The 72,089-nt window shown below is 48.8% G+C and overlaps 1 protein-coding gene and 1 non-coding gene across 2 annotated transcripts; both read left to right on the top strand.

Moving 5' to 3' along the window:
- Nucleotides 1-19,494: 19,494 nt before the first annotated feature.
- LOC119434195 (U2 spliceosomal RNA) lies at nucleotides 19,495-19,679 on the top strand. The gene has a single exon (XR_005188579.1). It is a non-coding gene; the product is annotated as a U2 spliceosomal RNA (small nuclear RNA).
- LOC119432490 (uncharacterized) lies at nucleotides 19,593-48,166 on the top strand. Its single transcript, XM_037699656.1, has 5 exons — nucleotides 19,593-19,642; nucleotides 23,563-23,608; nucleotides 25,485-25,838; nucleotides 26,319-26,539; nucleotides 48,022-48,166. Exons 1-5 carry the CDS (start codon nucleotides 19,593-19,595, stop codon nucleotides 48,164-48,166), a joined length of 816 nt encoding a protein of 271 aa, XP_037555584.1.
- Nucleotides 48,167-72,089: the final 23,923 nt, after the last annotated feature.

Here is a 72,089-nt window from a genome sequence, read left to right on the forward strand (position 1 = left end):
ATCGTATCGCATGCGGCGCGTTAAAGCACTTGCTTGAAACGCGACTATTATGGGCGCATTTTCACAAGGCTGTTCGTACGTAAGATTTCTACGTAAGATATGTAGTACCTTCAATTATTAGTAGAATCTGCATCGCTCAGACGAGCAAAACGAAAGGTAGAACAAGTTAAACGCAATCCTAAGCAGTCTTCACTACTCGTGATTGTTTCTCGGAATCTAATGGTGTTCTGTTTACCTGACGCATTTACGAAAACAAAGAGCTACATGAAACTCTGCACACACAACACGGCGGAGACATTTATGTGCTAAATATCCTAAACGTGTTTTTTTTTTTTTTTTTTTCAAAATGCATCCGCGCGTTTTTCTCTCCCCGTCAGTTATATGCCTTGGTTCCCGTGTGTGCGCGCGCTTTCTGCGTTTCGCTCTTTAATTGTCGAGTCGAAAACACCCGTGTACTTAGATTTACGTGCACGTTAAAGAGTCCCAGGTGGTCCAAATTTCCGGAGTCCCCCGCTACGGCGTGCTTCACAATCAGATCGTGGTATTGGCAAGGTCGATCCACATAGGTCGCGAAGCTTCGGGTGAAAAGCGGTTCAGAACCAATTGTCACCGAGATCAGCAAGGGTGGTTATGGGAGCAGCGAATTGAAGCGCGACTATGTTTGGAGGGAATAAACACTGGGAAAGAAAAAACCATTTTTAAATTAAAGCGAGACGCAGTTAGATTCATTCAACTAAAATAAAATTCCTAATTCATTTTATATACGCATGGCGAGAATAGAAGATACCAGCCTGTTTTACTTGATCATTATCAATAAATACCTTGTTTCAGCGCCCACCGTGAGAGCGCCCATCGATAGCGGCGGGCGTTCACGCCACTATCAGTTGCAATGCAATGCAGCTCTTGGAGTGCGTGGAAAGGCGCGCTCGTAAAGTTCACCTGTTACAATACGCCCCCCTCACATGTTGTGTTGTTTTGCATGTCGACGTTTGTCTGAATTAGGTGACGCGGGTAGTTTTATTGTTTCTTAACCTCTGCAGTCAAAAGTAGTGAGTTTGCGACCGTCAGATACTTGTTTAGTTTAGTTGTTTACGTGCGACAGCGCTGGCCGACGGGCTTGGCGTCCGACGAAAGGACGAGCAGTCTACGCAATCTACGCCCAAACTGTTCGTCAGCCTCCAAAGAAAGTATGTTCTGTGCAGTGATGCGATTTCGACACCCGTACGGCTGATCTTTTCCGGCATCGCTTTTCGCGCTGAAAACTCGGAGCGCCCATGAAGTTTAATGGCGGGGCATTTGAATATACAGCTCAATGGCAGGCCTCCGAAAACAAACTTCGCGCCTATGAGAACAAAATGACGTCACTTCTGGTTTTGACGGATATGACGTCCAATTATTTTTTCTTCCGCCGGAAGTGTTCCCTCCTCACACAGATGGCGCTAAGCCCCATGAACCGCCGGTAAGCAACCATGTTTTGAACGTATGGGCTTCTATGGAAGCTTCGCTACCAGATGTATTTACCTTGGTATTGGCACGTAAAACGCCATAATTTTTCCCTCCATTATGCGCATTTTATTAGAAGTCCATGCTGGTATTCAAATTGCCAAAATGCGCCCTTTTGTTCGCCGCAGAGCATAAACCGGGACTTTTTTTTTTTTACTCAGTTGTTGGCTGATTGTGAACTCGCGAACGCACCCACCTTACCGCGTTCATCGCTAACTGGCTGAGAACAGCGATCGGAAACCCCCTCAGTAATGACCTCCCTCGGTGGCAGTCAAATTTCTTCCTTCTCATACGGTGGAGCCATATCGCTTGCCGTTTGAGGTTTCGTTTGCCACGAGGAACCGCAAAAAGCTTGCCCCCTTTGGCAATGCTATTCGAACATCCAACAGCACAGCAAGTCGGCATCGTGCTGCAGCCGAGTGCGTCTTAAGAAATGTAAAAAGCCTACGCTCACGCCCAGCGCACATGTGTTCTGGTGTTTCTACGCTCACTAATGGCGCCGTTTTCCCGCGATAACGAAAGCCGCGCGGGTTATTTGTCACGTGTCAAGCCTCGTCCAATGGAAGAGCGGAAAACGGCGAAGAACTCAGGATAGGGGTAGAAGGCGGGGAGGAAATTCTCCTTTCCTATTTCAACAATGGTTTGCGCTACCTTTGGAACACACAGCGACCTTATACGTCGGGCAAAGCGCACGCGCTGCATTTCAGTGTCGCCGTGCAGCTAGCGTGACTGGCGGCATTCAGCTAAAGCCCCCATATTAATAAAAGTAGCGCCATTCTTAGATCTTGCCGCCACCGCGCTCACCCCGGCGCTTCCTCCTCGCCCTCTCTTAGCCGCCTCCTGTCGCCCCAGCCTCCTCCGCTCCCCCATTGGCCAATCCGTGTCACGTGGAAGTTCGCGTCGCGCTTTTGTATATTTTTTTCTTTCCAGCGCGCTCCGACTGCCATTCTCGGGCCTGTGCGACGAAAGTGCTGTACGCACAAACGGATCACACGTGTTAGGGACAAGAACTTCGTTGTGATGGCATGCTGCTGCGCCTTAAGTTACCGCAACCGACAAGGCGAGGGCAAAAGACTTTTTTTGTTTACCATCCGGCGTGCGCAAACGCTTGCTGCACACTTGATATTTGCGCCGTCTCGCATCGTCGCGTTGCTACTTCCAAAACGGCATTATTAAGACCAGTTACTGACTGACGAAGCAAAATCGCGCCTCAAAAACGTCTCCGCAGGGCGCGATCGAAGTTTTCCTCGGATTTCCTCTGGTAGCGCGTTAGCTGTCGTCTGCCACGGCAGGCCCGACGCAGGCGGCGCCACTGACGATATCGCGACTCGATCGCGCTGGTCGCGCCGAGCGCGATAGTGGAACGGAGGAGGAGGGAAGTGGATAGCGCTACTTTTTATATATAGGGGCTTTAGCCGCAACAGCTCATCGCCGCATGTCATCGCCGCGCTGCTGCGAGCCACGTTCAACGCGCCGAACTTATTCGGTTCGTCTCGTGGCAGTGACAGATGACGTTGTCTATGCGTCATGTGTCACTGCCACGAGACCATTATTTCAGCGCTGCTTTAGCACGAATGGGTGCTGCCGCTTTTGTGTCGTTTTCCCATATCGCCGGCCTTTCGGCTCCTCGGACTGTGTGCTCGGGTGCTCGACGGTGTTTCGCAAATTTTTCTCGCCCTGTGGTCAACGTGCGTAATTTCACGAGTACATTGAAAGAAGGAGCTGTGGAATTCGCGAACACCTACAGTGCAAATGGTACCGGTTGTTTGTTCCAAGCTGGCGAGGTAAGCGATGTAGTTATTTCCCCTGCCACTAAGATAACTAGCCCTAAACGTTGTGAAACAGCTAGGCAAACTTGGGGCATGTTGTAAATATGTTTTCGTGGCTATAACTTTACTAGCGGTCGAAAAAATGCGTCACAGCTGCCGGTCACTGCAGCACCTCAATTGCCGACAAAGCCGATGGAAATTGCCCCGTTGCGCTTGTCTGTATAATAGCTTTTGCACAAGTAAGTGCAATCGTCATATGAACGAGAAATCGCGAGGGCGTGCAAGTTAGCCTCGTTAGCCCCACGTCGCGCAGTGAGATCCGAAAACAAAAGGAGAGAACAGCGTTCCGTATTCTGCTTGCACCCCCGTACACTGCAGAGCTGCCTTTTATCTTTATCCTTATTGTATCACTACGGTAAACAAAGAAAAAAAGCTGTTTGATTTGAATTTGCCATGAAAGCATTGTATCTATCTCAGCTTCAGGAAACAGTGAGCATGACGGCTAACATGATTCTTCTAACACATTCTTCCGTTCATTTGCGCTCCTATGCATTAACATAGAAAAAAATCGCCCATTCCCCTGTCGAGAAAATAGGGGTAAGCGAAGCTTGTCGTTTCCTTCCCTTTCGTCCTCTGCGATTCTCTGCTCGTCGCTGTTATCGCTTGCGTTCGATGTCTCGGCTTTTCTCGGCGGCATCGTTTGCAGCAGTCGCCCGCCATGGCCGCTTGCGATTCTTCGAAATTAAATTGCTTCAAAATTAATTCTGTACGTCACGTAAGACAATGAATTGCTCATACCCCCGTGAGCAGTGGCTCAAACCCCCGTAAACGCGGCCTACCCATTACGACGACAGAAGAGAAGTGAAATTCTGCGCTGTAATGATGAGCGGCAACGGAGCCAACTGAAGAAGACGACGACGACGAATGCGCTAGCCGTGACTCGAGCGCAAGCCGTGGGGTGCCAACCAACCAGCTGCGGAAGACGACGCCCGAGCCAATGCTGGTGGTGATAGTTTTCCGCGTACACCGACCCCGACACAAGTGAGCCAATACAGCTTCGCTTAAAAAGGAAACGCGCAAGGATGGGCGGAGGCAGTAGAAAGAACGGCACCACTCTGTGCCTTTCGCATCTCGCCGCTACGCCACGCGACATGTTGACGACGAGACATTTTGACGTGAATTTTGAGCGGAGACATGATGTATATAGCCTCCAGGACAGTGCAGTAGGAGTACCAAGTTTTACCCGTTGGGTACGTGTGTTTATGTTGACGCTGGCATTTCACAAGTTGGGGCCTTATGTGGTCTGGTTTGGTACGCTCCTATCGTGGCATGTGACCCGCCGCGGTGGCTTAGCGGCTATGGTGTTGCGCTGGTAAGTCCTAGGTCGCGGGATCAAATGCCTGCCGCAGCGGCCGCATGTTAATGAGGCAAGAAATGCATAAACGACCGTTTCCCGTGCATTTGGGTCACGTTAAGAATCCCCTGGTGGTCAAAATTAATCCGGAGTCACCCACTATGGAGTGCCTCATAATCAAAGCGGGGTTTTGGCTTGTAACACCCCAGAATTCAATTATCATGGCATGCGTTCACAAACTGCCTCATGAGGATCAAGGTTTGGCAGGACCATAGCGTTGAGAACTGCAGAAATCGGTAGCCAAACACTCCAAGGAGGTTGCGCTCACCACGGACAATCCGGCAGTGGATCCGCGCCTCTTACACATGTGGTAAGCGCGCCACAGTCTGCTTAAAAAATGGCAAAGGCAGCGGCACAACCGCAAGCTCAAAATACGCATCGCGAAACTAACGGACGAGGGAGAGCGCTACGCAGAGCAACTTGCACGACAGAACTGGGACCAGTTCTGTAACTCCCTCCAAGGAATGCTGGGCACTGCGAAGACGTGGACCATACTCAGACATCTCCTAGATCCGAATCAGAGCAAGAGAGAAAGCAAGCTCACGATTAGCCGAGTACTACACAACTTCGGAGGCACAGACGATCAGCTATTGTGTGCCTTACAAAGCAGATATATTGGCCAGCCGATACTTGGGTGCAAAGCCAGCGGCTGACTACGCCGGACTGGAAAACAGCAAGCTCGACCGGGACATAACGCGTTCCGAGCTGACACGAGCGATCGCAAGACTCACTCGAAACACCACTCCTGGCAAGGACGGAATCACCAACAAGTTGCTACGTAACCTGGACAATTCAACCGTGCAGGCATTACTGAAACTCTTAAATGCACACTGGAGCAGAGGGACCTTACCCCCGGCATTCAAGCATGCGGAGATTACACTGATACCAAAGTCAGGAAAAACGCCCTGCCTGGAGAACCTAAGACCCATTTCGCTTACGTCTTGCCTCGGTAAATTGATGGAACGTGTTATCTTAGACAGGCTACAGACGCATCTCGAAGAACGTCAATTGATGCCGAACACGATTTTTGGTTTTCGGCCCAACTTGTCAACGCAAGACGTGCTTCTGCAGCTCAAAGAGGAAGTACTGACTGCAGAAACGCCGTGCTGCCCAAAAGCAATTCTCGCACTAGACCTAAAGGGAGTCTTTGACAACGTGAGCCACGAAGCCATACTATCCAATCTCAGTGACACGAATTGCGGCCGACGAACGTACAGCTGCGTGAAGGCTTTTCTCACTGATCGCACAGCCACAATAGGGCTGAGAAATGTGACGTCACAGCGAATAGACACACCTAACAGAGGAACGCCACATGGAGCAGTGCTGTCACCGACACTTTTCAATGTGGCCATGATGAAACTCTCAGCCCAACTCGAGAAAATACCGGGGATCAGACATGCCTTGTATGCAGACGACATCACGATATGGACGGTCGGAGGGTCCATAGGAGAACAACAAGAGGCATTACAGCAGGCAGTAGACGTCGTAGCAAGCTATGCGGAGACATGCAGACTGCAATGCGCGCCGGAGAAGTCTTAGCTCCTCATAATCGAGAAGCGCTCACGAGGACGATCAACAGCCCCGGCACCAACCATCCACCTGCGAATAGGTCCTAGAGAGATTACCAAGGTAGACAGACTACGGATCCTCGGCTTACACTAACAAAAGGACGGGGGCGGAGAATACGCCATACAGAAGATACAACACACGACCACGCAGATCTTGCGCATGATTCAACGAATTACTAGCAGGAAGAGGGAACTCAAGGAACCTTATCCGATTAGTGCAGGCTCTGATTGTGAGCCGCATTGCGTACTCGGCACCATATTTAAATTTAAGGAACGCGGAAGTGGATTTACTCGACCGGCTGATACGCAAGGAGTATAAGCAAACGCTCGGACTCCCACCCGGAACGGCTACTTTTCGCCTCGAGGAGACAGGGATGTACAACAACGCACGGGAAATCATAGAGGCCCACCTGGTAAGCCAGAAGGAAAGACTACTACGCACAATAGCGGGACGCTGCGTCTTGGAACGTCTTGGATATTCCGTACGTAAGACCAGCGCACTGACCAAAATCCCAACACGAATACAAGAAACTATGCACGCCTCGCCGATTCCCAGGAACATGCACCCAAACTTTCCACATCGGACGGAGACAAGCCCGAGCGCAGGCGCTCGCGAGAAAGTATGGAAACCACCCCAATGTCTTGTACGTAGACGTGGCCAGCACCGCAAGAAGCACCGCATTCGTCACCAGCGTAGTCGACAATCACGGGACCGAAATAAATGCATCGTCGGTTTCGAGGCTGAGCGCTGCGGAGGCAGAGGAACTAGCGACGAGACCACAGTGGGATTTCGTCATAGTTCTGACGGACTCTCAGATGGCATGCAGAAATTACTCCAGGGCCAAAATTTCCAGGGCTGCACATCGCATTCTGAATGGAGCGCACCAGCTGCCACCATAAAATCATGTGGACTCCGGGGCATGAGTCCTTACGCGGCAATCAGCAGGCACACGCCTGCTCGCGAGCGCATGCACACCGGGAGCCGCGAGATGACCGCGCCGAGCAGTTCCAACCAGAGCCCATACCATTAACCTACACTCACATCCTACAACACTATCGCCTTTCACGAAGAACACTACCCCCACCTCATAATTCTCTGACGCGAGAGGAGGCCGTAATATGGTGAAAACTCCAAACAAACACATATCCACATTTGAGTCTTTACCACGCCATACACCCTGCGCTGTATTCCTATAAATACCAACACTGTGATCAATGTGCAACACTTTACCACATGGTATGGGCTTGACCAAACACACCACAGCTAACACCCATAACACACCCCACCACACGGCAATGGGAGGCAGCGCTGTCCAGCTCCGACTCGACGGACCAGCTCAACCTGGTCAACCGAGCGAGAAGGGCAGCTAAGGCCGCTGGACTCCTGGACTGAGGGGACCACCCACTGCAGAACGGAGGAGCTACCTACGCTCGCGTGCTCTTTTTATTAAAGTTTATTCTCTCTCTCTTGACACATTTTCACTCTAGGTTATCGTACTTGGATAAGTATTTCGCAGTGAGTGCAGTCAACCGCCCAATGTTGCGACAGCAGGAAGATTTACTGTGCACAACAATGACAAAACAGTACGTTTGATCTCTGCTTCACTTATCCCAAAAGAAAAAAAATGTTCTGCTATATATTGATACGATATACAAAAAAATTGCGTAGCTTGCACTGGAGCCGCAATGCTAAAGAGACAGTGGAGCTCATGGGCACCTAGCTAGTCCTGGCCTTCGGGCTAGACTAAGCACTACCAAGTCAACCCCAGTTTTTCGGGAATTTGTTGATTATTGATCGATTATCAATAGCTTTTGATTGGCTATCGCAAGTTATCGGCCGCGTATTTGGGCTGGGCTAAGCACTACCAAGTCACCCCCAGCATTTTCCGGAATTTTTCGGATTAGCTATTCGCTATCAATTGGTTATCGTTGACTGCCTAAGCTTAAGTAGTCCCAGCCATGCTTAGCTAGACTTAGCCACGTTCAGCTTCACTAGTCAGACAGACAAAGAACTTTATTGGTGGTCCTGAGGAACCGCTTTAGGGTACCTCCCTTTTCAGGGAGTTCCCGTAGCCGTCGCGGGCCGCACCCACGTCGGGGTCGGAAGATCGTGGTCCTCCGCCCTGTCGCAGGCCCTCTGGACAGCCCGTAGTTGCTCTGAGAGGTCGCCGCTCTTAAGGGCTGCCTCCCAGTCCGTTAGAGTGGTAAGCGATGAGCTGCGTAACGCAGGGCATTGCCAGAGCATATGAGATAAAGAGCAGTACGCCTCCCCACAGTCTGGACAGTGGGGATCTACATTAGGCGCGAAGTGACTGAATCGGCCCCTGGAGGGGAACGACCCCGTTTGGAGCATGCGAAAGGCCGATGATTGTGGTCTAGTGAGTTTAGGATGTGGTAGCGGAAAGGCCCGCCGAGCAAGTTGATAATGTGCCAAGATTTCATGGAAGGTGAGGAGCGAATCCCTGTACAGTCCTAAGTCGCCGCCCGTGAGTCTACCGGAACCACCGCGGTGTGTTATACCTCGCGCGCAGTCATGGGCTAACTCATTGGCGTTAACAACCTCAGAGTGCACATTGATTCCCATATGGGCCGGGAACCATTTTATGATATGAAAACCAGCAGCCCCCTCGGTGCCGAGGATGGCCGCCGCCTCCTTTGATATCGAGCCGGAGGCGAACGCTCGGGCTGCAGACCTAGAGTCTGTGAAGATATGGGTACGTAGAGGGTCCTTCAGTGCTATAGCTACAGCAACCTGCTCGGCTACTGTTGCAGAAACCTTCCGCACGGATGCTGAGTTAATGAGAGAGCCATTGGAATCAACCGAAACTGCGACATAGTGATCAGAACGCCCGTACTGGGCGGCGTCAACGAAACATGCAAGATTCGGAGTGGCCGCAGCCACTTTTAATAGGGAACGAGCCCGGGCTACCCGGCGCCCTACATTGTATTGAGGGTGGACGTTACGTGGCAGGGGATCTACCTTGAACGTATCTCTGACCATTGGTGATAGGGTCGCGTTGCGCTCCATGATTTCCTGGTGACCGCATCCAACGGATTCTAGGATACGTCTCCCCGCTCGCGATGATGAGAGTCGTATTATTTGGGCCACTCGTTGGGCCTCGATCACCTCTGACAGGGTGTTGTGCATGCCTAGTTGCATGAGACGCTCGGTGCTGGTAGTGAGTGGTAAACCCAGCACGCGCTTGATGCTTTTGCGCATGAGGGCGTCGATTTTGGCCTCTTCCCGTTTAGACCAGCGCAAAGCGGAAGCTACATAGTTAACGTGGCTCATAAGAAACGCGTGGTAGAGCCTGAGGAGATTGCTTTCACTTAAACCCCCCCGGCGGTTCGAGACCCTGAGGATAAGCCTAAGCATATTCTCCGTCTTGGTGGTGATGCGGGCTATAGTCTGTGAGTTGCCCCCGAGTGATTCCAGCAAGAGTCCGAGGACCCGGATGGTATCCACTCTGGGGATTTGTTCTCCGTTCCTCGTATAGACGGCTATGGGAACTTGATCTAAGGGTGTGGAGCACCTAACCCCCCGTCTGGTGGGCCTATACAATAGAAGTTCGGACTTGGTTGGTGACAGACTCAGGCCCGTGTCTAGTAGGAAGTGTTCTGTGATGTCGAGCGCCTCTTGGAGCGCACTCTCAACTGCAGCGTCAGACCCTCCCATGCACCACACGGTAATATCATCCGCGTAGAGGGCGTGACCAGTTCCTGTTACTGTGGCCAGTCTTTCCGAGAGGCCCTTCATGGCGATGTTAAACAGTAGGGGAGAGATGACCGCCCCTTGCGGAGTGCCTCTCGCTCCCAATGTAAATTCCTTGGATTTGACCTGCCCTATTTTGACAGTGGCCTTGCGATCCCTGAGGAAGGAGCTAACATACGCATGGAATCGTGACCCCAGGCCCAGGTCCGAGATCGCGTCTAGCACGAACCGGTGCGAGATGTTATCAAAAGCCTTGGACAAGTCTAGAGCCAGGATGCCCCTAGTGTCTCTAGTGTCATCATCAAGGATTTGCCTCTTTATAAGCAGCATGACGTCCTGTGTGGAGAGTGCCGGCCGAAAGCCGACCATGTTGTGAGGGAATAACTCATTAGTTTCTATGTGCTTAGATATACGGTTATGAATGGCATGTTCGGCCACCTTGCCTACGCAGGACGTAAGTGAGATGGGCCGCATGTTCTCCGGCGCAAGAGGTTTGCCTGGCTTCGGGATGAGCACCACTGAGGCTGTCTTCCAGGAGTCGGGGACGAGGCCCGTTTCCCAGATTTTATTGACTTCCTCGGTGAGCAACGCTACTGAATGTCCGTCCAAGTTTCGGAGGAGCTTATTGGAGATTCCATCCGGGCCCGGTGCAGAGCGACCGTTGAGCGTTTGGAGCACCTCCCAGATTTCGGATTCTGTGAAGGAGGCGTCGAGCTCCCCCACTGCGCCCCCCCGGTAACGAGGATAATCCCCGTCACAGGAGGGGCCCAGCGGGAGATACTTTTCGGCCAACTCTTGCAGGAGGACGTGTTCAAATACGCCCGCCGCCTTTTGATTGTGAACTATGCGATCAATGGCTAGTCTTTGATTGCTTTTGCTTTGCGAATCGTCGAGTAAGTGCTTGAGGAGGTTCCATTTTCCCCCGGTTCTCATCTGCCCATCAACCGAGGAACACACTTCGTTCCATTGTTGTTTGGACAGTTCGATTGAATGAGCTTCGATTGCACGATTGAGCTCCGCAATTTTCTTGCGCAGTCGGCGATGGAGTCTGTGCGTTCTCCAGCGGGCCAGGATGGAGTTTTTGGCTTCTAGGAGGTGCGCAAGGCGCGCGTCCATCCGATCAACTTTTAGGTCGGTCATAACCACCTTGGTCGCAGCTTGTACGTCCTTCTGTAGTCTTGTGAACAGACTATCGAGATTATCGTAGTCGGTCTGGTCCGCTTCCCGCAATTTCCGGAAGGCATCCCAGTCCGTCACTTTAAATTCCCTGGTAGGGGCTGCGCTAATTGTTAGGGTAATCTCCACAATGAAGTGGTCGCTACCCAGATTCTCTTGCAAATTTCGCCATCCTGCTCCGGGGGCGTTCTTGACGAACGCCAGGTCCGGAGTGGTATCTCGGACTACCGACGTGCCGATTCGCGTCGGATATTGAGGATCCGTAATCAATTCCAGTGAGCAGTCAGAAACTGCCTGGACTAGGAGATTGCCCTTAGTGGAGTTGCGGGGATATCCCCAGGAATCGTGGGGTGCATTGAAGTCACCCGCTATCACTATGGGGGCCCCCTTGGTAAGGGCCACCGCCTTTGTCATGATCGTGGCGAATGCCTGCCGTTGATCCGACGGCGAGCTGTATATGTTTAAAAGGAAAACACTGCTCTTAAGCCAATTGTTAGGGATAATTTCGACCATAATGATCTCCACCCTGGTTTTGCCAAGTGGTAATTTGTGTACTTGGAAGGAGCACTTCCGTGCGACCAAGGTTGCTAAGCCCCGCTTTCCCTCCTCCCGTATCGATACGACCCGGTATCCCGGCAAAGTAGGCGTGTCATCGAGAGTTTCTTGTAAAAGAATTACGTGCGGTTTGACCGCCTGTGCCGAAACGAATTGCTGCAGCGGAGCTTTGCGCCGTTGGAAACTAGCGCAGTTCCACTGCCACACAACCAGCTTATTTGAATTGACCGCCATGGTGATTGCCTTGGATTGGCCATTCCACCGTATTGTTGACGGGGGAGGCGCTTGCGGGTAAAGGTGCCCGACTGGGCTCTCTCGAAGGCTGCCTAGCCGTAGCTAACGCGGCCTGTCCGCTTTCCAGGGACGCCATCCTTTTAAGGAGGGCGGTCACGCTTTCAGTGAGCTGCTGGATTGCGCGCTGCATGCTTTCTAGGCCTTTGTTATTCGACTCGGTTTCCATAGAGTCAGCGTCCCCCTCTGGGGGCGTGGCCCTACGTTTACTCGAGCGCGCCTGTGGCTCCCCTGTTGGGGGCACCTGTTGCTTCTCGGCTTGCGAGGGGTAAGAATTACGGAGCGACTCAAAGTCGGCCCTCATCTGCTTCATTTCTGCTTTGAGTCTAGCGTTCTCTTGCATGAGTTGAGCGACTCTGGGATCTACTTTATGCTCCGGCAATGCTACCTGCGTTACCTTTGGAGCCGGCGTCGTCTGCTTCGGCTTGACACGATCGGCCCAGGTGGGCGTTTCCCGGATCCGCACCCGGGAGGTAGAGCGCCCTCGGGAACGAGAGCGCCCTCTGGAGAGGCTGCGTTGTCTACCAGTTGGCGTGACGGAGCGCTCCCTCCTGGGGGCTCCCGCCGCGCTGGAGTCACGTTGCCGGTTCTGCTTGGCCAGCTGTTGCTGCTGGGGCTTGTTCTTTGCGCGCTTGCGGCGCCGCCGGCGTCTTCGTACGACGTATGGGACTTGAAAGCGCTGCTTACACGTTTTGTCCGCCGTAAGATGCGCGCCCCCGCAGAGGGCGCACACCGGCGAACACTGGTGGTCATCGGGTGGGGAGGCTAGTCCGCAGCCTCGGCAATCCTTATTGGTGGGGTTGGGACAGACGTCCGCACGATGTCCCAAACCGCCACACGCGTAGCACACCTCGGTTTGGCGTTTGTACAGCGTGCAGCGCAGAAGGCTGACGCCGCACATGACATAGTTAGGCACTGTCATGCCGTCGAAGAGGACGACCACTGTTGTGGTGTTCTTGATGCGTTTGATTTCCAGAGCCTTCGGGTTGCGGTGGTTGACGATCATGCGCTGGAGTTGGGTCTCGCTGATGTCTGCGTCGATCCCTCGTATGATCCCTTTGCAGGTGTTGTCTGGGGCCGCGATGTATGCGGCCACCTTGTATAGTCCTTCGCTTATGCGGATTTGCTGGATCCCTGCATAAGCGGAGGCGTTCTTCTTCTCCGGGGTAGAGACGACGAGAACGTTTTGCGTGAAATTAGGGCAAACTATGTCGCCCTCGGTTTCTGTGGGGGCTAGTGCAGCCGCCATGGCCAAGGCTTGAGCCAGCCTGATTTGGCTTACTTTCTTGACGTTCAACCCGTCCCTTGGGCGGACAATAATTCTTATGTGCTCCCTCGGTAGTCTAGGGAGCCTCGACGAGGCTGCGAGGCGTTGCAGCACGCCTTGCGGGGCAGCCGTGCGGCAGCCGCCCTTCGAGCTCACGTAGGATTTATTGCTTCACTAGTTCACAGGGGTATGTGCCATTGCGCTTAGACCCTTTCTGCACTACCGTTGAGTTCACGGTGTAAGAAATACAGGTGCTGACGTTCACCGCCCGCCGCGTCGGAGAGCGCGGGCAGATCGTATTCGCTGCAGCCAGGCGGTGGACAGACGGGTAGTGTTGGTGCTCACAATAAAGCGTCGCCATGACACCGGTAGCCAAAGAAAAATCCAGTAGCTTTTGCATATGTGGCTCTATCTTTTCAACCTACATAGCAATAAAGTCATGCAATTATATGTAGAAATAAAATCTGTTTTGAGGTATTTCCTTTTTTTAGCATGCTACGTCTTTATTTAATCGCTTCACATGCTGCGCCAACGGGCGGCGCTTTCGCTCTTATCGCTTCGGCTGCCATTCCGTTTGTCTGCTTCTGCCGCTCTCTGCACCACTACACGTGCACGCATTTGCCTTCTACTGAGCGCTGCAACGTTTTGTTTCTGTATCGGCCGGTGGCTCCAGCGATTTACGAAAAAACGAAGAAAGGCCACAAGACGTTTCTGCGCGGCTCTGTGGTTGACGTGCACTGGAAGGAACAGCAGGGCCAATTTTTTCCGCTTCCAGGAGAATGAAAGGTGAGCACGCTTTTTATGCAATTGCAACAGCGAATAGCCGCTAACCTTATCGAAACGGCTGTAAGACGAAAGGAAGAGTATTCCGTACGGGGTATATTTCTCTGCGGTGTGTATATACATTGAAGTTGCCTATCGACAGCAGCTTCTGAGGCGAGTGAGTGCTGGCTTAGCCGCTTACGGAAATTGCGTTTCGTTATATCTCGGCGACTGCTGTTCACTTTATGGAATAAAAAACTGATAACTTATCTTTGCTGAAGATCCTTGAATACTTGCTGCACGGACGAAGGGGTTAAGTTAGAGACTTGCCTGTTCTTGGTTAGACATTGCAAGTAACCTAGAGCTTCACAAGGTGCGGAAACCAATTGAAGGAGCACTGTGCTAGTGCAGGCACTGTATGCGCTGTTTTCTGCACGTTTTGCTACGGCGCCGGGTGCATTTTAGGTTGCGCAGTGAAATGTGTCGTGGAAAATAAAAGAAAGCGCCTGCTTGTCTGTTCTTCTTTATCGAATATTCATCTGCGATGTGCGATGTTCGCGGTTGTTAACTGAGAACTAAGCAGGCGAACAGTTTTTGTTCAGAACGAACTCATTTACCTTCGGGTCAAGTCGCGCTGGCGCGCAATGGGTGCGAAGGTGCTTACGTCGGCGCTGAGCGAGTCACGCGCTCCGGTGTTCCCGCAAATCCCCCTGTACAAAACAAATTGGTCTATAATAGGAAATGCTCATAGACCGTTTACCAGTGGCTTACAACTTTTGGAAGTTCGCCTTCCAGTAATAGGCATCCTGCAGAACTAGGAAGACAAGGTGTATACAAATAGGTTGAACAAACTAATCCGTCAGTGCCTTATTGACAAGTGAATAGGAAATTCAGTGATCAACATAATTTAGCTGTGAAAAACTGGTGAGTGTTTTCAGAGACGGCTGTTGCGAAAGCAGCATTACCAAACCTGTTACTGTAGCAGTTAAAATAAGAATTTGGATTGTTAAATCTTTTTGCCATATTTTTAGCATAAATCCTACAATAAAATATAGTAACAGTTAACGCACATGAATTGAAAGCAGTGTTTTGTGGAAAGAGTGCTGAAATTGGTTCCTGCAATTGCGTTGTGACTAAGCATAAAACTTATATTACTTCCATTTTTTTCCAGACCACAGCTCCAGCTCGGATAACACCGCTTCCTCTGTGTTTGGTTATGCGAAATGTGCTGCCGTCAGTCTTTCAACCGGTCTCGCTTAATGACACATTTTTGAATGAGTAATCACAGATAGCTGCGGCGACAAACGATTTGCGTTGGTAAGATTGATGCATGCGAACATTACTTTTGTTTTCAGAAATTGTAAAAAGCTTTGTGTATATGCGCCTATATAATGTGCAGTTTGTACTGTAGATGCGAGGTACTCAAGTCTTCAATATTATTTTGTGTTTTGTATCTCTTGCTGTACAAATGTTGCTAATAAAATTGCAAAATAAGGCACATTTCAATGCCTGTTATTCTCCTGCCGAAACGCAGTAGCCACACGCTATGGGATGCGGGCTCACGTATCATGACGGAATAGGGTAAAATTTGAGCAAGCCAAGATCTGCTGCTGGCATTCATTCAATACATGAAACACACACGCAAAAGGAAATTGTGATTACAAAAAAAAGACTGTTAGAATAATGCAGACTGTAGCAGCAAACGGAACTCGTGCTAGTTTCCTTTTTAGTTTGCCGAGAAAATCGCATGCTCGTCGAGCGCATTGCAGATAAGCGGGATGGCCGCCTCCCCCTCGCGCATCAGCAACAACGTTTGTGAACAAGGAACCTTTACAGGCTCCGAAACGTCAAAACAACTTTTTGACTAGGTCAGTGATCCTAATTTTCATCAACCGAGCATGCTACCTGACCAGACGAGCTTTCGTCGAACTCTTGACTATAAGCAAAACCGTTGCCATTACAGCAGGCTTCATTTTTTTTTTCTCAGAAGCATGGCCTACCAAGCAACTGGCACTCGTGATGCAATTCCCGTTTACCTGGGAGATATACCAGCTGACCTAGCCGTGCTGTAGCCACGCCCCATCGGCCCCTGAGCCGCAGCGCCCCCCACGCAGCTGCGGCCGGCGCATGTGCTACAGCCACGGCGTCACGGCCGTCTGGATAAAGCGACGCACTTTCTCTGCGTCACCCCGCCGCGCACGCCGATCCAGGCGGTTGGGACGATGTAGCTGTAAGCCCAGACTACACGTACGCTTGCAAACGCGCGCAAGCTCTCGTCCGGGCGCCCACGCATGCGCAGACGGTGCGGCACGGCTCGTACGCGTCGAAACGCGGCGCGATCTCGGTGATCAGCTCCTCTCAGTTACAGTGGCTGCCACTGTATCTCAGTTACCGCGCGCCTGGGCTGCCTCGCGTCGGCGCGCCTGGCTACGCAGCGACGGCGCGGTACGTTCAACTCTCAGTGAAGCAGAATTATACCATGCAAGAAAGTGCTTCTTCTTCACTTTTTGTGCTAATGTAACAGCTCCAAAAAGATAACATTTACGTTTATAGATATCGAAGCATTTTGAAGCGCTGCCAACAACGAAATACGAAGTAGCGTCTGCCAAGGTGTAAACAAGTGATGCCAGTGAGCGCGCGCTGTCCCGCGTATTTGTAGATGCAAACCGCCATTCCTCGCTGGGCGCGGCAACCGCAAGGCGCGTAGACGCGAGCTTCCGCGCGTAGACGCGAGCTTCCGCGCGTCCGCAGGCGTACGTGTGGTCAGGGCTGTACGTGGCACATGCGCCGGCCGCAGCTGCGCGGAGGGAGGGGGGGGGGGGGGGGGGGCTGCGGCTCAGGGGCCGATTGGGGCGTGGCTACAGCGAACACTATCTGTCCGCGCCGTTGGGTGGAGTGTCAACACCTGAAGTATTTCTTACACCGTGGTTCAGTTGCACTACCGTAGTTGAGTTGCGACTCGCTCAGGTTTAGGAATGCGAGTGGCAGGTGCGCGAAGGAGTTCTGCGTGATGCTGGCGTGTCTCTCACCGGACCAAAGCGAGCTTCGCCCGTCGAAGCTGTTGCCTTTCTGTGCCACTTAGCGAAGCAATTTTCTTAGTTGCTGGCATAGCAAGCGAAACAGTAGCGGCGCATGTCAGCACATCTGATGCATGTTGAAGCAGCACTCCCTAGGCGACGAGGTCATCATCATCATGATCATCATCATCAGCCTATATTTTATGTCCACTGCAGGACGAAGGTCTCTCCCTGCGATCTCCAATTACCCCAGTCTTGGGCTAGCGTATTCCAACTTGCGCCTGCAAATTTCCTAACTTCATCATCCCATCTGGTTTTCTGCCGACCTCGACTGCGCTTCCCTTCTCTTGGTATCCATTCTGTAACCCTAATGGTCCACCGGTTCTCCATCCTACGCATTACATGGCCTGCCCAGCTCCATTTCTTCCGCTTAATGTCAACTAGAATATCGGCTATCCCCGTTTGTTCTCTGATCCACACCGCTCTCTTCCTGTCTCTTAACGTTAGTCCTAAGATTTTTCGTTCCATCGCTCTTTGTGCGGTCCTTAACTTGTTCTCGAGCTTCTTTGTTAACCTCCAAGTTTCTGCCCCATATGTTAGCACCGGTAGAATGCAATGATTGTACACTTTTATTTTCAGCGACAGTGGTAAGCTCCCAGTCAGGATTTGGTAATGCCTGCCGTATGCACTCCAACCCAATTTTATTCTTCTGTAAATTTCTTTCTCGTGATCAGGGTCCCCTATGAGTAATTGACCTAGATAAACGTACTCCTTTACAGACTCTAGAGGCTGACTGGCGATCCTGAATTCTTCTTCCCTTGCCAGGCTATTGAACATTATCTTTGTCTTCTGCATAATCATCTTCAACCCAATTCTTACACTTTCTCGATTAAGGTCCTCAATCATTTGTTGTAATTCGTCTCCATTGTTGCTGAATAGGACAATGTCATCTGCAATCCGAAGGTTGCTCAGATATTCGCCGTTGATCCTCACTCCTAAGCCTTCCCAGTCTAAGAGCTTGAATACTTCTTCTAAGCATGCAGTGAATAGCATTGGAGAGATTGTGTCTCCTTGCCTGACCCCTTTCTTGATAGGTAACTTCAAGAAAGGGGTCATCAGCCTATATTTCATGATCATCAGCCTATATTTATATCCACTGCAGGACGAATGCCTCTCCCTGCAATCTCCAATTAGCTCTGTCTGCCGCTAGCTGGTTCCAACTTGCACCTGCAAATTTTCTGGCAACGAGGTGGCACAGGCTAATCCGACGCGAAAGACAAACCATGTGCGGAAAGTTCCAACACCAGGCTATACCACGTTGGGGCCTCTGCTACGCTGTGACTACCGTAGTGCTCCCTGTCTGCACTCGTTAGCGTCACTATGTAGTACTTCGCTTCACCGCTCCTAGATAGCGCCGCCATTCCTATAAACAAAGGTTCAAGGTTTCATTAGCTATCGCCTAAGAGACGCGAAGGCGAAAGCTTTGTAAAGCCTACTGTAATTCACCTTAATCCTTATGAATCGCCCTAATCCTCTTGAATCCCCCTAATTCACCTAATCTTCCTTATTCAACCTGAATCCTCCTTTATCCTTTTATTCGATCTTAATACGCCCTAGTCCTTATTCATCCATTCTAATCGACCTTAATCCACCGTAATACTCCTTAATACACATTAATCCGCCTTAATCGTCCGTAATCTATCCCAATTCATCTTAATGCACCCTAATCCCCCTTGATACATCTTAATGCACCCTAACCCACTTCAAATCACCAAATCCCCCATAATGCTCACTAACCTACCCTAATCCATAATGCGCCTTAGCCGACCTTAATCAACAATAATCCATCCTAATCCAATTACTAATGAATCAATAATTGCCTGCTGATCGTCACGTGATAATTTCTGTACCTCACAACGCTTCGTTGAAACAGACATCTAAGGCTTTTTTCGCCTTAAAACTTGTTTTACTGGTTGGCGCCGAACGTCACATCCATTAGATCATGCAAAGGAAGTTCATGGCCGACCCCGGCATAAAACATTTCGTGTTAAAAATTAAATGTCAATTCCACTCTGTGAAGGTGGGCGACCAGCGAAGCTGTGTATGTGGTGATTGACCGTTGCTCCGGTAAACGTTCCAGTTTACGGGATCGGGGCCACGTGGACGGTTTGTATTTCTTTCCGCCTCACGGTCCTGGCCTGCACGCTTACGCATGGCGTCCGCGACCCGTTCTCCGTCGGTGGTCTCCTTCCGCCGCCCTCCGCGCCCATTCAAATTTCCATTTACTCCGTCTTTCTTGATTGTTCTTCCGACCGTACAGTACACGGCCTACCCATTTCATAGTCGGAGCAGAAAGTAGGCTACGTAGAGCATGACGTCAGGAGACAAAAGACACTCAGATTAGTAGGCACTAGTTTGAATATGCGGGATGGCTTACACGTGTATGGTTCGAACGGAGACATTGCCAACGCAGGTCAATATGTGGTATCTGTTCTTATCAGCTTAATTTCTGATTCGGGTTGTATTTCTACCCAATATATTAAACTTAGTTTTGCAAGATGGCAATGGTGCTTGAAGCCTGCTTCACCTTCGCCGCGGGTCAGGCCAGGTATTGCACTATCTTCGGGATTTTTGGTCTACGGACATCGATCCACAGGAAACTAACCATATACAGCTTCGCTGTATCCCCTATGAAAATGGCCACGACCTTTATGTTTCCTGTCTCTTTCCTTCTTAAGCCCTAGGTGACCTTTGTTTCCTTGTCCTTTATGTGAACTTGAGGAAACATACTTCGTGTGTACCGCATCTTTACTGATCCTTTCGTGCGACTCGAGGAAGCAAACTTAATCTTTCCTGTAGGATGTGTCCTTTGTGTTTACGGCAGGATGTTACCCCTGTGTGTGCACTCTATAATACCTGGCTTTGCACTCCCTCGAGTGCACATCGAGGTAACAAAGAGTGCACACAGGAATTATCTGTTCACACATATGCTGCGGATAGATCATCTACTTGGCGTATCCAGATAAAAGGAAGGGGGTGGGGCTCGGCTTTTTCGGACCTCGACCTTGTTAAGTTACCTTTCCTTTTCTACTCTATGCAAATTACAAGCTGAAATTCGCTCACTAACAAATTCAGAACGTGCGGTCGCTGCTAAAAAATGCCTGTCTTTTCAAAACTGCGTGTGATTGCTGTGCTGACATTCGCAGGGGTATAAGTACGGCAGCGCGGATCACGTAAGTGCTTGCGTGGGCGTGCAACTGAATAATTTATAGTTGTCAGTTGACTGAGTAGCGAAAGCTGTGCAGGGAGCATGGCCGTATTTTTGTTTACCCGTGCATGCAAGCAGTACGCCTGCTTCACTTCGACCGAAGCTCCAGCTGCCGCAGCAAGCAAGCCATCGGCACGTTTTGTCGTGTTTATTCCTTACGCTACGAGGAAATATGGTTCCACCAATTCAAGATGAGGTCACATATTCTCTAAAACACTACACTTGGCGCCATAAGAATCGTGTATATGGGCGGTGATCACGAATTTGTGCTCGGTGGTTCTCGCAGCTGCCGGAAGGGCGTCCGCCATTGCAAGCAGGCGGAGCAGAGGTGCACGGGCTCAGCGCTGATTGGCTCGTGTCCGCCAGCAATAGTTCGCGCATGGTTCGCCGAAAATTCCTGTATATGCTTTATAAAAAAGACAGCAAACCCAGACACTTTGAGCTTAATAAATGCTGTTTAAATACCGGCCTCCCTTCCAGCCTACGACTTCCTCTGTGTAACAAATTTAAATGTCTGTAGTCATGCTTTTGCAAACTGCATTTTCTAGAAGCGAATGTAGATCTCGGAGGCTACGTTAACTTGTTTACCGCAGTGTGGCGCTGCCGCAGTGTGACGTCCATGCCCGGTAAAATTACTGGGTGTTAAGCGGGGCCCACTGCGCCACGTTGTGGGGGCAGGAGTGCTTGTTGCAGCAAGACGGTAATTTAATCATATTTTGGAAGTGCCTGGACAAAATGTGGTCCCCGTCGTGTGCATTAATCATTATGAGACCTCTGGACTCGTGTAATGCTATTATTTCGCCGTATGTTACGTGTGAAACGCCAGTGTCTAGAGTGTACTACAGCGCCCATCCGAGCCACCTTTGTTCTCGCCTGTCCGGGTTCTCTCGTGAAAAACGTGGAACTGTAGCTTCGAATCATGGTGTGTGGAGGCAGTTGTTGAAAGTTCTGCTTTCGTGTACTGGAGTTCATCGGCAATTAGACAGTGTTTGCGCCAGAAAGAGCGTCGGCGCCGCGCTGCCTTCGAGACAAGGAGCGTTTGATGACTTCACATCTTGAAAGGTAAGCAAGTCTCGCGCTTGCGCACATTCTTGTCGCTTATACAGGGTGTTTCAGTTAACTTGGAACAAACTTTATTACTATGCAAATGTTACGTAGCTTGACAGAAACAAGGTAATGTTGTTTGCCGTCACTTGGAGATACTTAGGTTATTTCTTGCATTCCGCCTAACTAGATAATTATTCGCAATTATTGAGCTTCTCAATTATTATAATTAGACTAAGAGTGTATGAGAAAGTTGTAGCGCGACATGAGAAATTCCCGATACAGCTTTCTTTTACTCCATAAGTGCTACATAAAAGTTTTTCCGAGCGTGAAAGATGCCCGCGAATTAAATCCCCTCAATAAAAAAAAAAGTAGCGCCATGTTTTGAAGATCGCCGCTTTCCTCCTCTCCTGCCCGTTCTCTCGGCGCTCGGCCCTCCAATTGGCCGAATGCTGTCACGTGCTTTCGCGTGCTTTTTTTCTTGCTTCTTTTTTGCTCCCGCCGCCATCGCGGTGCCAGACCATTGCGAGCGGTGTATGGAGGCACCACGCATCGCGTCTCCTTTGCGCTTTTAAGGCGCAGTGTCCGCGATGCCGTGTTGCTCGGCATTCGGGTGCAGAACACGCGTAACAAACGGCAAGCGACTCTTCCGGAGTCCATCTGCGAAGCGAGACGCGACCCAGAGGGAGGTCTGGCTTCAAAGAATCAGCCGCGCTGATTTCAACCCAACACAATGGTCCCGACTGTGTGAGGTAAGCGAGCGATTCTTCAATGATCCGTAATCTCACATGCTGCCACTTGCTGTGTGAGGCTTCGTTAGTTTTTCTCCCTCCTAAGTTCCGCACTGTTCGCGCTGCATGTTCGCGCTGCATTTGCAACTTTCGTGGCCGGATTTCATCATATCTTCAAACGCACGTGGTTTTTGTTGACTAGGTTATACAATCCATGGCGTTGTGTTTGTGTGGCCTGAATGTATGCGAACGGCACGTTTTGAGTATATGGCAGTATGTTACGAAGCGGTGTCGGTACGTAGGGAAAAATGGGCGCTAACCTGCGGAAAGACGAACTTATTATGGCTATTTAGTTAGGGCGACTTTGCGCCTTCAGCAAAAACTCAACTCGGTGGTCGGCGAAGATCAATGTTCTTGTCGCTATCGTCCTAGATCCTCGAGGACCGATATCTCGAAAATGGTAGAAAGTGCTGCGCGTGAAAAGTGTGCTCAGTATTCTAGTCGTGTATCGCGTAGCAGAACAAGAGATAAGGACCTGTGCTGGCGGCGAGCTGAAAAAGGAAAACGGTATACAAGACTTCCCGGCGATATGTAGCAGAACAAGAGATAAGTACCTGTGCTGGCGGCGAGCTAAAAAAGGAAAACCGTATCTTCTCGTTGTTTCAGCAGGCAGTCATAATATAACGCGAAAGATTCCGATCAAAATACGAGTTCAAGAACGCGAGCGACACGTAGCCACAGCGTTTCATTCGGAGAGCGTCTGCTAGTTCAGCACCGCGTAGGGGGAGCCACGGTCGACAGAAGAGAGAGTGAACGTCGGCGCAGGAGGAGGAGAGAGGAGATGGCGCTACTTTGCTATTGAGGGGGTTTTACCGCGAATACCCGCAAAGCGCCTCGAGCGGCCAGTCGCACGGCAATTTTGCGTGCATTCGCAGGCTTCTTTTACGCTCGGAAAAAAAAAAACAGACTTTCGGGCAGATAGCAACAAGCGTAGTCTGTTTAAAATAATTAGTTTAAGGCTTCAGTGTTGCCCGGACTGTTTTGTTTATGAACTATTTGTTTTGTTTATGAACTTTTAAACCACATAATAAAAGAAAATAACATTGACATATCTAGTACATCACCAAAACAACTGCGTTTAATGTTTGTACAATACGATGATTTCCTTTTTTTATGACAGCTTTATAATCCCGTTGTCATGTGGCGTTTTATAATTCCTGTAAGTGTTTCCTCTTAGTAGGTTGTACTCCCTTAGCCGCATGCTTTTATGCTTCCCCGTGTGCTAGGAGGTCAGGGCTCCTCAAGCTGTTCTTACAGCTTTTGCCTGTTCTCCTCGTAACTTTTTCTTGTTGCGGAATAAAATTCAATTCAATCCTTTTCACTTCTGCACGTTTCTTAGCTGTGTGCATACAGGCCAAACTGTTCTTGCGTGTATGAAATTTATTGCATAAGTGAAAACTTTTGGCCTTTTGTTTTGTTTTTCAGATGTCTTGTGAGCTCTCATCCAAGCACCCCAATCCGCAGGTCTGCTGTGAGCCGATGTGACATATGGAAGTAACATGCAGATAGTCCAATAAACTACTTGTATCAGAGAAACCTTTGCAAAGTATAGTCAATACTTTCTTTTAAAAGTGCAAGCACTTATCCAACCTCACATCTTTTACATCCAAACATTACACTTTATATTTGTGACAAAAACATATCTAAAACAGCGACACTGCAGTGAGGAAGGTACAGGCTGTACTGCATATGTTATACAAAAATTATTATTATAGAACAATTTTGTACGAATATCTGTGCCCTAGCAGAGTTCCAATCAGTATGCTTATAATAAACCACATAATAAAAACCAATGAATAACTTTAAAACTCACAAAATGTGCATAAATATAAAATGGGCACAGAGAACTCATCTATGCATGTCTACATAAAATGCAGGGTACAGGATCTTATCAATAGGGCTACAGAATAAGTTTGCACAAGTGAGCGATGGCCATAGCGGTAAAATTGCGACACGCGGCGCTCTTTTACCCGAGTACGCTGTTAAAGAGAACAGGCGTGCCAGAAATTATGTAACCTTTTAAGCGGGAGTGGCCGGCAGCATGCAGCCCACCCAAAAGCGCACATTTTGAATGGTTTCTATGATGCTGTCTTATGCGCCCGTATAAAAAAATTAGACCATCTTCCCGTAGGGGAACCCTGAGTAGTATGCGAAGCAGCCATGGGGTCGATCTCAAGGTAGTTTTATCAGCTGTATAAACTTGGACATGCAGCAGCACCAGCCAACGCGCAGAACTGTTGTCGACGCCGTCAGCGTTTTGCCCGCGTTCGCACCGAACGCGCGCGGCGTTGGTGACTGTTGCCGGTGCCTCTAGGGCGCCTACCGTCGCGCCTCTAACCTAAGCTGCTTCGCATTAGACAGTTTTAGCAGACCGATTTTACGGTCCGCTCGCGTCCCGCTCTACCGCTTGGCCTTGACGGAGCGACAACGCGCCTTTCGCGTTTCAGCTAAGCGTGTCTCCTACGCTGTGGAGCGGAGGCCCATGATGATGATGATGATGATGATGATTTATTGGCATCCCCTTTGAAACGGGGCGGCGACAAATAGTCACCTAGCCTGCTTGATTTAATCAGGTATACTATACATGTTCTTTATCTAGCATTTTTGTATACCTCTCATTATTATTTTTCTTTTTCAAAAATTTACCTTGTGCCGCTGCCCATGATTTTGAGAGATCAGGTCGTATCCAACTTTTCCCTGCTTTTTTTTTCACCAGTACTCTAATCGTCTCTTGCTGACCTCTACGGCTGATCTGTTTATGTTTCCTTCCACTTTGAAACCAAGCGCTTCTGGGAGTTGCACGTTACCTACGGTTCTCGCTGGGTGGATCCCGTCGCATTCCATGAGGATGTGCTGAGTGGTTGCTGGATCCTTACTGCAGCATGCACATGTCTCATCTAGTTCCAAATATTTGTGGCCATCTCTTGGCTTGCAGCGCCACCTGGAAATTTCGCCCAAGACTACGTTAAAAAAGAAACGCAATAATTTTGTTTCTTTTTACAGCAGTAATGCGAAGGCTTTATTGCAATAGCGTTATTTAATTTATTTTTGTGTTCTGGGGTTGCGGAAACTTGATGTGTGACAATTTTTTTTATATAAACGCGCCCCTTGGCTTGGCTGCAAGCTACAATTATCCAATCTAGCGTGCCTGGTGCCCTGTGATTTTCTGCAGCTGCCGTCCTGTGATCCTCTTCGAATTTTTTTGCAAACGTGCTACGTACGTCCTCCGAACAAGAATGCAGAGTGTGTTGCAAGACCCCTTTCTTATCTCACAACTGCGGTGAAGAGACAACGAGGACCTGCTTGTAACAGAAGTGTTTTCGGTGAAGCGGCTTTAACCCCTTTAGGCTAGTGGGCTTCTGAACATCGATTGTGTGGATGCTGGCGTGTTTCGCACATACTTTCGATTCGAAAAAAACAATATAGGCAGGTTGAAGACCGCTTTGCTGATACCGGACACCATTTACACTGCTCAGAGGATAACTGTGTCGGGAGAAGAGGCACTTTGCCTAACTTTGCGCAGGCTTGCGTACCCGAACAGGTTGAGTGATCTGGAGTGCCTTTTTGGGAGGCACTACTCTGTGATTTTAGTGGTGACCAACCATGTGCTTGGACACATTGAAAGCAACTTTGGGCACCTTCTCCGCGACGTCAACAACCACAAGTGGCTGGATCTCGCTGCCTTGCAAGAATTCTCGCACGTAAGCAACATGCATCCTAATTCGTACATTTGTCTGTTCAAGCAGGATTTTCCCATTGGATGATAGCATTTATGCAAAGCGCAGACTCGACTATGTCGGAGCTAGGGCATAGAATTATTTCATAGAACAGAGTATTCGAAATGTACACTTCATTATGTGTGCTAAGAAAATGTGTTAACTGAGACAAATGCGCTTCATCCTTATATACCAATTGTTTCTGTTCTATATCTTATTGTGTGGATTTGTGCGGTTGTGTTAGTGATTTTGTCTATCTTGTACTTGTGTAGCAAACGTATTGCGCTGACAATTTTTGGTTCCTGTACGACCCTAATTAAAGGAGACGCACGTTATTTTACCTAGAAATTTCACTCACTTCTTGCACAGGCCCATTTCCTAGCCTACTCGGCTAAGGGTCCGTATGGGTGCTCCTTAAAGTCTGACTGCTGATTTATTAAAATTTTCTTTTATTCCCACTTGCAGGCCGTTCATTCAAAGGGAGCGCCCCTCACCAACTGCTGGGGATTCATTGATGGCACGGCACGCCCTATATGCCGGCCTTCGGAAAACCAGAAAATATTTTTTTCTGGGCACAAGCGCACCCATGCCGTCAAGTACCAATCTATAATGTGCCCTAATGGAATCATTGCCCAGCTGAGGGGACCGTACTATGGCAGTCGACACGATTCAGGTACACGATTCAGGTACGATGAAAAGGAAGCTGGCGGCGGAGGAGGCCGTGCAACCACGGCTGCGTAACTGAGCGGCAACGACGTAGGGTGGGTCGGAAAGTTGGCATATGGCTGCGGCACACTCATAGGATTGGGTGGGGAGGTTGTAGGAGCTGCAGGAAGCGCTTCCGATATCTGATTGCGGATGGCTTGCTGTAGCGTTGGAGTCAAAGCTGCCGAAGGTGAGTCGCTGTGAGGCAGCAGCGATAGCTGCCTGGCCACCTCTTCACGAATAAAATATTTTATATGTTGCGATAGGGTCGAGTTGGGTAGAAGGTCGGCAGAAACCGCAATGCTCGAGACGGAATCGGCGAGCTGAATGTTTTGGCGAGCGATGGAACGTTGGCGGCGCAGCTCGTCAAAGCTCTGACATAGGTTAGTAAGGACGGATACGTTCGTTGGGCTTTTTGCCAGCAGCATCTGGAATGCGCCGTCCTCTATGCCCTTGAGGATATGCTTAATTTTGTCATCCTCTGACATGGTGGGATTTACCCGCTTGCACAAATCGAGAACATCCTCGATGTAGCTGGTGAATGTCTCTCCAGGCTGCTGTGCGCGCTGGCGCAGACGCTGTTCAGCGCGTAGCTTACGCACAGCGGGGCGATCAAACACTTCGGCAAAAAGGGTCTTAAATGCTGACCAGCTTGAAAAGTCTGATTCGTGGTTGAAGAACCACAGTTTGGCTACGTCGGCGAGGTAGAAGGACACGTAGGACAGCTTAGCCTGGTCGTCCCATTTGTTATGGGCACTTACACGTTCGTACGATGAGATCCAGGCTTCCACGTCGTGTTCGGCGGTCCCACTGAAAATGGGTGGATCGCGATGAAGAGGGACGCCGGCGCAGACGACAGTGGCAGCCGGTGGTGCAGGCGACGAAGTGGCTGGATCAGGCATAGTGCAGGGCGATCGCGTTGGTGTTGGCAGGGTTCGAGTGCAGGAGCTCCAGGACGAGGCGAAGGATCTCAGCAACCTCCACCAAATGCGACGAGGTTTATTGTCGTCGATAACGTTGTGGAACGCTAGGTACAGGTAGGCACTGCAAGGGCTGTTTGTAGCACGGGGTTCTCTCGCGATCACGGCACGGTCCTTCGTCTTCTTCAGTCGGCACATACCCAGGGGCGCCTCTGCTTCATTACAGCAGGAATATACCAGATGCTAAATATAGGTCATTTCAGAAATATTTACCGCAATGCTGAATGGATACAGGTTTTTCTTACTTCTTCTCGATGATTTTGTGCTGCACAATCCTTATAGAGATTAAGATTGTGCAGCACAATATTAATCGCGCACAACACAAGCACAATACCCACAGACATAATGCCCGTAAGCCAACTCCAGTACTTGCTGACAACTTTCTGTGGCAGTAAAGAAAAGCAGCTACGAAGCCAAAGTGCACACAAAAGCGCTCCTGAAAATTGGCCCTCATTCTCATCAGTGTTAGTTCAAGGTGTGAAAGGCAAAGCATGAACATCTTATATACAGCAACCAACATAAGACAAAATACACCACTCTATCGTATATATGACATCTTTCTGCTTTTGTCTTCCGCGTTTGAGCAAATAAGGAACAGTCATACGTGGAAGCGATCCTGATTCAGTATCTTTTCCAGGAAAGCAAAACCTTATTCAGGCGATACACTGGTCACGCAATACAAGGCTAATTGGCGCGACAACACATGCGGCTGCAAATAAGCTAACTTTAATGATGACTTCAAAAAGTAAAGCATGACACTTCTTGAGCTTCGCTACGCTTCATTCGTGCTCTTCGCAGAATGCTTTCCATGTTGATCTCGCCGTGCCGGAGCCGAATCAACGCAACGCAACTGCCGCACTTAAAGCACTGATAGAGAGCCACTCATTAGTATGGCCTGCGTTACAAAGTATCAAAATTTGGTTCGTGCATTCCCTAACAATATACATTCACGATGGAAAATACCGGGTGTTCAAAATTAAGTTCTACGGAATTTTTTTTAAAAATCGCCTGTCGCAGGTAGCCTAATGATTATCGTTGAGCTAGGTTATTCGAAGAGGCGTACATTAGTAGCACGACGATAATGGAAAACACAGTGTTTGTTATTAACGAAACAATGCCAAGTCGCATATAAATTTAGGCAATGCTCGTGATTGTCATGGTGCTCGAAGGATTTCAGCGCCAGATTTCTCTCCGATTTTGGCATGAAGCACCGGTAAGCTCTATCATGCACAAACGTAGTTTTTTTTTTTTTTGTTGAATGAGAATACGGAGTATTTCTTTAAGAAATGTTGACAGATACTAAGAAAACAAAGTCGAGGTTTTTCTAGAGTAACGTCAATTCTCGCAGTCATATTGCTGGTAACGTTATCTAAAGAACGCACTGAGCTTAGCAGAAGACCTCTTGTTTATGCGAACACTCAGATAGCAGCTTTACGTAGCTTTTACATGTTATCTTCGAGGTAGCCATTCTTCAGTTTTATCATCTTGAACGTCACTTTGGCATTGAGGAGGACGGGAGGCTTCTGGACCATGAAAGATCAAGACAGAATAAGTTTTCTTGCTGCCTGACATTAGGGGACAAATAGGTTGCCAAACGCAGCGCAAGCACATTGCAAACTAGAAGAAATGAAGCTTAATAGGGGGTAAAAGGTACATAAGCGTGGTTATCAATTGTAACCATCCGAATAAAACGCGTTAAGTGTGCCTGCCATCGGCATATCGCTAGCCAACAGATACCTGCAGCAGTGACGGGAAAGATTTTGGCACCTACATGACAGGCAGACGGGGTGGCGTAGGTATTGAGTTGGCTGTTGCAAGAGCTGTCGGTGACACACCTTCGATGGATGACGTCATAGGTTTCGAAGGGAGTGAAGGCGCCAAAGCATGTGACACACCTTCGATGGATGACGTCATAGGTTTCGAAGGGAGTGAAGGCGCCAAAGCAATACTTTGGCCCGCCGACTCGAAGTCACGGCAACCCGGTTCACGGTAGTTGTTCCTTTGTCCGCCGATCAGGTTCAGCTGAGAAAGTGGGCGGTTCTTTCGTCTGCAGCTGCGCCCCTTGACGGACGATCCGCTGCTAGATTCGAACAGGGAGGATGCATCGTTGCCCGAACGCTCGCGCTTCATATCTCTTCAGGGAACAGGAATTGCGTTCGGACGACTTCGTGACGTGAACGAGAGAAAGTGTGTTCGGCCGCCCCGATGGCAGTATTCGTCTTCTTCTTCTCTTTCAATACCTTTTCTTGTCTTGTTACCTTAACTTTGGCGCATACCCACTACGGGGGATTGGCCAAGAAGCAGGCGGTTTCAACTATGTTTATTGAAAATTTAACGAAAACCTAATGTTAATTGTTAATTTTGAGATAAAGCAATTTTGTCATAAAGAACTGCAATAATAGGAATAATTCATAATTCTAGAAATTCAGCAAGGTAATCTTTTTGTATCTCTAACGAATTTGTAAACTGTAAGAAAAGCATCCCTGTGAGTTTGTCCCAGTGAAGTCGCCCCAAAGGAGAGAACAGTTGGTTCAATATCTTTTCGCAAAGCTGGCGCGTGTCGTTGACGGAGTATACATCGCAGAATACTTGTGGTGCTATACCACCATGGCAAAATGCTTGTTCCTGAAACAAAACAAGAACAAAGAAATGAAAAGCGGGAAGAAATGCCAAAACGAATAAGCATTTTAACGAAATGACGCAATTTCTTTTCATTAAGTCTGCTCACTATCTTTAATTCTCTTAGTTTTTCCTTACCTCCTTCCTCCTCTTCCGTTTATTTTTATTTATTTTTTCACCTTATAATCATCTGCAGTAGCATCTCGGGCATTTCGCTATTCTCACATGTGTCCAGCTCCCGTTGAAGTATGGCTCACTGTGTAGAAAAAATGGTAACAGAATAATAAGCAATTAGGTTGATGCATTCCACAAGATGCTCAACAGTCGAGACAGTTGAATCGGTAAACAGCGAGTTCAAAATGTAGTAGCCCTTTTGTTTCCGGTTTGTCACGCTCCCGTTGTGGCAACAGCCGGTCTAGGCCTGCGTTATTTGGAGCGGGCAGTCAGCATGCGACCAACGAATTTTACCCTTCGCTAGACGTCATACACTCAGCGTCAGAATCAAAGAAAAGAAAAAAGGAACTTCACGCAGTCATTATTACTTAATTTCTTTTTATTTTAAATGAAGAAAATGGAAGGTTTACCCCGTTATAAGGCGGGTATCTCGAAAACTCCAAACACAACCCGGGTAAGAGAGAGAGGGAGAAAAAAATCGGGAAGAAGAACGACAAAAGCAACGTCTTTTATTTATTTCTTCACTTATTTAGTTTCTGTACAACCATGCGATGTTTCTCGTGAACTTGCCGTCTCTCTCTCTCTCTTTAGCTTCACCATGGCCCTTGCCATATGAAGGGTAGCAAACAGGACAAAGCCTAATTTACCTCCTCCCTTGCCTGCCTTTCTCTTAGGCCTGATGCCCGGCGTGTATGCGCTTGAATCGCGCGCATCGGCGTTGGTCGGGCCGTGGTAAGATTTATGGCAAAGCTTATAGGCTGCAGCCCGTTTCTGCCTAGGCAGCACATCTACTCGCGTGCATTGATTTGTAAACAATAACAATGCGAAATTTGAAAGGCACAGTCAACGGTCCGCTGATGTTCTCCTTCACATTCACGATCTTCAGACTAACATTTCTTATAACATCCGGCTTTTAGCAAATGATTATGTGATCTATAGGCCTTTATGTGACGATAACGAAGCGTGTATCTGCCAGAATGATTTGGATTGTGTTTTCGTATGGTGTAAAATGGTTAATGGGTCTGAATATTGTAAGGAACTTCAATGTAATAATCTTCATTCGAACGAAGTAATATTGTAATAGAACTTCAGCTATGGCATTTTATCATAAAAAATGTCATTGCGTCATTAAGCAACCCTGTAATTTATTTCGTAACTTCCCTCAAGTAATTGTCATGATTTATAGGTCTCGCTCGGACGATTCAAATATGTATAATTGATAATGGCACCAGCTGTGTCAACGGCTTCCTAAGATGAAATCACCTGCTACGACTACCTTACCTGTGTGTTAAAATAGGTAGATTATATCAGGTGCTTTTTTTAGAGCTAACAGAATTAAAAAAAAAGATCTGTGTGAATATAGCACAAAAGTCATCGAGCTTTATTGCTCGAAGATGCATTCATTGCACACATACAAAAAATAGCGAAGCAGAATATCCATAAACAATTGCTAATCGATGTGTCACTGATGACTTAGAGCATATATTGCAATTTGCGAATTGAATGAAGTGAATTGAAACAAATATTGAAGATTGCATTAATATTGAGATAAGCGCTGTCAAACTTGTGGCAAAAATGCACTTTGCTTCTACTTACCATTTTCTGACCAGTACGGTCTTTTCATGCATTGAATCTAAAAGCTAATTGGAATGCCAACGTATTTTGTCGCAGTTAAGATATTCTTATATTTCTGAAAATGCATTTGATAAGGTATGCCGTAAACTACTACCACATAAGCTTCGTCTAGATACATAGCAGGCTACTTACGTGGCTTGAGTAGTTTTGAAACTAACCGCTCCCAGTACGTTTCGATCAACAACACTGACTCACTGGTGTACCGCAAGGCACGGTACTTGGCCCTCTTCTCTTTCTTGTTTACATCAATGATTTGCCGTCCTACGTTTCCTCACATATTCATTTATTTGCTGACGACTATGTAATCTTTCGTAAAATAACAACTGCGAACGATATAATTATTCTGCAGAATGACCTTAACACTGTTGCAAGTTGGTGCAAGACATGGTGTATGGAACTAAACATTAAGAAGTGTAATTTCATGCATGTATCACGAAGCAATCAAGCGCCACACACTTAACTTCTTCACAACGTTTCCCCGAGACCCCGTGGCCAGCTACAAATACCTTGGTGTACATATTAGCAGTGACAATGCCTGGACTCACTGCGCTTACGTCGTAAGCAACACTGACATAACTTTTGGCTTTCGTCGTCGTAACGTCTCGCTTTCCCCATCTGCCTTAAAATTGATGCACTATAAAGCGCTAATACGTCCATAGTTGGAATACGCTGCGTCTGAAAACCTGTGACATACATTCTCTTGAAGTGGTCCAAATAACGCGGTCCGTTTCATTCTGTCTAATTATAACAGAACTGCCAGCATAACCGCCATGAAATTAAGTTTCAACTCACCTTCTCTCGCATCACGACGCAAACAACTGCGTCTCTGTCTTATTTCATAAAATTTTGCGTCACCCTGAGTTACACAACTAACTGCTTCAGTGACCGTAATAGATATACCGAAAGATTAGATCATGCTAGCAAGGTCGGCATACTTTCCTTGAAAACTAATTCCTTTTCACTATCATTTCTCTCACGCACATCTGACGAGTGGAATTAGCTTCCCGAAATGTTGCTATAATTGTAAACCATGAACTCTTTGAAAACGCATTAGCTAATATTGTATAAATATAAGCCATATTGTACCTGTTACATCTATGTTAAAAATCTTAATCTTACTTTATTTCGTTATGTTTTATTATGTACCTCGTGATAGCTAAGTTGTATGATAGAAACAATTTTTGTACCTGCTACTTCTAAAATAACCATGTTAATCATGCTTGATTTGTTATGCTTCACATGCTACTTTTATGTATATGTCTTCCGCTTGCCCTGATGGTATATCAAATAAATAAATAAATAAATAAATAAATAAATAAATAAATAAATAAATAAATAAATAAATAAATAAATAAATAAATAAATAAATAAATAAATAAATAAATATTTAGGAACGCATACATCGTAGCTGATGTCATCTTCAAAATTCGTGACAAGTAGATGTGCCTTGCGACTTCACGTCTGCAATCTGCAAATTGCAACATGCACCGTAAAAGAATTTCTTTAAAAGTGCACCCGCACAAAACACGAGGGGATGAACAAGTAAGATTGAACCGTGCATGCCATATGCACTTCTCGTAACATGGTCATGTGGCCCGACGACTCTCACGGCAAAATTCTCGAGGAGGTCCGGCGCAACGGAGCGACCAGCTGAGGTAACGGAGTGTCGAGAGGTGCTGTCACTGGTTAGCACAAATGCACGCGGTGGTGACGGAGCCGTGCTGCGATGCCAGATTCCTGCGGCCTGTTTGTATCGCAGGTCGTCAAAAGTACGACGCCAAGTAAGAGGAGACGCCGTGCCCATGATGTAATAACAGCTTGCATATGCACTGCAGAGCGAAAACGACATAATCGCTTGCACCAACATGATCGATGTTTTGATTGCTTTGATAAAACATTTCATAGGCTTAAAGGTTCCGGCATGTTTAAGATTAACTCGCAAGTCTCTCTAGATCTACTCCCGGTTATGGTCGACAGGTCTCAGTCACCGTACACGATAAGACAGATGGAAAAATTCAAATTGCTATTCGAAACACGTTATGTACAGAACTTTTTTTCTGGTTGTGCTAACGCTGCGGTTACTACTTTGTTTTTTGTACAGTATAGCAAGCAGGAAACGTAAGCAGAGCTATAGGTGGTTAGGTGAGCAGATTATTCTGATTTAGAAAAAAAGTTAAATTCTATGTTAACGAAAGGATGTAAAGGCCAAAACACGTAGTTGCTGGCAAATTTCAGCGTTGGGATAAGTTAGACAAAACGAAGCGTGAAGGCACGGAGAAACAAGAATACACGCCCACTGCACTCGATTATAGTAGATATCAGTGTACCTGCCATGTGTTAAAGGCAACGACAAGATGAAAGACTGGCTATTTGTTTGCCCGGGCACAAAGGTCTTCTGCGAAGTGTGGCCACGCTTCGGAGCGCGTCCCTCGTTTCTCGTCCTCTGGGTGGGAAGAAGTCAAACAAGCATCTGGTGGTCACGTAAGCGCTGTGGGGTGCTCGGCTAAGTATTGGGCGGTTTAAGCTTGATTTTTGGCAATAAGCTACAGAAGGCTGTACTGTTTTGGTTGAGCCCGTCCTCATGACGAATAGCTCGCCTGGCCAGGGGCGCTGCCGTTGGTTAGCTTCTGTCCCTCCTCATCAAATGCCTCTAGAAGCCTTTTTTCGTAGTGGAGTGAGCAGCATTCCGGTGGCGCTGGTACCTTTGAATGGTGGCTCCATTCGAATCAATAAGCCGCAAGCAATTCAGGCGGATCTTAAATCTGTGACGCATCACTACCTGCATATCACAGATGTTCGACAATTTGGACGAGGAGGCATCGTCTGCAGATCGCCAGATGAGGCATGTGTAGCAGATCTACTAAAATGTTCCTCGTTTGGCTCCATTAAGGTGAACCCTTTCATTCCACCTCATCTGGCATGCACGAAGGGAATAGTGCGTGGTGTGGACTCTCGACTGTGTCCGTCAGAAACACTGGAAGAGCTCTCTGCGGCAGGTGTTATTGCCATTTATCGGTGCAACCGCGTGACTGATAACGCACGTGTACTGACAGAATCTGTGATTGCCACGTTTGCGGGTACATCATGTCCTTCAGAATTGAAAATCTGGCCAGTAATTTTTCGTGCAGACCCTCTAGCATCACGCCCGTTACAATGCCGTAGTTGTTGGCGTTTTGGACACAGTGCGGGTGGCTGCAAGTCTAGCCCTCGTTGCTGCGTCTGTGGTGAGGGACATCCGGGCAATGAGTGCGTAACTCAAACGGAGAAGTGTTGCCTATGTGGAGGTGCGCATCAGGCTAATAATTCTGACTGGCCTTCTCGATCAGAAGAAATTCAAATTCTTGAAGTAATGGATAAAAGGCGTTGCTCCCGCAGAGAGGCTACTGTAGCCGTAAAGGAAAGATCACATGGTTACGCTGGTGTTGTGGCGCGGCAAACTGCTGCCATGGATTCAACCATTTCAGAAGCGATTGCAACCGCGGTAGAAAAGTCAATGGCTAAGGTCATGGAACGCCTCGCTGAAAGTGTGTCTGACTGTATATCGCAAATTGTGTCCGCACAATTAACTCAACCGCTGCAGGCAACTTGTGTACCTCTTCCTAATGTGGTACCCGAGTTCAACATGTCCAATTTGCCAATAGTCAGTACGGACAAGGAATCAAATATGGCTGATCCCAGTAACTTGGAGTCGGATGATGTATCGACTATGGATGTGGAGTCACGGGCCCCCAAACGTCGCGGGTCCCCCATTAATGTTGGCTCAAATTCTCGCCCCCATTCTAAGCATAAGAAAAGCCCTAATGGCGCCGAGTTAACAGACTCTATTTTGGAGAGAGCAATTGCCACTCCGGTGCTCTCGCCGCCCGAGTGCTGATGAGTGCTTCAGTGGAATTTTCGTTCTATACTTGCTGCTTCAACAGATTTACTTCATCTCACACATCAGTTTTGTACGGATATCATACTTTTACAAGAAACTTGGTTGTATACAGGAAAAAATTTTTCATTGCGAAATTATCGATGTTTTCGTTTGGAGCGTCCTACTAGAGGCGGAGGTATTGTAATATTTATTTCAACTAAATTTTGCCACATAACAAAGTTAGCATTCACGTTAATGGCCCCAGACAGCGACATACTTGCGGTAGAAATAAATTTGCCCGGATGTAGACCTTTCACAGTCGTAAATTCTTACTTTCCTGTTGGGGTCCAGAACAATAGTTCCTTAGATTCAATTATAGCAAATTGCGGAAAAGATATAATCTTAGCTGGTGATTTCAATTCGCACCATGTATCATGGGGATACAAAACGGATCAGTGTGGTAAACGACTGTGGGAATGGGCAGTAGATAATGGGCTTTCCTGCATGAACACTGGAGCCGTTACGTTTCTCCGAGGACAGTCTCGCTCTGTTTTAGACCTGACCTTCTCTGGAACAAATATTGTTGTATCTTCATGGTCAACGATTGAGTGCGCTACAAACAGTGACCACCTGCCTGTTGTTTTTGAAGTGGTAGGCCCGCTAACCTCTACGGAGCTTCATAAGAGAAGTTTTATTAATTATACTCGTTTTAATACTTGTTTGAAAACAGCGTATAATTCAATGAGACATATGAGTTGTATTCAAAAGGCTCATAGTTTATGTTCGGTATTGGAGGATTCTAAAAAACGATCTGAATTTGTAATTTGTTCGAGTAAAATCAATAGCCCTAGTAGATGGTGGAATGACGACTGCACTAGATAATTTAGGCGGAGGAAAGCTGCGTGGAAAAAGCTTCTATACAACCAGTGCCCAAAAAACTGGAATGATTACAAATACATAGCGGCCACCTTGAAACGTACAGTTTCAAAAGCGAAAGAAGAGTATAACATCAGACATTTTGATTTGTTGTCCCAAACACGCAACAGAGGGGCATTGTTCCGCTTTCTACGATCACTGAAGATGATTCAACCATCAATCAATGCAGACTCACTTGTTCTTACACCGAATGAAATTACTGAGTTCTTGGAAAAAATTGGCAAAGGGCTTGAGAGCTCTTTTCATCTTGTCTCCCTTGTCGGCCTTTATTGCTTGGCTCTGTGGACAATTTCGAAGAGGTGTCATTACCGGAATTGGCCTCAGTGGTTGTAAGTTTGCCCGCTGCTGCCCCAGGTCCGGATGGAGCTACCACCGCAATGATAAAAATTTTGTATAAGAAGCATCCTGATGTCTTATTGGCTCTAGTTAATCATTCTATTGAGAAGGCTTGGATACCATTGCAATGGAAACTCGCTAAAGTAATATTATTACTCAAAAATCAAGGTAGTGGATATACACTGGAGAACATTCGGCCTATTTCATTAACGTCAAACCTTGTTAAGCTAATCGAAAGAATAATAAATGTCCGAATCATGAAGTTCGTGAACACCACAGAACTAACTGCTCAGCCCTTTCCAAATTGGTTTTAGACCAGGCATGTCCATCTGGTGTGCGCACGCAGACATAGAAAGTCGAATTCATATTGCACGGCGCCACGGGCGATGTGCTGCACTGGTCACGCTAGATATCGCCAAAGCTTATGATAGCGTCGAGCATGCAATATTATTGGATAGAATGAGTGCACTAGATCTCACACATTACTTTATAAGATGGACAGCCGAGTTTTTGAGGGGGAGAGAATTTTTCTGTGTTAGGAATGACATCGCCTCTAAAAAGTTTACACAGACCAGGGGTGTACCTCAAGGGGCCGTTTTGTCGCCCCTATTTTTCAATATATTACTAAGTGATATACCTTGTCAGGCTGATGTAAACACATATGTTTACGCAGGTGATATTGCATTTTTCGCTTCTGCAGACGACATTCAGTCCCTTTACGGAAAATTGCAAGCTTATCTCATTACACTTGAAAAAATGGCTGGAAGGAATTCGCCTATATCTGAACGTTAACAAGAGTGCGGTGCTGGTCTTTCCGCTAAGTAGTCCAGTGTATTTAACTCTCTGTTATCAGAACAAAGTCATCCCCCAAGTTGAACAAACCAAGTACCTTGGGGTGATTTATGACAATAAACTCAATTGGCTACCACATATTGAGTATATTGCTAAAAAAGGGGGCCGTGCTCTCCGAATATTACGACGGCTGAGCAACAATATGTCTGGCATGCGAAGAGACACACTACTAATGATATACAGCATGTATGTCAGGCCAGTATTAGAATTTTGGTGTATTCTGTTCTCTGGAAGTGCCGCGTACAAAATTCGGCCCCTTGTTTTAATAGAACGGGATGTGCTCCGACTCTGCCTTGGCCTCCCCAAATTCGTATCGAACGCTGTGCTTTACCTGGAAGCGCGAGTGCCATCGTTAATGGCTAGATTCAGAATACTAACAGTCCAAACCTTTCTGCGACTGCACGAATCACCTTTCAGAAGACACCAGACAGTGTTTATAAGTCAGCCCACTTTATTTTTTAATGTCCACTGGCCCCGTTTTCACACGCCACAGGTGGTTTTTGCGCAGGCAATACTGGAGCCATTGAATGTTAAGTTCTATAATATAACTCCTGCAATGTCTACTACCCTCTCTCTAGAAATAATTTTTGATAACATCTACCGAAATAATGCAAAACATTTATCTTCACGAATTCTCAATGCCATGCTGGATGATCACTTGTGTCATATTCAGACCAATGCTATAATAGCTACAGATGCATCACAGAACCACGAAAAGGCAGGTGTAGGCATTTTTTCTCAATCACTAGATTGGTCCTATTCGATTAGACTTCCAGATTTTACTCCTATCTACACAGCGGAATTCTTAGCTGTGGTTTTAGCATTAAGGAAGTTCAACCCCTCTCATTCATCAGTTGCTATTATCACCGACTCACTCTCTCTATGTTCATCGCTTATAACGCGTAGGGACTCAAAAATTTTGCAAGAGTTGCATCTTTTAGCTCCGTCTCATTTGAGTTTTCCTTCGCTTAATTTGGGTGCCCGGGCACAAAGGTTTGCCTTTGAATGAGTGTGCAGATTCATTAGCAAAGGCTTCCCTGGGGGGTCCTTTAGTACCTGCCGTTCCCGCAACTTCCTATATCGCTGCCGCTAGGTTTAGGAGATTAACAATGATGAATGAGATATATAATTCTAAGGCATTTCTGCGAAAAAGTTCGGGAATAAATATCTCAAAACTAGTGTCAGCCTGTAAATGGAAATATGGTCCACACAGTAATTATTAAACACTAAATTAGTAATTTTTTTTAATTACTCGATTATGCATTTCAATTTTTGTGCAAGTAATGTCTGCCTCTTAGAGTAGAACAGCTCATGCTCTAGAATTGCGCTCTTTGCCACAGGCAACATTTCAAAATTTTTTAAGCGTTCGCTCAAACACCCAGTTTATAAGAACACACAAGTTTACCATTGTTTTCCCCATTCACAGGATCGAGAGCCCTACAGTCTTTAGCATGAGAATTTCTGGCAAAACGAGAGTAACACGAATTTCTGCTTCGAAAGGAAGAACTTGCCGTAGCGAAAAGAGAACTCGAATACGACGAGAGGCGTCTCATGTTTTAAGAGGAAAAACACAGGTATGTGAGAAATCTTCATCTACGAGTTTGTGCTAGTTATTGCATTCGAAATGTTACTCTAGTTTGAATGTACACTTACCAGCATCTCATTAGTGCCACATCATAATATCCAGTTTTATTCCATTTATTCCTGCATATAAGGCCTACACGCTTTGGCACAAAAGTAGTCTGTTCAGTACCAGAGAGAGAGAGAGAGAGAAACGAGAAGGGAATGGTAGGGAGGTTAACCAAGGACGTGCCCGGTTGGCACGTCCATTCCATGTAATGGGATGGTTACGTCCCATTCTACCTTTCCGGCGTCGCCCATCTTTGGTTCCGGAACCATGAGGCTGACTTTACCACCTGGACAGCTTTCCGAACGACACTTCAGGAGGTCTTTGGTCGCCCTGCTGTGCGCAAACTTCGAGCTGAACAACAGCTTCGCTGTCGTGCCTGTCGTAAAGGTTTCGCCCTAAAGGGCGAAACCTTTAATAGCTACATTGAAGATGTAGTTGATATTTGCCGGCGTATCAACCCAGATATGACCTAAGATGACAAGATCAAGAACATCTTGAAAGGCATAGAAGATGACGCCTTCCAAATGCTCTTGGCGAAGAATCCTCAGACGTTCAACGACCTCCTGACGCTTTGCCAGAGCTATGAAGAGCTACGCAAACAACGGCTTTCTACCCGCCAAGCTCTCGCTCCGGACGTCGCGCTTTCAGCTCTGAGTGACGGTGTCAGTGCTACTTGCAGTTAAGAGATCATCGACCAAATCAAGCAATTTGTACGAGAAGTGGCACGCCAACTCTCTTCTGCCAGCCAGTCAAGCGTCAGAGTCGCCCTTGTCTCCCGATCTCCGTCAGGTGATACAGGAACAAGTCGCTAACGCCGTCCCACTTGCTCATCAACCGCCTCCTACACCTGTTCCACTTACGTACGCTGCCGTTGTCGCGAATCCAAGGCCCCCGTCTGCAGCTATTCAATCGCGACCTACCAGCGCCTTTCCCTCACCTCCGCATTTAGCTGCAACATATGCCCCTACAAGCAGCTACTGGCCGCCACAGCAGCCTGTGCGCCCACCTCGCCAATATCTCCACCAATCTCAGCCCACTGCTGTCAATCCATGGCACACCCACGACAACCGCCCTATCTGTTATTCGTGCGGCATGCCTGGACATGTAGCACGGTTTTGCCGCCGGCGCGGATGGTATCCTTCAGATTCTCCGAGGGCGCAAAGCAGCGGCTTCGACTCTCCGTTCCGTTCCGCTCCTGCCGCTCAGCATTTCGAAGCCTCACCTCCTTCCTCCCGCACCTTCAATACTCGTAGGTCTCCGTCGCCCCATCGGCGTTCTTTGTCGCCGCTTGTCCGTCGCCCTGAAGCTATCCGAGAGGAAAACTAAGGAACGCAGTTCCGGAGGCAAGAACTGCGATCTCAACGAACTCCACAAGCCCTAATTTATTTCCTGCGAACGTCCTTGAAGTTTATGCAGAAGACATTGCCGTTCATGCGCTTGTAGACACGGGAGCAGCAATATCAATGATTTCGAACCAACTTCGTCTTCAACTAAGAAAAGTCGCGTCGCCATATTCTGCCGTTTCATTACGCACCGCAAGCGCTGCGCCGATTGAACCCTTAGGGAAGTGTACCGTGCGTGTTGTTGGAACTTTATACCAAGTGGAGCTTTATAAGTGACCCGCCGTGGTTGCTCAGTGGCTATGGTGTTGGGCTACTGAGCACGAGGCGCGGGATCGAATCCCGGCCACAGCGGCCGCATTTCGATGGGGGCGAAATGCGAAAACACCCGTGTACTTAGATTTAGGTGCACGTTAAAGAACCCCAGGTGGTCCAAATTTCCGGAGTCCCCCACTACGGCGTGCCTCATAATCAGAACTGGTTTTGGCACGTAAAACCCGATAATTTTTTAATGAGCTTTATAAGTGGAACTTTATACCGTGTTGAGTTTGTTATTCTGCCTCGCTGCTCCCATGCCATGATTTTAGGTTGGGACTTTGTCATCTCATCATGCCGTTATTGATTGTGCCCGTGCGGGACTCGCTCTGCCGCCAATCGGCAACCATGCTTTTGAAGATACTGACGACGCTTCCGGTCGTGCGTTCGTCACCCGCCGACACCGAGATTCCTCCATACTCTGCCGCACTTTTACCCGTTTCCTGCGATGGGTTTCCCAACTCCACAGTTCTTTTCACGCCGTCTAAGCTTATGGCTCGCCGTCATCCCTTCTTGCTTCCTTTTGCCCTTCTTGCCATTCGACAAGGTTCCAGCGCACTTTATGTCTCAAACCTGTTTCCCTGCCCTGCTAGCCTGCTCCACGATGAGTGTCTTGGTTATGCTGACGAAATCGAACCAAGCTTCTTTATGATGTGCCTGACGACCCGGCTTCGCCTCAGGTTGACGCTATGGCCCTTCAAGTTTTTCCTTCGCTGCCGCCGTGTGACCCTACATTGTCCAGGTGTATTGATCCCAACCTCACTCCCGGTCAGCACGCCCAGATCGTCAATCTCCTTGACCGCTTTCGCACGTCATTCGACCTACAACAATCTCGCTTAGGCCGTACTTCCACTGTTGTCCATCACATCGACACCGGCTACCATGCGCCCTTACGCCACAGGCCGTATCATGTATCCGCCACTGAGCGTAGCGTCATCGCTGAGCATGTTGGAGACATGCTCCAGCGCGGTGTCATACAACCTTCGCACGGTCCCTTGGCTTCTCCTGTAGTGCTGGTCAAAAAGAAAGATAGCACAATTCGCTTTTGCGTGGACTACCGGCGCCTTAATAAGATCACCCGCAAGGACGTTTATCCACTACCCCGTATTGACGACGCACTAGACTGCCTACAGGGCGCCGAATTCTTCTCATCTTTAGACTTACGATCCGGGTACTGGCAAGTACCAGTGGCTGAGTCAGACCGTCCAAAGACGGCCTTCATCACACCTGATGGTTTATTTGAATTCACCGTGATGCCATTTGGCCTGTGTAACGCGCCTGCCACATTTGAAAGAATGATGGACAACATATTTCACGGCCTCAAATGGCAGATATGCCTGTGTTATCTGGACGACATCGTTATCTTTTCACCGGACTTTCCTTCCCACTTACTTCGACTTGAACGCGTCCTCAAATGCATCGCCGATGCTGGCCTCCAGCTTAACCTGAAGAAGTGTCGCTTCGCCGCCCGGCAGCTGGTAATCCTCGGCCATGTCGTGTCGAAAGAAGGTGTACTCCCTGATCCGGCCAAACTACAAGCTGTTGCCCAGTTTCCACGACCACAGACCTTGAAAGAACTGCGCAGCTTCATTAGGTTAGCGTCATACTTCCGCCATTTCATCCGCAATTTCGCCAGCATCATAGCACCTTTAACGCAGCTTCTTCATGGTGGCCACAACCTTTCGACCTGGTCACCGGATTGCGATGCCGCGTTCACAAAGCTGCGTCGTCTCTTGACGTCTCCTCCAATCCTGCGCCATTTCGACCCAAGCGCTCCTACTGAAATCCACACGGATGCCAGTGGCGTCGGCCTTGGTGCCGTTCTCGCTCAGAGAAAGGCTGGCTTCGATGAGTACGTCGTCGCCTTCGGCAGTCGTGCACTCACTAAATCAGAATCGAACTATTCTGTAACAGAAAAAGAATGCGTCGCTATAATTTGGGCCATAACCAAATTCCGTCCGTATCTCTATGGCCGCCCATTTGACGTGATAACTGATCACCATTCGCTGTGCTGGCGGTACGGAAGGATAGTATCCATTGTGGAAAAAGGTTCGCGTCCGTACAGTAGAAAGAAGGGCGAAAATCCCGTGGTAGTCTGTGTGGCGGTATTGTAAGCGTAGGTCAGCAATGGTAGAACATGGTCCCATTTGCTTTGGTCGGATGCAACGTACATGGCCAGCATGTCACCAAGAGTGCGATTAAAGCGCTCGGTCATGCCATTGGTCTGCGGATGGTATGCAGTAGTGGTGCGATGAATGATGCTGGCATTCTTTGAGGAGAGCCTCGATGACGTCGGAGAGGAAGACGCTGCCTCTGTCACTGAGTAATTCCCTGGGAGCTCCGTGGCGAAGGATGATGCGGCGCAGGAGAAACCAGGCGACGTCGCGTGCGGAAGCGCTGGGCAAAGGGGAAGTTTCCACATAGCGCGTAAGATGGTCGATGGCCACGATTACCCAGCGGTTGCCGTCGGATGTGAGTGGCAGAGGTCCATAAATGTCGATGCCTACTCGATCAAAAGCACGTGCTGGGCAAGGCAAAGGCTGCAATGGAGCGGATGAACGATGAGGAGGATCTTTGCGGCGTTGGCAAACGAGACAGGAGCGGACATAATGACGGATGAATCGATACATCCCCCTCTAGTAGTAACGAACGCGTAGACACGCGTATGTCTTAAGTACACCTGCATGCGCGCAGTGGGGGTCGTCGTGGAGCGCCGCACAAATATCCGAACGTAGATGCCCAGGGATGACAAGCAACCATTTGCGGCCGTCCGGGAGGTAGTTACGACGGTACAAGAGCCCGTCGCGAATGGAGAAGTGGTGTGCTTGGCGACGTATTGCGCGATTGGTAGTGGTTGGCGATGGGGTGGATAAGAAACTCAGCATGGACACAATCCTTGGGTCCTTCTGCTGCTCCAGAAGAATGTCCGTGGCAGCAAAGCAAGGGAAGACTCGTACAATGAGGCCTTCGGGGAGCTAACCTCATCTGTGAGTGGCGAACGAGACAAGGCATCCGCATCCGAGTGTTTTCGGCCAGAACGGTACAGCAATCGAATGTCATACTCCTGCAGTCGAAGCGCCCATCGAGCCAGACGACCGGATGGTTCTTTTAAGGACGAATCAAGTGCAATCTTTTATGAGTTCACACATGTTGATTGACGCACAGACACTTTATTATTTATTATTATTCCCATTCCAGTGCATGCAGTCCTCGCATTCACTTCCCTTCCCTTGACACCCATTCTGCACCTCCAATGAACCACTTCATTATCTGTTCTTTGCCTTACATGGCCTGTCCAGCTGAATTTCTTCTTAATGTCAACTAGTACATCAGCTACCCCTGTTTGTTCAGTACCAGAATTAATGTTCTTTGCCTTACATGGCCTGTCCAGCTGACTTTCTTCTTAATGTCAACTAGTACATCAGCTACCCCTGTTTGTTCAGTACCAGAATTAATGTTCTTTGCCTTACATGGCCTGTCCAGCTGAATTTCTTCTTAATGTCAACTAGTACATCAGCTACCCCTGTTTGTTCAGTACCAGAATTAATGTTCTTTGCCTTACATGGCCTGTCCAGCTGAATTTCTTCTTAATGTCAACTAGTACATCAGCTACCCCTGTTTGTTCAGTACCAGAATTAATGTTCTTTGCCTTACATGGCCTGTCCAGCTGACTTTCTTCTTAATGTCAACTAGTACATCAGCTACCCCTGTTCAGTACCAGAATTAATGTTTTTGAAATGCACCCACAGTCGTTGTTTATCGCTGTTTAAAAGAACTAGTTTTTGGGCAAGTAGGTGCTTTTCTTGCTGCTAAGTACAAGAGCACGAAGGAATCGAAGAAATGACACAGAGAAGCGCCACGACATGCTCTTCTACATTGTGCTAAGTACATGTATAGTAAGTCAATATTGACTGTGCACTTAATCGTTTGCAAAATAGCTATCGCTGTCCACTAGCATATGGTGGGATTTCATTATTCATTGCTTTTCACCAAAACAGGTGCGAAGAGGAGTACAGAAGAGAAAGGCAGTGGCTGATGGAACGTTTGGAACGCTAGGAAAGGATGCGAAATGACCCAACATCCTAAAAGGTTGCGAAGAATGCTGATGTATTTGATTTGTGAAATACATTGCGCAACAGCTTTCTATGGTGTGTCACTGAAATAGTGTTTTCATGCCAATTCACCAAACATACCTTGGACCAACTCTTTCTCAGTAGCTACCTGCACATCACCTTAATGTGCAACTTTTTTTAATACTTGCTAAGAATTTCATCAGCCTCATTTTATTTCCACTGCAGTACGATGGCCTCTTCCTACGATTTTCATTTACACCACTCTTGGATTAGCGGATTCGAACTTAAGCGTGCACATTCCCCGACTTAATAACAGCACCTCATTCTATGCCGTCCTCGCATGCACTTCCCTTCCCTTGACACCCATTCTGCACCTCCAATGAACCACTTCATTATCTGTTCTTTGCCTTACATGGCCTGTCCAGCTGAATTTCTTCTTAATGTCAACTAGTACATCAGCTACCCCTGTTTGCTCTCTAATCCTTGATTACGTAATGCCTACATAACTGCTCATTACTGGATCAAAAGGATTTTCGTAATTTCTGAAAGGCATATAGAGAGGCTGGTTGTACTGCGCAGATTTGTATGAACGAATCAAGTGCAATCTTTTTTGCGTTCACAAATGTTGAGCGACGCACAGACACTTTATTATTTATTATTATTTGCACGTGAGATAGTCCTCCAGACACGGAGGCCATACACCAAAGTATTCATAAACCTGTGAACCATATACACAGGTGTGGCAGTTTGCAAGTATGCCGGTCACTTTGTACATGCGAGGTACATTTTGGACAAACACTTTCTGGGTTTTTTTTGAAATCAAGAAATGCAAACAGCCCGACAATCTTGCCAAAGCCCCACTCGACGGCCTGTCTCACCGAACTCATAGATTTGTTAGAAGCTTGCTGCGCATCAGTGAGACAAGTGCCACCATACGGCTTCTGCAAAAGGGCCATCAAGGGATATGCTGGATCACCGTAGAGGTAATAATGATGCCCCTTCACAAGCCTCTCCAGCTGCGGGTAGGTGTTGCTCCTTCGCAGTATGCCTAGAACGGTAAACGAGGCAAAAATGTGTTCACGTCGCAATGTTAACAATTATGTAGTCTTATTCTTAACAAAGCACAGGGGCCATTAGAAGATGGATTGTTAAGAACAATGCACGCTTCGTAAACAAGGAAAATGCCTGGCGACAATGTTTGAACCAAAGTGACTTAGCAAAAACCAGTCGCCATATAACATTGACTGTGTGATTTTCCCTTGTTAGCAAATATTCAGTTCTATGGGTCTGAATACATTTTTGTCTATCAACTCACCATAACGACTTGGTGGTGCTGGCGACAACTTGAGTAAGACTCTGGTGCCCGATTTATCCTTCAACAACTACTGTTTCCTTTTTTTAAATGTGAAGCATTCGTCAGCGGAAATTTTTCATTTCGACAGTATTTGTCTATCTAGCCACCTACGTCTTGGTGCTTTCTAGGTCGTTTCGTTAAGTTGGTATGCAGGTATGTACGAAAATTGGCATAGTATAATCAAGGGTGTATCACGAACATAAATGATAGGTCATGATATGATTATCATGATACGTGTGTCATGTAGGTCATGAAACAGCCGCCTACGTCTTGTGCTCTCATGGTTGTTTCGTTAACTAGGTAGGTACCAAAACTGGCATAGTATGACAAAAGTGTATCATGAACATAAATGATAGGTCACGGCATGCGTGTCATTTAAGTCACGAAAGAGTTGCCTATGTCTATGTGCTCTCATGGTCGTTTCGTTAACTTGGTAAGTAGCAAAACTGTCATAGTATGGCAAGAGTGTATGATGAACATAAATGATAAATCATGACATGAATATCATGATACGTATGTCATGTAGGTCGTGAAACAGCCGCCTACGTCTTGCGCTCTCATGGTCGTTTCGTTAACTTGGCAGGCTCCCCGCGCACTTCTTCGCATAACATCCATTATCACTGGGCGATGGATCTGCCGGCTCTTTTTTTATTGTTTTTTCATTAAACAAAGCACGTTGTTCAATTGCTGAGAAAAAAAGTACCTGAATCGTGTCGACTGCCATAGTACGGTCCCCTCAGCTGGGCAATAATTCCATTAGGGTACATTATAGATTGGTACTTGACGGCATGGGTGCGCTTGTGCCCAGAAAAAAAGATTTTCTGGTTTTCCGAAGGCCGGCATATAGGGCGTGCCATGCCATCAATGAATCATCCCCAGCAGTTGGTGAGGGGCGCTCCCTTTGAATGAACGGCCTGCAAGTGGGAATAAAAGAAAATTTTAATAAATCAGCAGTCAGACTTTAAGGAGCACCCATCGGACCATTAGCCGAGTAGGCTAGGAAATCAGTCTGTGCAAAAAGTGAGTGAAATTTCTAGGTAAAATAACGTGCGTCTCCTTTAGTTAGGCTCGTACAGGAACCAAAAATTGTCAGCGCAATACGTTTGCTACACAAATACAAGATAGACAGAATCACTAACACAACCGCACAAATCCACACAATAAGATATATGACACAGAAACAGCTTGGTATATAAGGATGAAGCGAATTTGTCTGATTTAATACATTTTCTTAGCACACCTAATGAAGTGTACATTTCGAATACTCTGTTCTATGAAATAATTCTATGCCCTAGCGCCGGTATAATCGAGTCTGCGCTTTGCATAAATGCCATCATCCAATGGGCAAATCCTGCTTGAACAGACAAATGTACAAATTAGGACATGTTGCTCACGTGCGAGAATTCTTGCAAGGCAGCGAGAACCAGCCACTTGTGGTTGTTGACATCGCGGAGAAGGTGCCCAAAGTTGTTTTCAATGTGCCCAAGCCCATGGTTGGTCACCACTGAAATCAGAGTACTGCCTCCCAAAAAGGCACTCCAGATCACTCAACCTGTCCGGGTACGCAAGCCTGCGCAAAGTTGTGCAAAGTGCCTCTTCTCCCGACACAGTTATCCTCTGAGCAGTGTAAATGGTGTCCGGTATCAGCAAAGCGGTCTTCAACCTGCCTATATTGTTTTTTTCGAATCGAAAGTATGTGCGAAACACGCCAGCATCCATACAATCGATGTTCAGAAGCCCACTAGCCGAAAGGGGTTCAAGCCGCTTCACCGAAAACACTTCTGTTACAAGCAGGTCCTCGTCTCTTCACCGCAGTTGTGAGATAAGAAAGGGGTCTTGCAACACACTCTGCATTCTTGTTCGGAGGACGTACGTAGCACGTTTGCAAAAAAAATTCGAAGAGAATCACAGGACGGCAGCTGTAGAAAATCACAGGGCGCCAGGCACGCTGGATTGGATAATTGTAGCTCGCAGCAAAGCCAAGGGGCGCGTTTATAAAAAAAATGGTCACGCATCAAGTTTCCGCAACCAGAACACAAAAATATATAAATAACGCTTTTGCAATAAAGCCTTCGCATTACTGCTGTAAAAGAAACAAAATTATTGCGTTTCTTTTTTAACGTATTCTTGGGCGAAATTGCCAGATGGTGCTGCAAGCCAAGAGATGGTAAAGTCCCTATATAAGAAAAGTACCGCCATCTACTCTTTCCTCCGCCGCCTCCTCTCCTAAAGCGCTTACTTTTTTCTTTACTTTTTGCTTGCGAGCACTGGTGGGCTAGTGGGCTTCTGAACATCGATTTTATGGATGCTGGTGGTTTCGCACATACTTTCGATTCGAAAAAAACAATATAGGCAGGTTGAAGACCGCTTTGCTGATACCGGACACCATTTACACTGCTCAGGGAATAACTGTGTCGGGAGAAGAGGCACCTTGCATAACTTTGCGCAGGCTTGCGTACCCGAACAGGTTGAGTGATCTGGAGTGCCTTTTTGGGAGGCACTACTCTGTGATTTCAGTGGTGACCAACCATGTGCTTGGGCACATTGAAAACAACTTTGGGCACCTTCTCCGCGACGTCAACAACCACAAGTGGCTGGATCTCGCTGCCTTGCAAGAATTCTCGCACGTAAGCAACATGCATCCTAATTTGTACATTTGTCTGTTCAAGCAGGATTTGCCCATTGGATGATAGCATTTATGCAAAGCGCAGACTCGAATTATACCGGAGCTAGGGCATAGAATTATTTCATAGAACAGAGTATTCGAAATGTACACTTCGTTAGGTGTGCTAAGAAAATGTATTAAATGAGACAAATGCGCTTCATCCTTATATACCAAGCTGTTTCTGTGTTATATATCTTATTGTGTGGATTTGTGCGGTTCTGTTAGTGAGTCTGTCTATCTTGTATTTGTGTAGCAAACGTATTGCGCCGACAATTTTTGGTTCCTGTACGAGCCTAATTAAAGGAGACGCACGTTATCTTACCTAGAAATTACAAGCAGGTCCTCGTTGTCTCTTCACCGCAGTTGTGAGATAAGAAAGGGGCTCTCTGCATACTTGTTCGGAGGACGTATGTAGCACGTTTGCAAAAAAATTCGAAGAGAATCACAGGACGGCAGCTGCAGAAAATCACAGGGCACCAGGCACGCTGGATTGGATAATTGTAGCTTGCAGCCAAGCCAAGGGGCGCGTTTATAAAAAAAATGGTCACGCATCAAGTTTCCGCAACCAGAACACAAAAATATATAAATAACGCTATTGCAATAAAGCCTTCGCATTACTGCTGTAAAAGAAACAAAATTATTGCGTTTCTTTTTTAACGTATTCTTGGGCGAAATTGCCAGATGGTGCTGCAAGCCAAGAGATGGTAAAGTCCCTATATAAGAAAAGTACCGCCATCTACTCTTTCCTCCGCCGCCTCCTCTCCTAAAGCGCTTACTTTTTTTCTTTACTTCTTGCTTGCGGAAGCCAAGTCGACGGTGGCGCACCTAGAAAGTCCACGTTGAAGCTTTCAGGCCGGGCGCGCGCCGCCGCCGCCGCCGGCGACTGCGGCTGCGCAGAGGACTTTCAACATGGCTCTGAGGCGGAAAAAAAGAAAATACAAAGAAGTGAAAAGCACGCGCTATCATCGTCCAATCGGAGATACGGGAGAGAGAGAAGCGGCATTTATCAAAGGATGGCGGTACTTTTCTTATATAGGGACTTTAAGAGATGGGCCTCCGCTCCACTGCGCCGGAGACACGGTTAGCTAAAACACGAAAGGTGCGTTGTCGCTCCGGTAAGGCCAAGCGGTTGAACTGGACGCGAGCGGACCGTGAAATCGGTCTGCTAAAACTGTCTAATGCGAAGCAGCTTAGGTTAGAGGCGCGACGGTAGGCGCCCCAGAGGCACCGGCAACTGTCACCAACGCCGCGCACGTTCGGTGCGAACGCGGGCAAAACGCCGACGGCGTCGACAACAGTTCTGCGCGTTGCTGGTGCTGCTGCATGTCCAAGTTTATACAGCTGATAAAACTACCTTGAGTCGACCCCATGGCTGCTTCGCATTCTACTGAGGGTTCCCCTACGGGTAAGATGGTCTAATTTTTTTAATCGGGCGCACAAGACAGCATCATAGATACCATTCAAAATGTGCGCTTTTGGGTGGGCTGCATGCTGCCGGCCACTCCCGCTTAAAAGGTTACATAATTTCTGGCACGCTTGTTCTCTTTAACAGCGTATTCGGGTAAAAGAGCACCGCGTGTCGCAATTTTACCGCTATGGCCATCGGTCACTTGTGCAAACCTTTTCTGTGTAAGTTTTACCCTTATGAAAATGGTTATGTCCTTTATGATTACTGTATGTTTCCTAGAGGTCACTCGAGGAAACATCCTTTATGTTTCCTACGTTTCGAAATTTGGCCACTGCTTTTATGTTTCCTTCATGTGTCCGTCCTTTATGTATCCTTCATGTTACCGTACTTTATGTATCCTAGATGCTGAAAATTGGCCACTGCTTTTATGTTTCCTTCATGTGTCCGTCCTTTATGTATCCTTCATGTTACCGTCCTTTATGTATCCTAGATGCTGAAATTTGGCCAATGCTTTTATGTTTCGTTCATGAGTCCCACCTGTATGCACCCTTTATGTGGGCCTATTGATAAGATCCTGTACCCTGCATTTTATGTAGACATGCGTAGATGAGTTCTCTTTGGTCATTTTATATTTATGCACATTTTGCGAGTTTTAAAGTTATTCATTGGTTTTTATTATATGGTTTATTATAAGCATACTGATTGGAACTCTGCTAGGGCACAGATGTTCGCGCAAAATTGTTCTATAATAATAATTTTAGTATAACATATGCAGTACAGCTTGTACCTTCCTCACTGCAGTGTCGCTGTTCTAGATATGTTTTTGTCACAAATATAAAGTGTAATGTTTGGATGTAAAAGATGTGAGGTTGGATAAGTGCTTGCACTTTTATAAGAAAGTATTGACTATACTTTGCAAAGGTTTCTCTGATACTACAAGTAGTTTATTGGACTATCTGCAAGTTACTTCCATATGTCACATCGGCTCACAGCAGACCTGCGGATCGGGGTGCTTGGATGCAGGGGCGTAGCCAAGGGGGGGGGGGGGGGTTCAAACCCCCCCCCCCCCCGCTCACTTACCCACCCTTTGTTCTCGTCGCTTCGCGCTGACATAATTCATGAAACCGGTGCTACTATCACAATAATTCATTCCTGGGCGCTTCCGTTTGGGCTGATAATTTACAGCGAATCATGTCTGCATATGGAAAAAACTGTCATGGTGTTTGTCAAGGCTTTGACACTCTGTGAAGTTTTGGGCGAGAATGTGGCGGCCGCATTCTGAAGCAACAAATGCGCAACAAATGAAGCAACAAATGCGGCAGCCGCATTTTAGATGATGGCGGAAACGCTCGAGGCCCGTTTACTTAGATTTAGGTGCATGTCAAAGACCCCAGGTGGTCGAAATCTCCGGTATACATTTCCGCCGCTTCCCTTCAGGTGCCGGTTAGGCCGCGCTCGCGCAGGATCTTAGTCTGCGCGAGAAACGTCTCTTGTTTGCGATTGCGCCCCTACGGAAGGATGGTAATTACTGGTGTGTTGTTGAATCCCAAACCAGCAATTACGGAAGGCTGGTACTTGCTGTTTTGTTGTGGAATCCCAAACCAGCAATTACGGAAGGCTGGTACTTGCTGTTTTGTTGTGGAATCCCAAACCAGCAATTACGGAAGGCTGGTAGTTGCTGTTTTGTTGTGGAATCCCAAACCAGCAATGTACGCACGAAGGGGCTGATGACAGCAGTAAAATTCCACCGACTCTCAACAGAATACACGAAACAGACAGCCGACAAGCATGAATTACTGCTGTGCGCAGTACAGCGTAAGTAAACTCTTGTTGCAGGCGCTGACAGTTCTCGTCGGAATTCACGCGTCCTGAGAAATTGATTATGTGCACTATGCACTGAACAAGACCGGAGTTCATTCCTGCATCAGTAGTACACCAATCAGTCGAGATTCTGTGAGGTACAAGGCCACTTCCTGTTTGCACCGGCGTAAGTGAAGCAGAAATGAGTTGCACGCACTACTTAAAATGCGTACACATGCCATATCTATGCTGTGCGGTGAAATATTCTGTACAATTCTGAATCTGTTGACGTAAAGGCAAATGACGGCTGCACGCTCGCACACAGCGGAAGACACAGCGGCCCATGCACTTGCCGCAGGAAATGCAACCCTCTCGTATGAGGGAGCGGGCGACGAAAGCTTCGAAAAAAAAAAGCCTTACGCGTTTTTGCGCGTATTTAAGTTTTCTAGCGCAAAGACGTAGCGAACAAGCTATTGCTATGGGAGTAGGTATAGCCTGGTCACACGTGCAATTTCACGCGTATAGCCGTCAGTAAAGTTCAGGTTCTTCTTGGTTCCACTCCTCCACTTGGGCGTCCGAGACGCACCGCCAGAGACTGTGTACGCAACAGGGGAGTTCTGCCCCTACGAATAGCGGCGACAGGTTCGCTAGGTGCTTCTTCCGAGATTGAATAGGCAGAGATGACGAAAACAAAACACACTTTTTATTTACAATTATTTACATCGGTCACTTGTGCAAACCTTTTCTGTAGGAGTTACAAATGCAAGTACAAATACAAGGCGGAACTGGTACACATAGGGCGACCCTATATCGGCATAGTCTATGGTGCATAGCACCGTAGTTTGTCCAGAACCGCTTGGTCGGGGCAACGGGGCCACGTTTTCAACCCTTCGGTGCCCCGCCCCAAGTATTTACCACCCAATCGCCACCGAGTGGCCATGAGTGGTCCGCCGACGCACCAATCACGAATCCTGTAGTAGTAGTAGTAGAGGTTTAGGGTGGAAAAAGATGCATATTTCTGCAGCCCTTATAGGGAGCACGGCTCAGCATCTGAGGGGAGGGGAATGGGGGGGAAAAAGAGGGAAATAGTGGGAGAAGGGGGAAGGGAGAGGGCAGTCGTCCTCGTCTCGGGCAGGGTGCCCCTACAGCCGATCAGCCAGCATAGTGTCCGCAAGGTAGCCGAGGACCACCTTGAACACTTGGCTGGGGTTGCGGGCTGGATGCAGCAGGTCCGTGCTGGCAGCAGTAGGTAGACCCATGCGGCGGAGTTGAGCCACCATGGTGTTGCGGTGTTGGTCGAGTGCGAGGCAGGAACATAGGAGGTGCTCCAGTGTTTCGTCTGCCCCGCACTGAGAGCAGGCTGGGGAGTCTGCTCTGCCCAGGCGGAAGCTTCGGGCGGCTGTCCAGCAGCAGCCAATCCGAAGGCGTAGTAGGAGGGATCTCTCCCTTCTGGTCAGTCCCCTGTCAGGCAGCCGTGTCGGAGGGCTCCGCCTTGCCACGCGTGCGTCGGGGTGGCAACTCAGCAGCAGTCGTTGAACGGTGCTCCTGGAGTAGTCCGACGACACGACCGCCTGGCTGGGAGCCGTGTCCGTGCCGTGTGCCTCCTTTGCCAAGGCATCTGCCTCTTCATTGCCCAGGATTCCCACGTGAGCAGGTACCCAGTGCAAAGAGACGTCAGTTCCACTGGCATGGAGAGCGTGGAGCTTCGTCACCAGGAGAGCTGCACTGAAGCCAGCCCTCTCCGGGAGGCACACAGCCTGGAGAGCAGCTCGCGAGTCGCTGGCCACTGCGACCGGTACCCCAGGAGGCTCGGCTGCCAGCAGGTCTGCGGCCAGGTGGAGGCCCGCCATCTCAGCAGCTGTGGAGCTGGCCGAGAAGGGGAGTCGACAGGTCGATGCCCTGCCGAGCGCGGGGGCCACACAGGCTGCAGTGGCTGAGCCGCTGTCGGGGAGGATGGAGCCATCCGTGAAGACGAGCAGTCTCCCCGCCAGCTCTTCCTCCAGCTTGGAGGTAGCCACCTGGAGGAGTACGATCGGCGCTTGCTGTGTCCTTCAAGCGAGGTGGTGATGACCAGGGGCCTCTCGTGTGGTGGCGGAAGTCTTGGTGCTGGGGGTACCTGGCCGACCACTGCCTGGTAAGTGTCGACGAGGCTCGCCATCCTGGAGGAGGGACGGCTCGCCAGGCGGGCGAGCAGGCGTTCTCCGTCAGGGGCGTGGGCCAGCCTGTCGATGTGCAGCAGGCCACGTTGCTGCAGCAGGAGGGACAGAGGCCACGCCCCTGCCTCTGCGAGCGTTGCTGCTATTTGAGAGGTCCGGGGCAGCCCCAGCACGCTCCTGATGAAGCCTCTGTGTAGCTGCTCCAGACGTCTCAGCCGGGTTGCTGACAGCGTGACCAGTGGCAGGGCGTAGAGCAGCCTGGAGGTGGCGGTTGCAGAATGCAGACGCAGCGCCCAGGATGTCGAGCATCCTGGCCCCCTCAAGAAGATGCGGCTCACTGCTTTCTGGACCCTCTGTACCTGGGCCACGGCAGCCGTTACAGCGGGAGTCCAGGTCAGGAGGTGGTCGATCTGCAGTCCCAGGTACAAGACTGTCTTCTGCCATGGTATCCTGGTGCCTCCTACGCTGAGACAGGCAGCGCTCCGACGGGTGGCCGAACGAGGCTGCACCAGGAGAGCCTTAGTCTTGGCAGAGGACACCGTGAGGCCCACGGAAGCCAGGTGGCCCACCGAGGCGTCCAGGGCCTCCTGGAGGCAGGTCCGGACTGCAGGAAGGCTGCGTCGTGGTCCGCTGGTCCACAGGGCGATGTCGTCCGCGTACACTGAGCAGTGCACTGGGAAGCACCGGCCCTTCGGGATGGATGAGGGCAGGCGTGCCAGGGCCACGTTGAAAAGGAAGGGGCTCAACACCGACCCCTGAGGCACGCCTGCCGTGACCGGTTGCGGGGAGCTCTGTGCGGTGCCCACGCGCACTCGGAACGAGCGAGCGGTCAGGAAGGCGCGCACGAATTGCTCCATGCGTCCCGACACTCCCAGTGCACCGAGGGCGTGTATCACCACCTGGTGGGGCAGGCCGTCGAAGGCACTCTGCACATCCAGGAGGACCAGCAGGGCTGCCTCACCTTCGCTCCTGGCCTGCTCCAGTGTTGACACGACGTCGCCGATGGAGTCAGCTGTGCAGCGGCGACTCCGGAAGCCAGTCTGCTGCTCCGCAAAGAACTCCAGCACCCTGGCTATCCACTGCAGGCGCACCAGGACCATGGTCTCCATGATCTTGCAGACCGCAGATGTAAGGGAGACAGGCCTGTAGGACGATGGAGCAGTGGCTGGCTTTCGTGCCTTCAGTATGGGCACGACTATGGCAGTGAGCCACGACTCGGGGAGCTGGCCGTTGTTCCAGACAGCGTTGAGACAGTCCAGGAGCCGGGCCATCTCAGCGTCCGCCAGGTTGCGGAGCATCTGGAAGGTTATCCCGTCTGCTCCCGGGGCGCTTCGTCGCCTGGAACGGTCGAGGGCCTTGGTCAGCTCATGGAGCTGGGAAGGCTCATTGCATAGGGCCGCCACGCACTCCATCGTCCAGTCCGGGTGGTGTGCATTGGTGTGGCTCTCACCATGCTGGCTGGATCAGGGGTCGGTACTGGTGGCCGGATGGCAAAGTGGCTGGCCAGGAGGTCAGCCAGAGCCGTCTCTGTCATCTTCATAGATACAGCAACGGCCAGGATGGGTTGTCGGATGCTTGGGCCCTGCTGGAGTGCTCGTAGCAGACGCCACGCCGTTGAGCTGCTTGTGGCGGAGGAGATGGAGCTGCAGACTCCCGCCTAGCTCTGCCGACGGCGCTGGTTGGCGTGACGTCTGCATACAGCATCCAGCCTCCGGTAGGTGGTCCAGTCTCCCTGGTCAGCCGTGCAGATGGCCCGGCGTTCTGCCCTCCTCCTTGCGGCCCAGAGGTTCAGCTGCCGGAGGTCAGGAACGGGACGTCCTGGCTGCACTCGTGACACTACGGTGGCGGCCGTGGCACTGTTCTTTATGTGGCTGAAGAAATCGCCATCCGCAGGATCGCCTGCGCAGCGTCTCCTGGAGTGGGCCCAGTTCACCGTGGAGCAGACCCTGCTCCGGGGGGCCCGACCAGTGTCATGGCAGAGGATGACAGGGAAGTGGTCGGACCCCCATGTGTCGGGGCAGACTGTCCAGGTGTACGCACAGCGTTCAGTTGCAAGACTGAGGTCTATGGCCGTGCGCACACCTCGGCGAACGTAGGTTGCCTCTCCGCTGTTGAGGATCAGGAGGCCTGCGCGAAGGCAGATGTCCGCGATGGCACGGCCACGAGTGCAGCAGCGTCGTCCTCCCCAGGCTGTGTGGTGGGCGTTGACGTCTCCACACAGGAGGGAATTTTTCCCCAGGCGGCTTGCCAGCTGCAGGCGGCTGGTGGCATCCCAGGCGAGGTGGGGGCGGATGTATATGCTGGCCACGGTCGTGTCACACGAGCCTATACGAACAGTGACCGCGCAGCACTCCATCGCGCCCCCGGCCAGGTCATCCACAGGAACTGCAGCGTGGGGGATTCTCGTGCGAACGAACACGGCACATGGGGCCGCTCCCTGGTCGTGGCCGGCCGCCCGGCAGGGTGCCTCAGTGCACGTGTCGAGAGTGCAGGAAGTGGTCCTCAGGTGCTCCACGTAGCCTGGCAGTGGCAAGCGTAGGGTTCCTGACGTCACGTACACCTCCTGCAGTGCGAGCACGTCGTACTCCTCCTGGAGATGTAAGCACAGCTCCGCCTGCCGCCGCCGCAGTGAATTCGCGTTCCACTGCAGCACCCGTGGACGTCGACTGCTTCCTCGGTCTCTAGCCATGGTTGTCCTTGTTTCCCTACAGTCCCCCAGCCTGGAGGCAGAGGGATTTCAGCGGGCTGCCCGCTGGGAGGAGCTCGCCCACCGCTCGGAGGGTGAGCTGCAGGAAGGCAATGATGGCGTCCCTGGGGTCAGCAGCAGGAGTCGCCGGGGGCCGGGTCGCCTTGGATGCTGGTTGGGCAGCGGGAGTGGCTGGCTGCCCGCCGGGGGCCGTGGAAGACTGGGGTGCCTGGGGGGCTGGTCTCCGGTGGCCAGCAGCAACTTGGGCGTAAGTGCTGACTGGTTTAGCCGCCGAGTTGCCCTCTCGCACCATTGTCCGGACTGCATGTCTGGACAGTGGCACTGAGGAGGTAGCCAGGATGGTGGCCACCTTGCGTTCCTCCTGCCATCTGGGGTAGGCAGGAGTACAGGCAGGGTGGTTTCCTCCGCAGTTGGTGCAGCGGGCTTGGCTGCTGCATGGTTCTGCAGCCGGGTGCGTGCGGCTGCAGTTCTTGCAGCTGTTGGGCCATCTGCACGCGGCTGCTACGTGGCCAAGGCGTCCGCACTGCTGGCACTGGAGTGGGCGAGGGCGGGCTGGCCGCACAGTGAAGCGAAGCCGGAAGATGCTGACACTCTCAGGAGGAAGAGGGCCGGCGAACCGGAGAACCACTGTGCTCTCTTGACGAGTGGCAGCCAGGACGGGGATGCTACTCTGGATTCCCTCCAGTAGCTCTGCATCGCTGTGGCTTCCATCAACTCCGTGGACAAACCCTGTGCTCCTCGTGCGGTCCGCGGGCAGCCACAGGGATGCCACGGAGCTCGGTGGTGGCCAGCAGCACATCGAGGCAGCTCTGCATTGATGCATCTACGGCGACCACGTTTCGTTTGGCGTTCACACGCACTGCCGTCACTCCCTCGATGGTCGCTAGGGCACTGGCCAGCTAGTGCAAGGCGCGATTCCTTTGCAAAGGAGCCGCCCTTCTCGGAGGGCCGGAACAGGGCCGTACCTGCCACGGCAGGATCTGCAGGCAGGGCCACGGTGGCTCTGTTGCGGCGGCGGGCAGCGCGGGACATCACCAGCCGGAAGTCGTCAGGAACCTCTGGGGTGCTGCCGGCAGGTTCACTGGCTCCCGCCAGGTTGGTCGAGGCTTCAGGGGTCCGCTGTCTGGGGCCAGCCTGCTGTGGGGGGGGGTTGCTGGGGTCGCCGCTGGGGCGCCCTGCGACGAGCTGGAACGGGCCAGCTCGTCGCAGGGCGGGTTGGGAGCGCTTGCCCTTGGCCGTTTTCTTCAGCTGCTTTTTAGTAGCCACATTAGTGGCTGGCCGCTGGTTCCTTTTCAGGAAGTCAGCGGCGGTCTGTGGCGGCGCCTTTCGGCGTGGCTCAGGCTGGTGTGAGTCTGCCGTCTTCTGAGAAGCCGCAACTCCAGGTGTGGTGGTGGCTGGCTTGCCAGGAGCAGCAGATGGAGAGGTCTCTTCTGCAGCGGGGGTTGTGTCTGCAGGCCCCTCTGTACTGGTAGCCGCGGCCGGGACTGGTACGGCAGCAGCAGGGGTGGATGGAGGTGTCAAAGGCTTCCGCTCAGAGTCAGAGTGGGCGCCGAGGCCCTTTGACTGTTTCGGGAGTTCCTCCTCGTCCTCGCTGTCTCGGCCGTGCTTCCGGGTGGTTGTTTCATCCATATCCTCCTCATCGGAGGTCACGGGGAGCTCTACCATGGTTGGCTCCATGGTACCCGAGGGCTGCAGTGCCGCGGGAGGTGGTGTGGCCGCGGGGAGATGGTCTGCGGCCTCTCCCGAAGGAGCGGGAACGTCGGCGGCAGTGTCGGTTGTGCCGGATTGGCACTGGGTGGCCGCGGCATGCTTGGCGATCCACTGGTCGACGATTTCCGCAGCCCCTGCCTGGGCGTCATAGCGTAGCTGAAGCTCCAGGCCCAAGGACTGCGGTAAAGGCGCCGTCGCACTGGTCGAGCGTCGGTGCCCCTTGCGGGGAGCTCGGGCGGAGGGGGACACGAAGTTCTCCATGGCGCGTGGGTACTTGCGGGCACAGGCACGGGCTATCGCTCGCCGCACGGACACTGCACAAGCACGCGCACGTGGGGGAGGCTGGCGCTCACGTGGAGCTCAAAAAAAAAACGTGGGCAGCACAGGATGGAAGCGCGATGTGCACCCGCGAAGCGCAAACACGTGGCGCACGAAGCGCCCGCATAGTGAGGGACACGTGGCACGCGTGAACGAAAAAAAAAAGAGAAAGAAAAACACTCGGGCGCATACGGGTCCAACAGGCTGGGATTCGCCACACAAGCGGAGAAGGCCAAGCACAAGCTTGGAGATGGGGGGCCGTGGTCCTTGGTCCCGTGCAAGCCATGCACGGCACGTCGGGGACGTCGGGAAGCACGCGGTTCGTGCCGCACTCGCCGGAGCGAAGCGCACACACGTCCGCGCAGGTGGAGAAGTTGGACTCGACTCTCCTGTACTAGGATCGTCTTGTTCGCCGGCACTTCCAGTATTGCGCTTCTCCCTCTCCCTCAAAACAACCTACAAATAAAAACAACGCTCCAAGAGGGGGGGGGGGGGGCTGCTGCATAGCATGCGTGCTCCCGTGCAAAGCCACAGCGCCCAGCACAATGGGTAAAATAAAATCCAAAGAACAGGCAGCACCTGGAAGCTGCAGCGATTGACCTTTGCTGTGACCCCTTCTCCGCTCGTACCTATACGAAAAACCGATGCCGTAGTAGCTACGGGTCCTTTGTCAACGAAAGCTCTGTTCAGTAAATGCTTGCTCAGAGAGGCCCTTCACGATGGTCAATTGGCAACGGTCTCCGAAACGCCATGCAAGAACGGTTACAATGGGAAAGGTGCCGGAGTACTGCGTTCACCCTTTCGGCGCCGACTACACGCCCGGCACGCGCCCATCAGGAGCCAGCGTCAGTCACGGACATCTAAGCTTTTGTTGTCAGGGCGACTGCACGGGATGTACGAGACGAAGCACCGATGTTCCCTCTTCTTTAGGTCAGATTTGTGTACTCTTGGGTGCCACTGGCGTTGTCACGCACCCTCTACGTTTGCTCCGTGCCCGCCGGCTCAACGCGCCCCTCCGCGTGTCAGGTATAATCGGCATGTCGTGAGCTGTGCCTCGACCTAATCTCGGCGCCATCGCCGCTACGGGCGCCCACCACTGGCACTTAATCCTCCCATTGTATTTCGCTTGTCAAGCAACGATCATTGACCAAATGCGCTAGCTGTCTCTTCCCTTTCGTCGCAGCCGTGTCGCCTGGCGAGACCAGGTTGAACAAAAACGCCCATCTTAATTAAGCCCTCTGAGCAGCAACTACAGAACTATCTAGCGCTTCTATAGCAGCAGGCTTACACCCCCCACCCAAGACTAGGCAACAACTTGCCTACAGTGTTGCCGAAGTGGAAACCAGAAAAAGCCGGCTGCATGTAACATAGCAATCATGCAGCAGCTTAACAAAAAAAAAAAGAGAGAAACAACAAGAGTGCCGTAAACCTTCTGGTATTACGACTAGCTCCTTCCTACCGAACTAACCATGTGACAGGTGCTACACCTGGGGTGTAAAAAAAAAACTACATGTTGCACTAGTTAGCTTACAAAAAAAAATAAACAGCTGGATTCTAACGCTGACAGAACACTTCATACGCGGGACATGTCATGCAGTACATGAAAATAAAAAAAAATATCTTAGCCCACAAAATAGTGCATATACAATGACACAACTAGGGCAAGCACACGCTGTCAGCACCAGTAACGTTCATGTGCTACTTGTTGTAAGAAGAAACAACGCCCCCAATTAAAAAAAAAACTAAACAAGAACGAAACACAAATGAAACTCTTCGCCGAAGTAGCAGGGCTCCCCACCTTCTAAATAGCGTGTAGCATACAGATAGCCTAAACTGGCAAGTCAAACCAACAAAATACAACGAGACGCATGAAAAGTTGTCTCGAGGAACACTGCGCCTACTGGGAACTGCGTAACTGCGCTACACCGCGGAAACAAAATAAAATCGCGCTTTTAAAGTCACACTACAAAAGAGCACATGTAAGCGCTAGCGCTTACTCAACAAAGCACAGAAAAACTGTAGACATTAAAGTTATGCATCAACTGATGCTCAACGCACGCAACCTATCATGCACCACTTGAATAACCAAAGACGTAAACAACGTTAAAGCAGAATACAACGAGAAGAATAGAAAGCGCACACTATGAGCACAATCTATGACCCCGTGTCCGTGTTCTGTACTTCACACACAATGGAGTTGCCCCAGTCTCACCACTCAGCCCCTGATCGTGGTCGAGCCGTGACATGCCTAAGCTGGCACTCGATATCTGGCTAGACTCAATAACTTGATCTGGGGAAATCTGGCGAGAGTGCCGGCCCTTTGAAGGCTTACTTAAATTCTTACGCAGGCCAGCCAACTGTACACGCGTTTATTGGCCCCTGGGGGTCAAATACATGCACGAACAAAGTCGCGATGAACATGTGGACGCGGATCGAGCGATATAGTAAGCTTGACCCCCACTGCGAGCTAGCTCCCGACGCGCACTCCCGCCTTTGAGTAGTTAACGAATGTCTAAAAGCACAAGGAATTACTCCACCACTAAAATACGCTAGTAGTCTACAGCTTTTCCTGACCCCGGTTGTTGCTGCCGTAAATCGTTTGAAAGACTCTCCGTTGTCTTTCGGCAGCTGCCTGCCCTGCGGATGCGATTGCGAGCACCCATGACACCGAAATTCGCAGCTGGTGCCTTCCTCACCAGGGCGCGCAGGCGGGCTCACGCCTGACATGGTTGCGCCGTCGCTTGTCGGAATTGCCAGATCTGTAATCCACTGAGCAATCACGTACAGCCCGCCGTCGCAAAGCTGCCCCCCGTCCGAGTCCGAAAGGCGACCTGTGCCTGCCTCTTGCTGCAGTATTGTGCGATCGCCGTTAGCAGGCTGTAAGGACGGAGTAAACATCCCAAGAAAGTAAACATTGAATTCAATACCTACTTCCTACAGCCGTCTGATAATTTGCTATCGCAATAGATGACGCCACATTCGCACGAAACTGCAACGATTATTTTTTTTTCAGTGGTCTTCACCGAAAAACATTGCACGTAGGCGCAGCGTAACAGGGCCGCAAACCAGTATTTTTGACTATTTGCCGACGTAAGTAGAAAAGCGACGTTTGTTTAAACAAACATGGCTCCAAGCAGACGCTCCTCATAACCTCAAGAAATGCTCTCATAACACTGTCGACCGTACATTACTATTTCCGATACTCGGCAGCGCTGGCTACAATGTCAGCAGGCTCTAATTTCTGGACGGCGATTGCTGTCGGAGTGCAACGTGCGTCGAAGACTTGCTTTGCAGATTTTAATAAAGAAGGCTCTTACATTGTTAAAAACAAGCTCTCGTTTTAAGTCTCAATGAGTGGACATGGCATAATGTTGAAGCTATATATATATATATATATATATATATATATATATATATGTATAGCTTCAACATTATGCCATGTCCACTCATTGAGACTTAAAACGAGAGCTTGTTTTTAACAATGTAAGAACCTTCTGCGATGTAGCTTTTCGCACCTCCTGGGTTAAGTTATGTACCTGGGTTAGAGTTTCGTAGGTTATGAAATATATATATATATATATATATATATATATATATATATATATTTCGTAACCAATGAAACTCTCGCCTGAGTCGACATCAGGCGTGGTCGCGTTTAACAATATCGATGACGTATGAGACCGCTTACGCCGGTGACTGCAGTGTCGGATATCCTTTCATATGTACCGTGGTATCTTAGCATTCCTTCCTTTGCGCAGATACAACAGATTCAGACTTGTGAAGCCGTTAAGACGCGACCAAGTACGTCGCCTACAAGACCAAGAACATCATCATCGTTATACAGCACTATGTTCAACGCCTCAATGCTTTCATGGGCGAATACGGCAGGACGTGGTCTCTGCCTATAAAACACTACAAATAAGCACTCTCCACCAATATATGGGCCATCCATGTAACTGACCTGATGGGCGAGGACAACATCCAAAATATTATTCTATACGCCTAATAAAATGTCTTCAACAGAGTGCATGGGACCATTTCGGCCAGGTCCTGAGAATATGTTTCCTGCCTCTGCTGCTTATGTGAGCTACACTTTTGGGGAGGTGGTAGAGCACTATAGGCCGTATTTGATAAGGACTGACTTCATTTGCCGGTTGACCACCCATAGCGAAGGGCCCAAACTTGTAATAGTGACGCAGTTGTACGTAAAAGCGGCTGTTAGTACACTGAGCATCAATCCGTTATTACCACGCTCGTGTCATTCCATGGTCACCTCACCCTGGTTCATGCCGTTCCATTGTGTCACTTTTCTTAAGAAGCGCAACTGCTTGCAGTCAGCCAGTCGGTCACAAAAGACTGGTTTAGAACAGCGCGGCATACATGGACGAGAGAAAATTTAATATAGTAGGACTATGCTAAGTGATGACAGCGAAGAAATGCAGATGCCCAGGCGGTAGCACTTTAACGCAAAATGAGACAAAGCACACTGAACCACATGCCCACTGGCGCCGCACAGTTCTAAATCTTCTCGCAGGCTGCCTCCGCTTCGGCTTGGGGTTCATGGTACGTGGAGCGCGTTCTTGACCGCTTCGATTCGCCAAAACAAGTCGCCCCTCTCTTTGCCGTCCAGGCCGACGCAGCTCTGGATTGGGTCCCCGAGGTGGGCGTTGACCATCAGCATCGACATGTCCGGCCGCAGGAAGGTGGCATTCTCGGCCAGCTTGGTACACTGCGCACGCCGCCAGAAAGGCGCGTAAGTCATTCTATGCATTTGGATGTTCGATATTTTTGCGACCGCTGGTTGGACGATGCGTGGGCTAGGTTCCCATAATACACTGGCAACCACCACCTTATTGGTGGTGCGGGACGAGAAAAAAAAGTTCGTCCCGGTAAGAGGACTGAGCTCTGATATAACGCCCTTCCGGGATAGTTGCAATACGCTCGCAGTTGACCAACACACTAGCGGATCGCAGAACGAGTCCGAGTATATTGACAACCGCCGGTAACGCGAACCGATGCAGATACTAGACACCCCTACGGATTTATTTGTTTAGCTAGTGTATATAAATAAATACGTAAATACGTAAATAAATAAGTAAAAAAATCGATCTATTTATTTATTCAAAGATACCTTCCAGGCTCCTACAGTACGACCAAACGTTACATTTATAACATATACAATACTTAGAATACATGTGTGAATACATATACACAAAAAAAAACGCCGACAGATCCCACGCCCTCTAAGAATCGATGGCATGCGAAGCAGCGTGCATGGAACCCACCAAGTTAACGAAACGACCGTAAGAGCACCAAGACATAGGCGGCTGTTCGAATCATGGCCCAGGAGGCTGTTTCATGACCTACATGACACGCATGTCATGACATTCGTGTCATGACGTATCATTAATGTTCGTCATACACTCTTGTCGTATACTATGCCAATTTTGGTACATAGCAAGTTAACAAAACGACCATGAGAGCACCAAGACGTATGCGGCTAGATAGATATTGAGGTAGCTAGATACTCTCAAAGAAGCAAATGTTCACCAAGAAATCATCCGCATTTAAAAATATGGTGTAAGGAGCGCGCTTGTATACAGTAACATAGTATTACAATATGAACAAGGAACAAACTGAACGCTTTTGAATGCGACAGCTTTCCCAGAAAGTGATGGTCCAAATTTTTACTTCCGTAACAGGAGTTTTTCTTCTAATGCGAAGCTTGCCTTATTGGAAGCCCGCACGCATGCCTTTAGTTGACAAGACCGCGTCAAGACACCTCAAACCCACATTTGACGCATAAGGGCTCCATGTCATCACGCGTGACGTCAGGGCTCAAATCACGCTAATAAACTTTTTCATCAAATAAGCGTTATAGAGTGGCGGTACCGGTCCACAGAGAATAAATAATTAGGCACAATATTCGCACTACACCATGTCCCCGATGTCAAGGAAGTAGATTTGCGACTTCTCGACGACGTCACCGGAGCCGCTAGTTGGGATGAAATGCTTACCCTTCGCGCGTTCTGCTGATAAGCAAATATTTTCAACCACAGAAATGCAGATCCAGTTCGAACGGTGGAATTCTACGAGGTGACATTGAACTCATTTTTTCTACACTGCAATTTCCATAATTGCGAGTGGTACGAAGAAAAACATTCTCTTTTTTTCCCGATGCTTGGAAATTGTGTCGCTGACGTGCGCATTCTTGATCATCAATCATTCATGTGAGCTTAGGCGAATGGACTAGCAAGCCGCAGGTACGAAGTCTGAATTTTAGACGATGCGGTACTGTGGCGCCTTCTAGCATGCAATCGCTGAATGCTGCTGATCGTTGCTGATGCTAACGATTGTAATAACAAGTACAACTTGCTCTTCAGAGCAACAGTATATTTATAACACTGATAACAAATGCAGAAAAGTAAGCAATAAAGTAGATGTGCGTCTTAAAAAGGCGACAACGAAGGATTGTGGCAGTAGGAGCGCGGGAAAGTCACAAAAGCTCGACAAGAAACGCGGTGGGACGCACAAAGAATGCGCAGACAAGTTAGCTTTGATGAGAACATTTATCTTGTCTAGACACGTCATCGCTGTACAAAAGTCGCCACTAGTCCAGCTCCGTTTTGGTTTAATCTTATCGTGGCCCTGGCTGCGCCTACAGGCGCCTATATAGAAAGTCAATAATCAGAATGATGCTGCATTCTCTCCTTGGTGCGACCTTTCAATCTGTGTTAGTTAATCTGTTTGTTCATCTGTTTGCATATCAGTAAAGTTTGTTTACGAGGGGACAATTAGTCGAGCTTTTAGCTTTTAATAGACGGCCTAGGTAGACGAATGTGCTGAACATTTAAAACGTGCCCGCAAATAGAAACGTAAACTATAATTCTCGGTTATTGCTGTTCATCTGCATGTGGAATTGGAGTTGATTGGTCAGGTGCAGTAATATCTACGCATACCGTGTAGGTGGAATTTGATAGTTTTGTGTTTGTGTGTCGCTGCAGATAAGGTGCAGCCTATAAAACAGCTCCTATACTGCCCACTGGCCCATCACTCCCCCCCCCCCCTCCCACCCAACTTGCATGCACTGTTTGCACATTGAAGTTGGTCGATCCAAGACACCTCGACCTTTCTTGAAACATCTTGAACGCCAGCATAAAAGAATCAGTTGACACGTTTCAAGCTTGTTCCAGATGTATGACTCTTGATACTGCGCAAGTGATCACTATGCCGGAACGTCAAATGGGCTAAATTGGCGAAGTCTTTCTGCAGCAGCACCAGGTTTACTACCAGTTTCTCCGGCATGTACTCCAGCAGTAAATGATGCTTTTACCTTGCAGGTGGAGCTGCAAAGTATCGTCTTTCTGGTGTACTGAAGAGCTTGAATATTGAATAAACGGCGTCGAGCCAGCAAGACTTCATTGCTAATAAACGACTGAGGAGCAGCAATTTTCTTAACTTTTTAACGTGCAACATGCCAGCCTGTTGCACGTCGTAGATATCGTACCTAAAGCATCTCATCTGTTCAGCCTTCATAAGACATTGTTCAGACCTACGCATTTCCGTCGATGAGTAAGCTATGTACCGAGGCTTGGTTCTGATACCAAATCCTAAAATCTAAACTACGACTGTGAGCAGATTACGCAACCAGCTAAACTTCCCGAGAGGTGTTCGTTCAGAAGGCGTTTTTTCTCTGCCTCGATGAATTCGACATTTGGGCCAATTACTTGCTTGCACGAAGCCAACAAAGTCTTTGCCACCAAAGTGTGCTGCTGCTCAAGAACTCAGCGGCTTGAGTCTCCTTTTGTCAAATTACCTGCCGCCTTGCGTCGCCCTGGGCCGTATCACCACTGACTTGCGTGAGAAATCTGTCTGATTTCGTAAAATCGGTTGACGACAAACAGCTCACTCTTCTTATCTCCCCTAATCGAGTCTTAGGCAATAGACTAGTTAGTACAAAGCCTTATTGTTGCTTAGCAACAGATTACCCGTCCATGAATGTAGTTGTCCATCCTCGCGCCAACGAGTGTTCTCGTAATTTAGAGTTTTGGAACGGTTGGCCACCTGACTGGTGTCTGGCTTTGGAGAAGAAGAAGCTTGTAATATATCAAGAATAACTCTCAAAGCGAATGCTTGCTATTTTTCCATATTCTTGAGGACGTGCATCGGCAAAGATATGATCTGCATATATAAAACTCACGGGAAGCGTCATTTGCCTTGCAAAAATGCACCTTGGAACCTTGACGTCATGCAGTTGGCAAAGACTAGAAGACCAGAACACAATTCTTTGTGCAATGGCTGCAGTAAAATGCAGTCCCAGTCAGTCCTGTGTATCCAAAGCTGTTCAAAAAGAGAATACTGCTTTTAGAATGTACGGAAAAATCAGGCCTGATAGGTCGTAAGTTCCAGCGATTGTCTGAAGGAATTTCCTCTTAGTAGTAGGTTCTTCCTCTACCATTATAGGTGCCACTTTTATGTCGAAGTGAAGCGCGTCATCTCCTCAGGTAATGGAGAAATTTTCGGTTCTTTCAAGGTAGAACTGGATCAGAACCACTAATCTTCGCTAGCGTTTTTTCTTAATCGTCAAACTGCCTTCAGCTTGAACGACTGCAACTGAAGTGACTATATTTTAAATAGCATGTCATTACTGGACATGATGTATCCGTTCAGCTTCGTGTTCACTGTTAGATCCTGTTAACAGGTCATCAATAGAAAAAGATGCCTTGAGAAAGTCCCATGTGGCCTTGTTTATCTGATGAACGTTATAAAACAATGTGGAATCGTTTCAGAGAGAAGGTAAAGCCTTGACGTGGATCCAAACGGAACATGAGCTTTTCGCCATATTTTGAATTGTCCGAAGCGTTCCAGTAGGCCCGCCCGGATACCCGAAAAACAGGAAGGCATTGTGATTTTTCTCTGTAATAAAAGTTTATGCCTTTTAAATGTGAGCGCCGAGTTCTATATGCGGACCCGTCTCAAGGACATCCTGGCTTAGGTTCACTTCTTTCAGAAGGCAGCCGGTCAATGACAAGACAACCTGGTGCAGAAGACGAATCATCAAACACAGCGCGCAGCTTTGTTCTGAGCCTATTTTCTTTCAAAAATGTTCTCGGTGCGCCATGCTGTAAATCAGTCTTCGTTGGACTGGTAAAGCTTGGCTCTCAGCATCCACCTCAGCACAGCTTTATCGTACTTCAACAGCAACTCCTCTTTCTTCAGAAGCCGTCGTACTAAGGTGTTAAGTCGCTTCAAATCTCCATCACGGTTATCTGCGATAGTTTCCTCTTCAGGCGTCCAAGACAAAGAAACTTCACAGCGTTCTTCAACACTTGTGTGTTCGCTTCTGTGGCGGATCGCAGTCGCCACTAGTTCCCATGTTTTCTAAAAACCAAAAACGGTTTGAGATGTCTTCTTCATAGCTTCGCTTGTTGGGCGTACAACTACAGAGCGCACAGGTCATGCAGGCTGAGAGTACGTGCTCTGTTGTTTTGCAAGTAGCACCTTGGAAATTCTAGTTGAACATTCTGTTCGTGGCTGCAAGAACCGATTTTATCTTGGATATGACTTCAGTTGCCAAAATCGGCCACATTCTGTCTGCTCTAACCAGTAGTGTAATATGTTGCAATAATGATTTCTCGCGGATTAGTTAGTTCGTGCGTGATTTATTAACCTGGTGCGCAAGAAAACGTGGTATCTTTTCTAATGCATCTTGCACTGCACGTTTATAATTCAGCAGTGTAATGTGTCATCTCAATTCACAGCAAACTTGTTCGAATCTGCATGACTTATTTCGGCCAGCTGAAACTTTGACACAAAGGGTAACTTCAGCCAGACGCATTTCAGCTCCTTTTCGGATGTTCGGAATCTCAGCAACGTCGAAAATAGCACGTTCGGGAACATTCAAAATTAAAGAAGCTGCAAATATTACATCGTTGGTCTGGAGCTACAGAAGCCGTTGGATAGCTCACAACGGGCTCTTCAGCTCCAGACCAACGATGTAATATTTCCAGCTTCTTGAATTTTGAATGTTCCCGAACGTGCTCCTAAACAACATAACTACCCCTGCAATGGCTAACTTCATCCGCTCGGAAAGGCCTTCTTTAATAAAACTCAGTTCGCTTCCCACGTCAATTACAGCTCGTAGGAAACGACCCTGTTTCTCCGAAACAGCCCAGGCATGAAAGGTCTAGAGCGATACCACATCGTCATTTCCGGCCTTGTCATTAGATTTTTCTCCTGCGCAGTACGCCTTTTCGATACGTGCCTCCGTTGATAATTCGAGCATACGATGCGTCTATGAGAATCATTTACACGGCTGCACTTGATGGCACAACGGAAGTAGCACGCCAGACGGCGACCAATCTCTTTTTTCGTCAGTCAATAACGTGTATTTGCAGTTTTCAGAAAGGGGCCACACAGTTTTGCAAAAAGAATACAGTCGGTTCGAAGGGTGCTTCGCAACATATTTGAAAGACTGACACGTTCGACAAACGTGCCTTGCAGCCTTCATCTCGACCTTGTTTATTTTTAGGCGTGTCATGGGGAGATTCACTGCGCTTGAATGACTTTTTTTTTTCCTGGCTCGCTGCCTCCAACTGAACAAACAAGATCAGTCCTTGCAGTCTTGCATCAGTCGTTTTCCGTAGCGGTCGAGACATTGTTGCCAGAATAACTGCGGTTATACTAAACCACCAGATCTGACGGAAGACTTCCGAGTACTTCGCCCATAAGCATAGATGCATATCGTGTCGGGGAATTTTCAATCCTCTTGCACGACCTTAAAGGACGCCTTAGGACGTCTTAAAGAACATATCACTCTGAATGCAGAAACGTAGGAGGACAACCGAACAGCAGCAAGCGAATGCAACCAATTGTTCTTGGTCGATGCCAAACACGTCGCATAATCCCGGCTTAAACATGTCCACCGTATCTTTATAATATGCTTCATTCTGCAGATTGTCTATGGCTGTCTCTGCCTCTCCGGCAAGACAGTGTCTTTGATAATTAAATATAGCCGCCAAGCTGAACGAAAGACTGTTGTCGATGACAGTTTCAAATTTATCTCCAAGTGGTAACCATTTACCATTGACTACACGAAACGGCTCGATGCTCAAACACGGTAGCTTAGGTCCAGCCAATCGAACATTTCTCTGCGTCGCTACAAGACAAGCTTTTAATCTACACTGCGATAGCATGCAGCTAATCTTGGCAAGGCACGATACGTTCAAGCAAGGAAGGGCTGCGAGCCCACAAGAGTCGGCGTCGAACACCACCAGCGTTTGCTTCGTTGACCGGTTTCGTGAGCACGAATGGATCTTCCCTGGGCCGATCCATTCGTAAATGCCCGGAGCTCTCGTAATGTGAGAAGGCGGTAACGAGGGGAATTCGGCGCAAAAAGATATTAGGAAAGACGCAAGTCAGTACGTCTCTCAGCAAGCCAGACTGGTACCTTAACCCTTTGTTGGTCACTGGGACATACATGTCCCCCGTGAAAACCGCAAGCGAAATCTGCCTCAAATGTGCAGAGGTACCTGGAAAAAGGTAGCGCCATCTCTTAGAAGGGGGAGCAACTCTAATTTTAAGTTTTTATTTGAAATGGGAGGTGACACTAATAGTTCGAGTGGTTTAGCTTGTTCCTATGTTTTTTGACTGTCGTCGCTCTTCAAGCGCGTGAATTTCGTTGCTCTTGCGCCACGAATAATTGACCGGTAATGCAAAAATTAGTTCTTGCACTCCACTAATGCCGTTAGATCTACTTTAGAGAGGTTTGACATGAAAGTGATCCATTGTTTTCAGCTGCCTACAAATGCGCTGAACGCAGTGGTTGAAGGCGTCCAGCACTACTACACAAACGGCATGACATACCGGTTCTTTCGGGTAATACTGTGCAGAGAGCTCATCAATGGGAGGTGTTTTTGCAATGGTCGGCCCAGTCTAGCATATCACAAGAGAGGAAGCGAGAACTGATCAATAATGAAAGCGGTGCGAAAAGACGTTCGGTTCAATGGGCAAGGGCAGTACCCGTGCACCACCACTACGTGCAAAAGGTACCAATGGTGCTCAACAACTTCACAGAAAACAAGCACAAAGCTTGTGTGTAAAGCTTTCCAAGTGCCTCTTTGCCTTGCATGTTTTGAACCCTTCTATAAGAAGCTCTAATCACCCAAGGGCCTGAAAGGATTAAGCTCAAGGTGCACAGAGGGACAACGTGTGTCCCACTTTCGCTCATGGCCTCAAGTTATCTGTTTTACAGGTGTTGTCCCGCAGATTTTTCAGATGATATTCTTGTGCAAGAGATAATAATTTTTTGCTGTTATTTCATGTGGTACGGTTCGTTTGGGAAAAGATATAGCTGGATCCATGAGTAGATTTCTCACGCCTAACAAAGGGTCAATTTTGCGATCTATTGCAATCTATTGCGTAAAGGAGTGTCGCAAGACACTCCTTTACATAAATTTACTCAGATACATAAATTTGCTCTGGGGGTCCCCATACGTACCTCCGCTGAAAGGTTCATGCTCACTGGCACCTTCAACACACTTACTGAACTCACAGAAGTCCATCTCTCATCCCAGTATAGTAGAATTTCTAACACTGTGACAGGCGGACACATTCTACAAACCCTTTCTATCACTCCGGCACCCATCACCAAGACTAAATACACCAT

Source organism: Dermacentor silvarum, chromosome 11, assembly GCF_013339745.2.
Source record: "Dermacentor silvarum isolate Dsil-2018 chromosome 11, BIME_Dsil_1.4, whole genome shotgun sequence".
NCBI lineage: Eukaryota > Metazoa > Arthropoda > Arachnida > Ixodida > Ixodidae > Dermacentor > Dermacentor silvarum.

Coding starts and splice junctions, on each gene's coding strand:
- LOC119432490 (XM_037699656.1), top strand. CDS start 19,593: ATGGCAATGGTGCTTGAAGCCTGCTTCACCTTCGCCGCGGGTCAGGCC. Junction 23,609..25,484: donor CCCCAATCCGCAGGTCTGCT/GTGAGCCGATGT, acceptor TAACCCCTTTAG/GCTAGTGGGCTTCTGAACAT. Junction 26,540..48,021: donor GATTCAGGTACACGATTCAG/GTACGATGAAAA, acceptor CTGCTTGAACAG/ACAAATGTACAAATTAGGAC.